This window comes from Sminthopsis crassicaudata, chromosome 3, assembly GCF_048593235.1.
Source record: "Sminthopsis crassicaudata isolate SCR6 chromosome 3, ASM4859323v1, whole genome shotgun sequence".
Classification (NCBI taxonomy): Eukaryota; Metazoa; Chordata; class Mammalia; order Dasyuromorphia; family Dasyuridae; genus Sminthopsis; species Sminthopsis crassicaudata.
In genome coordinates, this window is record NC_133619.1 from 116,850,077 (window position 1) to 116,922,165 (window position 72,089).

The following is a 72,089-nucleotide window of genomic DNA, read 5'->3' on the forward strand; positions in this document are numbered from 1 at the left end:
ATTACTGGCTAAATAACCAGGATCTGTCCCGATATTTAAATAAGATAATAAACTTGAAATGTTTCTACCAGTTCTGGGAGTTCAAATCCTTGGTCTGATCTAAGACAACTTTGGGCAGCATAAAGTCAGTCCCTTTACCTTCCCTTACCATGTCCCTTTGTTCAGATGAGTATATAATAGAACTGATAAATCTGTATTAGTTTGAAATAAGATTTACATAATAATAGAGAAGATAAATTCATTCATTCAAAATATACACACTATGCTAGACACTGGAAATGAAAAGACAAAAATCATCAACACTATAACCATATATAAGCTTTGAGTTTGAGATTATTGTACTAAGCTCTAAGCTTCTTGAAGGAAGTAATCTTTAATATTTTTTTGTTTCCCTACTCCACAATCCAGTGTTTTGCTCATATAGATTGATCTATAAATATTTGTTGAATGAATGAATATAGAGTCTTAAAAAACTAGTCAACTTCATTAGCTTAGTTGAATTTAAGGAGTGCCAGAAAATCCTAATTGCCCAAAAAATCTTTCCCACCAGCTTCCAGGTGTCATCACTTTGATTTCTGCAAAGCCATTAGGGATTAATTTATTAGAAGTAAAAATTTCCAAAAAATCCTCTTAAATAACAATTTTTAAAAAGACAACATGTAGTACTTTAACATCTATAAAATACTTTATATATGTATATATATATAATATATATATTATCTCTTTTGAACTTCATCAAAATTGTGTAAAGTAGGTGTTAAAAGTACTATTAACTCCATTTTACAGATAAGAATCAGAGAGGTTAAGTGAGTTCACTTGCTAGTACTCAAAGCTATTAAGTGTCAAAGGAAGGCTTTGAACTTAGCTTTGAGGTCCCCATTGCATCTAATAGACCACCCCTGAAAAAGGCAAACATTTAGCTCTTATTCATCATTAACATCTTATTGGGGATTCACTTATAAGTAGCCCACAGACCACCTCTCAGTTTGGGCTTCCCAAGTAGCCACTTAGATTTTAGTTGTTTTGTGGATTAGAATTCTCTCCAAACCATAATCTAAAAGCTTCCACTGATGTTTTTCATTTTTGTCTGTAAGCCATATAACACAGAAGTAATAACAAAGGCATTTTAATTAAATAGAAACATAAGCAAAATAATAATATAATATTCTCCCATCAACCTTGAGCTCATTCTCTTAAGAATGTGAGAATTAATTTTTACATAAATTATATATATGCAACATATATGTATGTATATAACATATGTGTGTGAGATAGTTACACATGGGGAACATATGGTCATCCACAGATGAACTGCTATAAACACAGAAAATACATATGACCCAAGCACATAAGTGTGTGAAAGAGCAATTCACAACTCAGTTCTAATGTTGCAAAGCTGATGTCTTTTACTAATATCATCATAGTACTTTCTGATGGACCTCCTCTCTCTAAGATTTTTTCTCTGATACTTTGTCAGGCATTTTTCTTTGTTGCTCTCCTCCAAGTGTTTTTCTCTTTTGCTTGGTAAAGACTGATATTCGCTTCTGTTTGTCATCTATTCTGGACTTCTTTCAAAGTCACCTAATATTCTGTAATGACATCCACCAAGGATGATGTGATGTGAGAGAAGAACTATAAATTGTTTTGCAAACTTTAAAGCACTATATAAATAACAGCTGTTTATTATTATTATTATTATTATTATTATTACTCTTTCATTAATTCTGTTAATCACCTCTACCACTGACTGGGTTGAGAGGGTTGTTGTGGCTAATAAGACTCTACTCTTCAGAGATTACTGTTCTTTTAAGGGGCTATTTCAGCCTCCTTCTGTTCTTTAGTTATCTTTATCAGATGATACTCCATCTTTAGAGACATCTACTGGAAGCAATGTGATAGTTAAATGCTTCCTCTGTAGGGAAGGCCATAGATATTTTTAGTTAACATTCTTATTCAGTGGCTATGAAATTTTCTTCTACAATGACTGACATAACCTTCAGTCAATACATATGAAGTTCTCAACAGCTTTACTATTTAACTCTTTTAGCTAATGGCTAACAAACACTTTTCTTGATCCAGATTGTACCAGAAGACCTATACTAAAAATCAAGACTAAAATTTGTCTTCTTCATGGAATTCTTCTATTAAATATCTTCTTCTGAACTTATTTGTTAACTACTAAACTCTACTGCCTTACTTCTCTCAACAACTGTAGGCTCAAATGGTTAGAAACTCATTTTTATTATATCCTCCTAGATGGGACAAATATCCCCAATTCTCTATTTTCTCAATCAAAAAAACAAAAAAACAAACAAAAAACCTGAGATATAACTATGATAAGTAAACAACTGTAACTTATCCCCAGAAATCCCTCTGTTCTATGCAAAATATAAATATTTACACTGTCTAGAAAATTCTGAAAGAGCAATTGACCTTTATTCTGTATCTTTTAAGCACCATATCACAATTTGAACTCTTCTCTGATTTCTGTACACATTACTTTTTGGTTTGGATTGCTTTGGAATAAGATAGCTACCTAAGAGATAAAGGACCTGGGACTAGGTTAGTTTTGACAAGAAGGGTGGAAAGGGAAGGCAAATCTGTGTAGGGAACTTCTGTAAAAGACACTCCCACTAGGGACAGCAGAAGGGTACTATATACCCAAAGTTAAAACTATCAAATGATTGGAAAAGATGGCTAAAGGGGAGAAGAAACCAAAGAAAAATTTAACCCATTTGTCAATTTTGCTTAGGGCTGGTTGTGACAAGCGACAGAATTATGATTTATTACATGGTGGTAAACATGAGGTACAAGAAGATCCAAGACAGGAAAAAAATCAGTGAATTTAGAAAAGGCCTGGGAATACTTGCTCTTTAGACAGAAATAATAGATCAATCACATCAAGCAATAAAGCTGAATAGATAATAAATCATTTTGCAGGTAAACTATGGAGAAAGAGATCGCCAATTGTGAACAAGTTAACAATTCAGTTTATCATCTCAAGCCAGCAAAATTATTAGAGTATAACTGATTTTCTTATTATCCATTGAACCCTCTTCAACCCTCTCCCACACATCTGATTGGATTTGTAGCTCAACTGACCAAACTGGCTTATTTGGTTTAGTATAGATATATTCTGAGCAACCTGAAAAAAAGTTAGTGCATAGAAATCATTGCCATACCATACAGAAATGTACTATTTGGCCACTTTTTCAGATAGAATAGGCATATATAAAGAAATTATCTTTCAACTTGGATTGCAAAAGATCCATGATTTAATCAACTTAGGCTTTCTCTATCAATGCAAATCATGACTCCTTCAGGTCTCAATAGAAAATACTTACTGCGTTGCTTTAGTCAAAATATTTCAACATTTAGTGGTTAACCTTCTGGTAATATGCCTTTCCAAATTTATCTAGGCTGGGTTCTGATAGAGTCCATATTGGAACTTTTATGATTCAGGTCAGTAGATTGGATTTCTTCCCCTAGAGAAGAGGCGGGGATGGGGAAGGAGTCCTGAAGATAAAGACAAAATAGAATGATAGGTGACTATCTATGAATTCAGCCCTTGACTCCCAAGGAATCTATCCTTTTGTTTAGCTTTGTCTTACCTACTCATTCAAAAGGTCTTCTTTGTCTACTGCATTATAAAATTGAACAGTTCTTCACATCTTTGAGCCAATAGTTAATCTATTGCTTGGAAAGAGCTCTCTGAAAGCAATGATAGCTACAACTTCATATCCCCAAGCCAGAAAAAGATGATAAAGAAAGCAATGGTCAATAAGATGGAGTAGAACACATATACCTTTTCATCCTCATTTTATTTGAGTTTATCCATGTGATTTGTGTGATTAAATAAGCTCAGTAGTGAGAATATCTGGCTATGAGATTTTATATATATATTTTTTTTAATTCTGAATGTGACATATGTATTTTGTATGAGTTTTCATAGCTTACATTTTACTGTTTTATACTTTAAGAATCCGGGGTCATCATCAAACTACATGATTGTTAACAGGATATAATAATAATTCAACTTCAATGGACCTTTATAAAAACATCTTCCAAAGTGTTAGTAGCATTGGGCTAGATTCTAGAGATTTAAAGTTGAAGCATAAAACATATAAAGACCCTGAAGGCATTATAATCTAGTCTGGACACAATAATAGACAAACCAATAGCTTTAATAAAGGCCATTAAGGCTGACATTGAGCATAGTATTTTTTAAGGACAATGAGTAAACTAGCAACAGCTTTCTACAATAAAGATTAGTGGAAGATAACAGACATTTTAGGGTGCGGCAAGATTATGAAGGGCAGCTAGCTGTCAAAATGGATAGCATACTGGACGTCAGTCAGGAGGACTTGAATTCAAATGTGGTCTCAGATACTTATTAGCTATGTGATCCTGAACAAATCACTTAATTCTATTTGTCTCAGTTTCCTCATCTGTAAAATGAGCCAGAGAAGGAAATGGCAAACCACCATTCTTATATCTATCATTATTATTATGTATCTGTCTCTTTCTCTTTGTCTCTGTTTCTATCTCTCTCTCTCTCTGTTTCTCCCCCCTCTCTTTTGTCTTTTTCTTTCTGTATCTTTGATTCTGTTTTCCTTTCCTCTCTCCACCTCTCTCCCCAAATATATTTTCTGATTCACTCATCTATGTACATGTTTTGTCATCCTCACAAAAATGTGATCCCCTTCAGGACAGGAATTTTTCCAATTTTGCCTTGTAACTACCATAGAAACTTGGATTCTTTTGGTTTTACTTTCATTGTTTTGGGTACTATCTTGCACAAAGACACTTAATACATGTTTGTGAAAAGAATTGAAGTAATAATACAAGTCAGTATGTCATTACATACCTAGTGCCAAAATAAATGATGCAAAATTATTAAGTACCCTAGGAAAATTTAACACTCTAGGTTACAGAACAGAGGTCACTGTGGTCAAGGAATCCCTAAAGCAATAAAATCATAGGTCCAGAACCTGCTCTGCCAGGCCTCAAAAAAACCAAATTAAAAAAACAAACTATAAAAGCAATAGGGAATCATTCAAAATGTTTGAGTAGGGGAGTGATATGGTCAGATGTGTTTTAGGAATGCCATTTGGGTAGCTAAGTAGAGAATGGATTGAGAAGGGAAGAGAGTATAAGCTGGGAAATTAAATATGAATAAATATTTCCTCTTTTTTCTCACTGATGCTACACTAGCTCAGATTTTTCTTACTGTTAGCTTTAATTAATATGGAATTCTTCTTGCAGGTTTCCTTCCTTTCTGTCTTTGTTCTAATCTACCTGATTTGTTACTAGCAGATTCTGCTACAACTCCAATTTTATCAATAATTCTTGTATTCAAAAACTTCCTATTGCCTACAGACCCTGTGTTACGCAGTAGTGACCCCATTTGGAATTTTTTTGACAAAGATATTGGAATGGTTTGCCATTTCCTTCTCTGGCTCATTTTACAGATGAAAAAACTGAGGCAAATAGGATTAAGTGATTTGTTCTGGACCACACAGCTAATAAGTGTCTGAGGCCACATTTGAACTCAAATCCTTCTGACTGAGATGCAGTTTTGACAGCTAGCTGCTCTTCATAATCTTGCCCTACCTTAAAATTTCCAATCTTATTTTCCACTAATCCTCATTGTAGAAAGCTGTTGCCAGTTCACTCTTTGTACTTTAAAAATACCATACCCAGTGTTAACCTTCACCATTTGCTAATGCCATTATCCAGTTTGTCAAATCTTAGATGCTCCTTCCTCCTCTCCATCTATCCAACTCTTACTGTCTTCCATAAGTCCTACCTTTGTCATGAGATCATCCCCAGTTGGCGAAGCTCTTTGTGAGTTTCCTTTTCTTTAAACACCTATAACACTTTCCTTTAAACAAATAAACCATAGCTCTCATTATTATTATGTGTCGCTTATTTTGGCCCTTGGTATATTATCCCATATTGCCTTGCATAATTATTGAGAAACATGTATTTAGTACCCACTATGTGCAAGGCACTACCCATAACAATAAATTCAGAGATTAAAACCCTCCAAAAATATATTGTTGGGGTTACTTCTGGGAGTAAGATGTCTACACAGATAAATGAATAATAAGTAATTTGAAGAGGTGAAGTAGAAAAGGATTTGAAGAGAAGGTAGCACTGATCTGAGCCTTGAAAGATGATGAATGAGATTATGATTATGAGAGGTAGAGATGAGGAGGCAGAAGACTTCCAGTGCAAATGCATGGAGGTTGGAAATGGATCATGAACCAGAGAACAGCCAGTAGACCTGTTTTTCTTTACCATATGGCTCTCAAAGGGGAAAATATAAAAAAGTCCTGTTTTTCTTCATTATATAGTTCTCAAAGGGGAGAATATATAAAGAGTATATGTTTTCTTTAACAAGATTATAAACTCCTGAAGGTCATTTCACTGATAGCCTATCACAGTTCAATAAGCTTTCAGAAAGAAGGAAGGGATAAAGGAATGTGGTAATGTGATTGCAGAAGAAAAATTATAAACAAGTTGGACAGGTGAATTCATAGTAACATCAGCTTTGCCTAAAAACTGAACATGAGACCCTGAAACAGTCACAGTGGGACTCATTTCCAGATTTTCTACTTAATTCTCACATGGAGCAATCATCACAAGATAGTCCATGAGTCAGAAGTAATATTCTTGGTTGATGGCAACTGAAAACTCTCTTCTTTGACAAAAAAAGACAATCTACTTCAAATCTGATACAATTCCCTAGGGAGGAGTAACAGACATACCTGTTATCTATATTGGAATGACATACCTTTGAGAAGAACAAATTTACTTATGCTGTGAGAAGAAAAGAATACCATGATTCAAAGAGAAAGAATTCAAGACTATCACAGGCATGTAAAGGCCAGGTCATTAATAAACTCAGTAATGGATGAAGTAATCAAGAATGAACAAAATCTGAGCATGATATATGGATATTTTTAAAGCCTATGACGCAGTCACCCACTGGCGCCTACAGTATTAGGTTTTTTCAGGTTCATAAAGTTGACCTTTCTATTGTTCATTTTGGCAGCATTTAATGGTCAAAAGGATTGTCTTACATCTTTCAGCTACAGAAAAGACTGCCAATTTGAGGGCCATGTTATAAAGCCAAAACGAGTTTGGGACTTCCTTATCAGTTCATTAAGAGTCTGTTCAAAATAATTTAGTTGCATGTGGTTTTAGACCACATATTTAGAAATCAAAAAATATTAGTCAAATCTATTTTAAAAAATGACACTTGGGGCAGCTAAATGGTGCAATGGATAAGAGCACCAGTCCTGAAGTCAGAAGAATCTGAGTTCAAATTTGGTCTCAGATATTTAACACTTCCTAGCTGTGTGACCCTGGGCAAGTCACTTAATTCCAATTGACTCAGCAAAAAATTAAATAAATAAAAAATAAAAAAAATTTCAAAGAACAATGATTTCAACAGTATGGCTACTCCTTCCACTGTAACTCTTCAGTCAAGCAATCAATCCACAAAGTTTTATTAAGCACCTAATATGGACTGGGTATTGAATTAGGCACCAGAAATACACAAATAATTAAAAATATATACATTGGGAAAGATGATATGCATGTGCATACATGTAAATATAAAGAAATATTGGCAGTTTAGTATCATGTATTTAGGGAGGTAGTTGGAGTGATCAGGAAAGGGTTTCTATATAAGGAAGCACCTGGACTGCATTTTGAAGAAGTATCTATAAAGCAGAAATAAAGAAGGAACACATTCTTTGCATTAGGAGGTCACCTTTGCAAAAGCAGAGAGAAGGGAGATGAGTCATCTAAATGAAATAAAACCAAAATAAGCTTCTTACCTGGACATAATATTAACCTCCAAGTGAAATTTGCCATGGTAAATTAATGCAAATCTTCAATAAATCCCCAATCAACAATTCATTGTGTCATGTGTTTTCAAAGGCTATATCAACAGAAAACAAGTTCAGATAGCATGATACAGAAGAGAGTCAGCATGTACAATGAAAAAGATGCTGGTTTGGGGATCAGAGAATCAAATCCTGCCTTGCCTTTGTAATTTTGATAAGAAGCTTAATCTTTCTGGGTCTCAGTTTGCTTATCTGTAAAATGGGAAGGTTGTATTAGATGGCCGCTATTTGGAGGGGTGTTGGGGAGATCATGGGTGAATCCCTACTTCTTCTTGAGTCTTCTTTACAGTTCTAAATCAATGACCCTACCAAGGGCCTTCCCAAAGGCAGAAAGAGTTCTAGTCTGGGATGCACTGAGAGTCATCAAAGCATGAGCTGAGGTATGTTCTAGGAGGTCAGACTCTAGATAAGGAAGTTTTAGAGCCATGGCAGCTATCTGGGAAGTATGAAATGAGCCTCAATGGGAGAAGTCCTCGTGTTCACTGAAGAAATCAGGTACAAAGACCTTACAGGCCACAGTTCTTAGGCTGCTTTAGCCCAGGCTGGGCCTGAAATGCTGCACTGGCAAAGCAGCTCAGATAAATGCAGCTTGGCCATCTGTGTGCATGTATGCAAGCTTAAAAAATGTTCAAAACCAGCGTCTATGGAAGAATGTTTTATATGTGCAGACTATACCTGTGTGGAACAGGTATCTATGTCTCAGAATAGGCCCCTGGTGTGCAGCTAAGTTTTAAATATATATATAAAGTATATATATATTAAGTATAATACATATATTAAGTATATTATTTATATATATAAATATATATATTAAGTATATATATATATACATAAGTGTATATATTATGTAAACATGTAATATATAGTTACAGATACAAATATATATATATATATATATATTGCATACACGTATGTGTACCATATTGTCAGCTGAAGGCCAGAGATTTAAATTTAGATACATATAGACATATTAACCATACATCATTATCTGAATATAAATATATATAGATACAGACACATACATATATATGTCAATATATAGACACATGAAGAAATATATGAAAGAGGTTTGACTTTTACTGACTGCATAAACATATGTTAATATATAAATATAAACATATGTGTGTATATACAGAAGCACACAATATCCATCCATGTGTATAAAAACAAATACAGTACATTTAAATATATGTTAGAAAGGCTAGAGCATAGGATAGACAGAAAGAAAGATGGATGATAGATATTGTTCTTCATTTTCAAAAAGCACCGATGACAGCACTAGGATGCTATCTTGACATTCTTGTGAGTTGGGTTTAAGTGACACAAAGTTGTGCAAAGACATAATCCTCACACTCTCTTCCAAAATCATTGAAGTCCAGCAGCAAGACAAAGATCAAGGGAACTCTTGAAAAGGAAATTTCTTCAAACTAGGTATATCAACAAATGTATAGTCTTAGAGAGTTACTGGCTGCAACTAGGGTTATTTAACCATTATTAGTCCAAATGTGTCACAAGCAAAAGTCTCACTCTGTTGCTTTGAAGATAGGCCACGGTAAATCTTTGTAGTTGGGAGCAAATAAACTTAATTAAAGAAGCATTTATTAAACACTTAACATGTACTAGGAATTGCATGAGAAAGTGGGGATAGAAAAAGAAAAGTGAAGCAGTTCTTGCAGAGAGAAGCAAATTAAGTGAAAGGCAAATAAGTATTTTTTGAAAGAAGGGGCACTCTAACACCTAGGGTGATCAGGAAATGTAGGAGGTATCATCTGAGTTGAGTGTCAGAAGAAGCTAGAAATTGCAAGAGATGAAAGGAACAAGGGGGGGAGGAAAAAGGGAGGATCAGAGAAATAGAAAGGCCGAGGGAAAGGGAGATGGTGATGGAGACAGAGACAGAGAAAAAGAGAGAAGAGAAAAAACAGAGAGAAGGAGAGAACAGAAAGAAACCTAGAGAAATGAAGAGAGGAAGAAAAAGAGAAAAAAAAGAAAGAGAAAGAAAAGAGAGAGTGGAGAGAAAGAAAGGGAAAGAGAAGAGAAAAGAGAGAGAAAATAGGGAAAAAAAAGAGGGAGGGAAGAGAAAGGGGGGAGGAGGAGGAGAAGAAGAAGAAGAAATTAACCTGAAACTAACATAACTTGAGTGAGATCAGGAAAACAAAAACATAGGGATGGAATGTTATGTCCAACATCAAATAGAAAAAAAAAAAAAGCAAATAGGCCTTTAACCACATACCAATAAATGTAAAGAATCATTCATTTCATGCATGGAAAAACATTTTAAAATATTCTTCCCTGCCAGTAAGAAGATTAAGCCATGTGAAATCCACCGGCAGGACAGCTTCTGTCACTTTAGACAAGTATGAAATGGTCCAGTCCAGGCCTAGGGGCCATGGTACATAGCATCAAAGTTTTAATAACAAAGTATTCCTCTAAAACTTAAATTGAAAGGATTATTCTACCACACAAAGAAGGCAAAAGAGTAATTAACAGCTAGAACCTGTACTGCTCCCAGATTGCAAAACTGAGAAACTTTCTTTACTGTATGTAAAACTGTAAGATCATATTTTTATATCACCAAAGTATAATCATATAAAATGTAATCTGTCAGGAAATCTCCAAGTGATTCAACTGCAAGTTTAAACTTGGAAACAACAACAAAAAAAGCATCCTACCCACTTGTATCAGTTTAACTGTAATTATGCAGATAAAATGAAGCAGAAGGTTTTCATTAGGTAAGCATTGATTGAGGACCTACTGTGTTTTAAACATAGAGTGATTATAGACAAAGGCATGGATTGTGCCATTGAAAAGGTAACAGTTTAGAAAGATATGACCCAAATCAGGCAGGCTGTTCAATGAAACCAGGGAGTTTATTGTGACACTCCGGAAGGGGGTGATTGACACTATCTCAAGTACATAATGAAGGGAAAAATGTGATGATAGACATCAATGCACGGTGATTAACGAGACAACAGAATACATAATTGAAGCATGTATTGACTTGGCTTCTATGGATAATAACTAAAGACAGAATAATTGTGCTAATATGGACATTAAAAAAAATAAACCTAACTATCTTTCAGATGGTTTAGTGAATGGATTCATAGCCCATTGTAAGTAGGAATTTAGAAATATGTTATAAAACAGATTTGCTGATTATGTTCCTATGATGCCAAAATATTCAGGCATTAGTGAAGTTTCAGGCAATCTAATAGTTTTTGACTTTGTATCATGAAAATATTCTGATAATTGATCAATTTGATCAGATGGTCTGGTGTCATATAAGCAGAATAAATGGAATTATGTTGGTGACAGAACCAGAATAAAAAACTCTGATTAAAAGAGTAGTATTCATCTCTTGAATCAATTAAAAAAACATAGAAGTTTATTGACATTTAATGTTCAAAAGAGTAGAAACATGATGTTTGCCTTTCCTATAAAAATGTTTAATTGATTTGTTTTTATATCATAATTATTTCTGGAAATACCCATTGTCTCTTCCCTCTTTTCTCACCAAACACCAGAACTGAATTTTCCTTAATAAAAACTCAAATACCTTATACAATAACAAAATGTGCAACATTCTGTCTTATCAGATTATATCCTTTTGCCCAGCAGAGGAAGGTAAATCTCATTTTTCTGCTCTCCACAAATATTATTGATATTTTATTTACTGAAGCAATCAGTTTTCTTATAATCAAATTAGTGAAAATATGGAAGACATTTTGCAAATCTAAAGTGAGATGTAAATGGTAAATCATGTTAATGATCTTTTTATTTGTGTTCTGGTCCCACTTATTTCACCCTATATCAATTAAAACTTATCTTCTATGTTGCTCTGAATTTTTCAAATCTATTTTTCTATATGGTAAAAACAAGATTTTAATTCATTCCATATGCTACTGTAAATCATTTTCTAAATCTGGGGATTGTACCACTTTTGTGGCAATTTCTAATCCTACCTTATATTTTATCTCTTCTACTAAATAGTAAGCCACTTTTGATTCAATTCAACAAGCACTTATTGAAAGGAATATCATACACAAAGCACTGTCCTATGCACTAAGTTTTCATAGATATTATCTAGCATGAAATGACACATAAGTGGAAACTATAATGTAAAACAATATATCAGAGATGAATAAATAATGTGCTATATAAAACGTGAGAGTGAGGTCATTGACAAGAGGCTTATTAGGAAGTTGAATATAGAGGGAGGTGTCTTTTGGGTTGGTCTTCAATAGTGAAGAGAGAGAAAATAATAAAAGGAAATGGTATAAACAAAAGGATGAAGGTTCAAAATCATTAAATATATTTGAGTATACCCTATAATTGTTATAAATCTGCTAAAGCATAAAATATGTGGAAGAGAGAATTGAAGATCACTTCAGAAATGTAGTTTCACCTAATGGTAGAGAGGGTATAATGCCAGGCAAAAAGTTGAAAGTTGCTTAGTGGGATAATAGGGAGGCACTGAAGATTTTAGAATAGAGGAATGATATCACAAGATTCATTCATAAAAATGTTAACATCTGTCCATATTATAAAGGATTAATTATAGAGAAAGTAATGATGGGATGACCTCTTGGGAGTTATTGGAATAGTCTAGATAGGTGGTAACGAGGACTGGTATTTGAATGGTGGAAGTGGGGATAGGGAGGATTACAAAGATTACAAAGAGAAAATCAGTCAATAAGCATTAATTAAATGCCTAGTACTTGCACTGAGCTCAACAGGACTCCATAATTTAGTAAATAAGAGGGGTGAACAAAATAGAAGAGGAAAGCATAAAAGTTTAAAGCTGGGAAGCTGGATGATTAAAGGTACAACTGCCAAGAATATCAATTTTTTAAAAGGAGATTTCAGGACAGAAGTCTACTAGTAGAGAGTTAACAACCAGCTCCCTAAATACATTATATAATTTTAAGCTTAACATGAATTATTAGTATTTCTCCATCATTTTTGTAAAAATAAGTCTAAACACTTAACAAAACAATTACTCAAGCCCCGATTTACAGTATTTGCCAATTTCCAAGGTATAAATATTCACATTGTAAATTTAATTGTTTTAACTGTTTTTCAAGAGTCAGTACAGGCTGACTACAGCATACTCTTATTTCAAGGGAAATATAATATGCTAGGTTTTAGATATATTGAGTTTAAATGTTAGTAGGACAGCAAGCATGAAGTGTACTGTAGGCAGCTGGAGATGTAGATATTGAGCTTAAGAGAGAAATAAGGGATGGAAATATTGATTTTGGAGGTATATGACCAGAAGCAATTTGTGAAGAAATGGTAAGAGTTGAAATTTTAAGGGAGTGACTATAGTGCAAAAATAGGATCAGGAATAGAACTTTGAAAAATACTTACTTTACATTGTCTAGAAAAGAATCATCCAGTAAAGGAGACAGGGGAGAGGCTAAATATATTTGAAGGAAAACAGAAGATTGTGTTATCTTGGAAGCAAAGAAAAAAAGAATATGGAGAAGAGAGTAGATAACTATGTTAAATGCCACAAGGAGGATGAAAACTGGAAAAAAAAAAAAAAAGGTTGTTTTGTTTGAGAATTGGACATCATTGGTGACCTTTGAGAAAGCACTTATATTTAAATAATGGATTTGGAAAACATTGGAAGAAGTTAAAAAGACAATGCTTGGTTAATCAAGTAGGGACATTAATATGGATAACCATGTTAAGATATTTGTTAATGAAAAGTAGAGAGTTGTGGCAGTGGCTAGATAGGATAGTATGATCGTAGGACAGGTTGGACCTAAACATGTCAAGGAATGAATGAAAAAGCAAGTAAAGAAGGCAGGACTGAAGGAAGGATAGGAAGGAGATGTTTGCCTAAAGATGCATGTTTGATGAGTGGGCATCAAAAGTATAAGTAGAGGGATTAGCCTTAGAAAAGATAACATTTCTTTCTCTGATATAGAGGAGAAACAGGTGAAAGTGAGTGCTGAATATAAGAAATTTTGAGAATACATAGGTAAAGATCTTGCCAGAGTCTTCAATCTTCTTAGTGAAATGAATTTTGGAGCTGGAATGGGGTGAGACTATGGGATTGAGGAGAAAGAAATACATTTACAACTGCTGCTGTGGGAAATGAAATAGGATTACTATTGAATAAAGATTACTAAAGATCAGTCCCAGTCTGGATGAGATTATGCACCATCAAGATTTCTTGATTTCATGATAAGGTGGTGACTAGGGAATTGTTTGAGTGGTAAATAATGTGGCCAAAGCTCGGTATGGAGATAAGCGAAGCTAGGATAAGGTAGACTGAAAGAATAATTAGAGGTCAAGAGACTGGAGGGTTCAGTGAGTGAGAATGACACATTTAATGTGAGTGAGAGAATGGTTGAGGTGGAAAGACAGAATGTTATGGTTGGAAAGCAGAATTTCAAAGTTCAGAACCTTGGAGGTGGAACAGTTCCAAGAGATGTTAAGTCTAGGTTATAACTACACTGGTGTGTGGCTGTGTTAGAAAAAGAGGTCATTGGATCTTAGTAGGTTGTGACATTTTGTGTGGAGAATGTTGGGGGGGGGGTGGTAAATATGAATGTCCAAGTCCAAGTCCCTGAGGATGGTGATCTTTGCTTAGTTGTTCAGACCTCATGGACCACAGTACATCACACTCTTCTATCCCCGATTATCTCTTGAAATCTGTCCAAATTCATGCTTATTGTTTCCATGACACTATTTTTCCATCTCCCCCTTTCCTTTTGTCTTCAATATTTTCTGACATTGGGAAATTTTCCAATGAGTTTGTCTTCTCATCATATAGCCAAAGAATTTAAGCTTAGCTTCAATATTTGACCATCCAGTTTATAGACTGACTTAATTTTTTAAAGTATTGACTGACTTTATCTTTTTGCTATCCAAGAGACTTTCTGAAGTCTTCTCTAGCACCATAACTGAAAAGCATCAAATCAGAAGTGGTCAGCTTTTTACATTCCAACTCTGACAGCCACCCATTGCTACTGGAAATAGTTTTGACTATAAATAAGACCTTTGTTGGCAAAGTGATTTTTAGTATACTATCCAAATTTGCCACAGTTTTCCTTTCAAAGAGCAAGCATCTTTTAATTTTGTGGATGCAGTCACTGTCTGCTGGGATCTTTGAGTCCAATAATATAAAATCTGAGATTATTTCCATTTCTTCTTCCTCCATTTGCTGGAAAGTGAATAGAACCAATTGCTATGATCTTAGTGTTTTGTTTTGTTTTGTTTTTTATATTAAGCTTCAAGCCAGATTTATACTCCCCTCTTTCACCTTAATCAAGAAGTTTCTTAATTCTTCACTTTCTACCATCAGAGTGGTATTATCTACATATTTGAGACAGTTGATATTTCTCCAGTAACCTTAATTCCAGCTTTTGATTCATTCAACCTGGCATGTCACATATTGTACTCTGAATTTAAGTTATATAAATAAGATGGAAATATACAGTCTTGTCATGCTACTTTTCCAATCTTAAGCCAATCAGTTGTTCCATGTTTAATTCTGTTGCTTCTTGGCCAATATACTGGTTCCTCAGGACACAAGAAAGATGATTTGATATTCCCATTTCTTTGAAGAACTGCCACATGGCAGTTGTAATCCACATGGTCAGAGACTTTAGTGTCGTCAAAGAAGTTGATATTTTCCTGGAACTTTTTTGATTTCTCCATAATGTAGTTAATGTTAGAAATTTAGTCTCTAGTTACTCTGCCTCTGAAAACCACTCTGCTCTTTTGGTAAATCTCAATTCACATATTGCTGAAGCCTAGCTAGCCGAAGCTTAAGCATAATCTTGCTAGGATGTGAAATGAGTTTAATTGTTTGGTAATTTGAACATGGTGATCTAGAATGAAGTAAAATGGGAAAGTATGATTGCCACTCTCTCCCTCAAGAAAGTGACATTGGGGCCAGCAGACCAATAAAGACGAAGAAATTATGGTTGAAATTATTGAATGGATTTAAAACAAAGAAAGGTTATCAAGGAATCAAGGTAGAGAAAGGAATATTCTAAAATGGGGGAAGGAGTGTGAACCCCTTTTTCTGGCCCTATTAGCCATGAATAATGGGGGGAAAGCAATCTCCAATAAAAGACCTTGAAAAGACATGCCATTAAGGCATGGAGGTGGTTATTTATAGGAAACATATTTATAGGTTACTTATAGGGAAAAGTGAACAGACATAGAGGAATTTGTTGAGAATAGATGTTATATTTATATTTATCTTTATATGAAGTGATATAGAATTTTTAAAAAGCAGAATCAAGACAATCTATCACAACTAAGTTTATTTTAAAAAGCTGTAGAAATCTGACAAATACATAATAAGATATCCAAAGGGACACTTCTGTTTCTGCTTTTTCTGTTCTGGATAATGATTGTCATTCCAGAAGAAACAAAGAACGCCTAACAGGAGATAGAAAAAAAAAATTTAAGTGAGTACATGGTAAGAGACAACCTACTTGTCCTCAGTAAGTTCAATACCAATCATACAATAACTAACCTGTAGATTACTTGATCAATTGTTAAGTTGCCATTAATATTCTCCTCAATACTCTCTTTTCTCCAGTTTTCCATGATACTAATACATCTTAATTCTTTTCCTACCCATTGGCTCATTGCTTCTCAATCCCTTTTGGCTGGATCTCCATCCAAGGGCTCAACTCTTGGTCTCTTTTTCTTCTCCCTCTACAAGGGATATATAATCAACCAAGTATAAAGTGGGAAGATGAATCACATCCCAATATCTTCAAAAGAATTGATTGTGGACATATCTCCATCAAAGCAATAAGTGTTGCTTTACCAATATATCTCAATAATTTCCTACTCTGTTACATCTCACTAGTGGCTTCCTTTGTCCTTAAAGAAATTACAACGTGACAGGAACTTAACAGAAAGCTCCCCAACTCTACTCCCCTTCCCACAACACACACAATTTCCACAATCTCTAACACACACACACAGAATTGATATTATGGCTGTCACAAATGTCCCTTAATAGAGACTACAATTCAGGGCAATTTCTGGTGAGTAAAACCATTCCATTTTGGGAGTGGGAAACAGGTAAGTACAAGATAAGTAGACATAGATTGCAATGTTTATCATTGATCTTATTTCATTATTTTCTGGGAAACAATTCTCCCCTCTCTCCAAACTTCCCTATTTCCATTGAATACAACATTATTCTTCTTGTCTTCCAATTTCTTAACTTCTTCATCTTGGTCAAGTCCCCCCAATACCTGATTTCTGATTCAACTTTAAAGTTACTACTGATCCCCTAAAATGCAAACCTGATACAGTTTCTCAATGTTCATCTTTCATAACTTCTCATTAGTATTTGGAATTGCCAATAATCTTTTACAGTACTCTGTGGTCTGCTGAAAATGATTTTTGTGTCCTACATACCTATCTCATGTAGACAAACTTTAAAAAAAAATTGGAAATAGACTTTTCTATACTGTTAAAAATCTTCAAAATGAAGAATTTCAGTAGGTTTTGAATTGATTTGTTAAAAATATTTAAAAAATGCAACACTTGATTAGTTTTCAAGAACAAATCATTTATATCAGGAAAGAGAAATTCACTAGATGAATTTTAATAAAAACCTTTTTTGCAGGATTGGTGAGAATACTGATGAGAATGATTTTTTTTCCATCTTGAACTATATAGTTCCTTGAGATTTTTGTTGTTCTTTTGGGGGGTTTCTTTTTGTTTGGTTTTTGCCTATGATAATCATTAAAATTAATCGCTGAAAAAAACTGAACTTAGAGCCAGCCATTGAATATATATTGAATATCACCAAGTGTTAGACAAAAATTTTTAAAGATATGGAAGTTTATCTAATTACATTATTCTTACTAGAAATATCATCTTTAAAAGTTTAATGAAAGAAAAAAAATTTGGTGCTAATGAGGAATAAAGTATTATTTTCAAAATATTATTCATCTTCTTCCATTCCCTTTCCATTTATATTTTATGTAGGTTTCATAAATATACATCAATTATTATTATGAATTATGATTATGTTATACAGATATAATTTAAGGATAAGTGAATATAAAAATATGCATGCTTTTCTCAAAAAATCATTTATTAATAAGAGTAATTAAAACAGTTTGGAGAACAAAGCTTTACAATACATTAAAGATATGGTTTGTGACCCCTTACAGGAGAAAAATAGTAATCACTATGACCTACCATGGGTTCAACAAAAACAAGTCATACCAAACTGATCACATTTCCTTTCATGAAAGAATTACTAGGTTTGTTGATCAGGGGTACCTGGGCTTTGGCTAGTTATTTGATAGAATCTTCTATGATATCTTTATGCACATGGCTGTGGGGGTGGTTGTTGTCCTTCATTCTTGAAGAAGACCAAAATAACATCACTATGTTTGTGTCAAATAAGTGTGCCTAACTATGGCTGATCAGAGAAATATGAATTCAGAAAGTTCCATCACAGATTAGAGACAAATAGTCCATATGAACATCTGGGGTGGAGATGTCTCTAAATTTGTGAATCTCATATTGTATAATACGTTGGTTGTAAGGCTCTAGTGGATTGCCATGGTTTTCAATCACTGACCTTGTTCTGTTAATTTAATTTTTTTTTAAATCAGTAACTTGAATGAAGGCATAAATAGCTTTTGAATGCCACAAAGTTAGGAAGAACAGTTCCTTTGAGATGAAATAATTAGTATCTAAAAATATCGGTAGTATCGAATGATCGACTAAATTTGATCATGTGAAATTTAATAAGGAAAAAAATAAAATCCAAACACTCAGGTTCAAAAAATCAACTACAGACATACAGAATGGAGAAAACACCATGCAACAGCCCTCTAGAATCAGGGCTGATATATGCCAGTGATTAGACAAATCCTTAGGAACTTTGGAATAAGGACAGCTCTTGTTTGGGGTCTAAGTGAGGATAAGAGTAAATATAAATCAGAACCAAAGTGAATTGATATTAGGATATCTACCCAATACTGAAATCCAAGAAGATTGAAATGAATGAGAAGATTGGTTACCAGAACAAGACAGAAACAAGTCCATACTAGTTCACTGTTTTAAAATGCAGGGTGTGCTAGGGAGTTTATGACTTGTATGACTCAATCTGATTCCCCAAAGGTTCATCCTTTTTTAGCCTCTTCTATCCAGTATTGATGTACAGGTATTGTATGCTGAGAGGTATCCTCCTATTAATTTGGCTAAGTCATGCTGTTAAATCAATATGGCTAAGTGTCCTCCTGACTCAGCCACCCCTGTTGTATTGTTGGTTCATATGTACTCTCCAGAATTCTTTCTCAGAACTCAGGACTAAGACTAATGATGTCATTGAAAAAATACTCTACCACATTGTGTTCTGGCTTCCATATCCTCTTCTTGGGATCATGTCACCTTACAGTTTACTAAGTATTGTACACCTGCTTGAATTGAAGATATACTGAATGCTTTCCCCCCACTCCTATCACATCACTCATAAATTTATAAAGGATGCTATTTATTACTTCAAAAGATTGATTAGTGTTTTATTTTGTTTTGTTTTTAACTACACAGGGCCAAGCATCCCTAGGAGATTCTGTTATGGAAATCTCTTTGAGATGATATTAACTCATTAGTGACTTTTTTGCCCCAGTCATTCAACTTCATCCAAATTTCCTTGAATTGTTCTCTTTTTAGTGCATCTTTTCATCGTCCACCAAGATGGTGTAAGAGATTTTGTGAACTGCTTTGCCGAAATCTCGGCATGCTCTATCTACAGTGTTCCTTAGACCTAACGCCTAGTGACCTTGATTCAAAATGAAATAAACTTGGTTTGGTAAGATTTATTCTTGATTAAAGCATATTGATATTTTTTGCCCCTGTTTCTTTCATTAGAATGTTTGCTAGAATTTTGGAACCACATTCACCTCTCCCCTTTTTCTGAAAATTAGTTTTTTTTTTTTTTTTATCCTTCTTCAATCTCCAATATCTATCCCAGTCTCCAAGATCATTTAAATATTATTGAGTATGGTTTAGAAGACAAATCAGACAATTCCTTCAATGCTCTAGAATTTATTCTGTTTCGTTCAGCCTAGTGACTTGAACTCATTGAGTGGAAATAGATTTAATCTTGACTTTCCACTCCTTGTTAATCTATTCTGTACTATTCTTTGCAGTCCAAATTCTTTCTTTATAGAACTCAAAACAGAATCAAAATTTGAGTTAACCTTCTTACAATTTGCTATTTATCAGTACCTTCAAGTCCTGTTCTTATGCCTCCTTGAATCCTTTTTCTTGTCCAACTTAAACAAACAAACACACACAATAATTAACCTAAACTCCTTTTTGTCCATAGCAGTTGTTGTTGGCTCCTACTCCTCTTAGTTTTTAGTACTTTTGACATGATTCTTACATTCTTGTGCCAACTTTTTTTTTTATCTTTAGTAATATCCTTTATTCTATCTTATAAAGGATTTTTTTTTAAATATAAGTTCCTGGTGTTTCTATATCACTCTCTTTAGGCAACTTCCCTGTTTCTTCATTAGAATTGATTATGACTTGAAAATTTCATCATTGACAATTTCTTACCCATTTAAAATATGAAGTTAATTTGATCCTACTATTCTTTCCCCTGGTTCCTTTGAAATCTGCTCTCAAAAATTCAGGTTACATGGCAAACTATGTCTTGCAATCCTCTCCTGTTTACAAACTCTATGCCCCATTTTTTTAAACTGTAGCAACCAATTCCTTCTTGTTAGAAGGAATCAGGTTCAGAATAGGAGTTTTTATGTCATTTTATCCAACTTTTAGAGACTGAAATAATCATTAAGGCAGTTACAGATTTATCAGATGCTCTGCTTTTCACAAAGAAAATACCAGAAGGTTTGTGGATAATGGTAGAACTCCATCAAATCAATATCATGTTTACATGACAGATTTGTGATCTGTTTCTCAAATTCCTGTTCTAATTCCTCTTTCTTTCCAAATACTCTATGGTCATCTCTAAAACAATACTGTAGCTGCCTCATTTTCCTAACCCGAATATTTTTCTTCAGGTGAATCTTCTCTCCCTTAATTTACTGATACAACTATATCTTCTTTTTAAATTAGTATTTATTTTGTTTATTTTTTATCACACATTGCTTTATGAATCATGATGGGAGAGAAAAATAAGAGCAAAAGGAAAAGATAAAGATAAATTAATCAAAGGAGAGATAAAAACAGAAAAGAAAAAAGAAGTGAACATAGCATGTGTTGATTGACATTCAGTCTCCTTAGTTCTTTTTCTGGATACAGATGGCATTTCCCAAAGTCTATTGAGATTGCTTTGGATCACTGAAGTACTGAGAAGAACCAAGTCTTTCATAGTTAATCATTTTACATTCTTGGTGTTATTGTATACAATGTATTCCTGGTATTGTTTGTTTTGGTCAGCATCAGTTCATATAAATCTTTCTAAGCCTTTCTAAAATCAGCTTGTTCATTTTTTTATAGAACAATAATATTCCATTGTCTTCATATATCCCAATCATCCATTCCCCAATTGATGGGCATCTATTCATTTTCCAATTCTTTGCTACTGCACAAAGAGCTGCTGCAACATTTTTGCACATGAGGGTTCTTTTCCCTCTTTTATGATTTCCTTGGAATTCAGACCCAGTAATAGCACTGTTGAGTCAAAGGGTATGCATAATTTTATAGCTCTTTGAGCATAGTTCCACATTACTCTCCAGAATGGTTGGATCATTTTACAACTTCACCAACAATGCATTAATGTCCCAGTTTTCCCACATTCCCTCCAACATTTATCATTACCCTTTCCTGTCATCTTAGTCAATCTGAGAGATGTGAGGTGGTACCTCAGAGCTGTTTTAATTTGCATTTCTTTAATCAATAGTGATTTAGAGCATTTTTTTCACATAACTCTAAATTATTTAAATTTCACCATCTGAAATTTGTCTGTTCATATCATTTGACCATTTATCAGTTGAGGAATGACTTGTATTCTTATAAATTTGACACAGTTCTATATATATTTTAGAAATGAGACCTTTATCAGAAATACTGACTGTAACAATTTCTCCCCAGCTTTGTACTTCCCTTTTAATCTAATTTCTATTAATTCAGTTTGTGCAAAACCTTTTTAATTTAATATAATAAAACATTTTTCATTTTGCCTTTCATAATGCTCTGTAATTCTTCCTTGGTCATAAATTCCTCCTTCTCCAAAGATCTGATAGGCAAATTATCTCTTGTTCTTCTAATTTGTTTATGGTATTATCCTTTATGCCCAAATCATGTATCCATTTTGACATTATTTTGGAATGAGATGTAGGTCTATGCTGAGTTTTTGACATTATTTTCCAGTTTTCCCAGCAATTTTTGTCCAACAGTGAGTTTAGGAGTTTATCAAATATTTTACTGCTATAGGCCTTGATTTTTGTATCGTGTATATCTAATCTATTCCACTGATTCACCACTCAACTTCTTAGTCAGTACAAAATGGTTTTGACAACTGCTACTTTATTATATAGTTTTAGATTTGGTACTACTAAGCCACCATTCTTTATATACTTTTTTTTCATCAATTTCCTTGATTTTCTTGACCTTTTTTTCTTCCAGATGAATTTTGTTATTTTTTTCTAGTTCTATAAAATAATTTTTGCAGTTTAATTGGTATGGAACTGAACAAGTAGAACAACTTAGGCAGAATTGTCATTTTTGTTATCTTAGCTTGGTCTAGCCATGAACAATTGTCTAGCCAACAACAATTTTGCCAATTGTTTAGATCTGACTTTATTTTGTGTGAGAAGTGTTTTATAATTATGTTCATATAGTTCTTGGATTTGTCTTAGCAGGTAGACCCCCAAGTATTTTATTTTGTCTTCAGTAATTTTAAATGGAATCTATTTCTTGCTGATGGGCTTCGTCAGTAATACATAAAAATGCTGGTGATTTGTGTGAGTTTATTTTATATCCTGCAACTTTGCTAAAGCTGTGAATTATTTCCAGTATGTTTTTGGATAATTTTCTAGGATTCTCTAAGTATATCATCATATCATCTGCAAAAAGTGATAGCTTTATTTCTTCATTGCCTTTAATTCTGTTAATTTCTTTTTCCTTTCTTATTGCTAAAGCCAATATTTCTCGTATAATATTGAATAATAATGGTGATTATGGGCATCCTTGTTTCACCTGATGTTATAGGGAATGCATCCAGCTTCTCTTTATTACAAATAATGCTTGCTACAGGTTTTAGATAGACACTGCTTATTATTCAATGGAAAGTTTCCTTTTCCCCTTTGTTCTCTAGATTTTTAATAGGAATGGGTGAAATACAGCATGTATTTTGTCAAAAGCTTTTCTTGAATCTATTGAGATTATCGTATGATTTCTGTTAGTTTTGTTATTGATATGGTCAATTATGGTAATAGTTTTCCTGATATTGAAGCAGCACTATTAATCCCACTTGGTTATAGTGTATTATCCTGCTGATAAATTCCTATAATCTCTTTTCTAATATTTTGTTTAAAATTTTTGCATCCATATTCTTTAGGGAAATTGGTCTATAACTTTCTTTCTGTTTTAACTCTTCCTGATTTAGGTATCAGTGCGAATTTGTGTCATAGAAGGATTTTGGCAGTACTCCCTTTTTACCTGTTTTTCCAAATAGTTTACATAGTATTGGAATCAATTGTTCTTTAAATATTTGGTAGAAATCACTTGTGAATCCATCTGGCTCTAGAGATTTTTTCTTAGGGAGTTCATTAAGAACGTGTTCAATTTCTTTTTCTTAAATGGGATTATTTAAGTAATTTATTATTTTTTTATTTTAGTACAAAAATAGAAGGAAAGAAAATGAGCAAGAAACAGAAAAGAACCTTGACCATAGAAAACTACTATGGTGCTTATAAAGGACTTTAAAAGGCATATAAGAGAGATAGAAAAAAAAAATGAGAAAGGAAATTAGAGGTATACATGAGAGAGTCAATAGCTTGGGAAAGGAAAAAAAAATGATTGAAGAAAACAACTCTTTAAACAGTAGAATTAACCAAATGGAAAAGAGATACAAAAGCTAACTGAAGAAAATCACATATTAAAAACTAAATCAGAGCAAATAGAAGTTAGTGACTTTGTGAAACAGCAAGAATCAAACTAAAAAGAATGAAAAAATGGGAGAAAATGTGAAATGCCTCCTTGGAAAAAAATAGCCGACCTAGAATATAGTTGCAGAAGAGACAATTTTAAAATTATTGACCTACCTAAAGGCCATGACCAAAAAAAGGGCCTGGATAGCATTCTTCAAGAGATCATTAAGAAAAATTGCCCTAGTAGTCCAGAAACAGAGGGGGAAATACTTATTGAAAATGTAAAATAAAACAAAAGGAAATACAAATCACTATCAAAAATGAAAAGGGTGAACTTATCGCCAATGAAAAAGAAATTAAAACAATAATTAGGAGTTATTTTGTCCAACTGTATGGCAGCAAATCAAACAATCTAACTGAAATGGATGAATATTTATAAAAATATAAATTGCCCAGGTTAATAGAAGAGGAAATAAATTGCTTACTCTCTTCAGAGGCTTGCTTTGGAGAGCTCCAGCAGCTTCCTGACTTTACTCTGCCATCTTGGCTCCAACTATATCTTATTAATACATCTTCTGCCCAATCACTATTTTGTTTCCATTTGAATAAAGTCAACCCTTCCAGAGCCATATTCCAATCATGACTCCTATATCACCAATTTCAGTGGTACTTATTTGCCTTTATGTATTGGAAGTTCTAGCTGAATCTATTAACTATCATTTATATATAGATGCTGGAAGTTATGGACTTTATTTCAGCCTTTGTAGATGTTTTTGTCTCTAGCACATTACTTATCTTCCCTTCTGTTTTTACTATGATGTAACTGCTACTCTCTCTGGTGCCAGGCTTGTGACATCTACATGTTTATTATCTCCTTCATTTTATCAGTTTAAAACCCTGCTGATTAAATTTGTAAAATTCTAAGATAATATGTTTTTACCAGCCCTTGTTAAATAGACTCTGTGCCTAGCAGAAGCTCATTATTCCTATATTTTAAACCATGATCCATAAATCTAAAGTCTATTCTCAGCAAGCATATTTTTAACTGGTTATTCACTTTCCAATTCTACTTTTTTTCTTCTGAATTCCCTATCTTCAGTTGGCTGTGGTAAAAATTTAAAATAAAATCAAATCTGCAAAACAAAACACTTGTGACCCAAAATCTCCATAATTTTGACTAATGCCTTTTAGTTTCTTTTTGAACATCATTTATTCTCCTGCTGTTTTTTTTTTTTTTTTTTTTTTTTTTTTTGTGTGTGTGTGATTTGTGTGGATAAAGATGGGCTACTATTGTTGTCTCTTGTATAGTTATGGCAAAGACTTAGTTCTCTTGTTCCCTTTTTTCTGATGAGCACTGGATAAGACAGGTAAAGAGTTATTTAAGCACTTTTGGGGTCTTTTCTGGAAGCTTTAGTTTTGCTACTGTCTTTTATCTGGGCAGCAAGTTAGATTCAGCTAGGCTTAATTGGTGTTTTAGGAATCTAGTTGACAGTAAAATTGAAAACATATGTGGGGGTAGTTCTATTTCTTTACCATGTTTAAGTGCATCCTTGCAGTACTGAGATATATATATATATAAATAAAATTGAATCTTTTGTATAATCTCTCTGGGTCTATAGGTCAATATGATGTATAGCTGTCTTAAGTGATGTGTCTGTATTTACTGGGAGCAAAAAGTGACCTTTTTGATGACTTCTCATCTATATGATAGTTATTCAGAGTCAGCCAAACAATTCCCAATACTCTTTAGTAAAGGGGGTGTGGTATGCGTAATGCTTAAACTGATACCTATAAATATTTCTGTACTTAACCCACAAGGTTTCTTGGATCACTGATACAGATGGATATGGGTACTTTCTGATTATTTTAGTTTTTTATCAAGGTGTCATGGGTTCCATATCCCTAAATATTGTGGATCCTAGTAATAATGGATTTTGGGAACTTGTGCAAACATTTGGATGTGGTGTTGGCAAAAAGAGTGTGATGCACAAAGGAGGGTAACCAAAATGCATATAAATCTTATATAAAAACCAATCAAAGGAATTAGAGGTATTTTGCCCACAAATGACTTGGGGGAGAGTGTCATGATATCTATCTTCAGAGTCTTGAAAGGTTATCATATCACAAGATTTAGAACTGAAAACAATCTTCAAAATCATAAATTCAAGCATTTTGTTTCATTTTAATTTTTAAAGCACAAAAACCCCATTTTTCTAAGTAATAAAGTATTTATGGGATTTAAAATTACACCAAATATTAAAATTTGATGGTTTCAAAATAAGTTTGGTAGATGACTGTTCTTATAAACACATGTCCAATAAAATTAGTAAGTGATGCTTTAGATATGTCTTGAAGGAAGAGAAGGATTCTAAGAGATGCCTTCTAGGTATGGGAGGTGGCAATGTCACAGAAATAGGAGCTGAAGATGATAGTATGTGAAGAACAAAGAGAACACTAGTGTGCTTAGATTGTAGAGTGCAAGAAGGGGAGTAATGTATATAAGATTAGGAAAATACAATGAAGTCAAATTGTGAGGAGATTTATTATCTAAACAGAGAAGGAAAATTTAACTTAGAAATAATAGGGAAGAATTTAATTGTGTTGAATAGGGGAGTGATGGATTTATACTTAAGGAAAATAATTTTGTTAGTTGCATGGAACATGGAATAGAGTAGGAAGAGTTGTACAGCAGGGACACTGACTGGGGAAGTATTACTATAGTGAAAAGCAACAGGTAAAGAGAAGCTTAGCCAAGGGGGTTGGTGAGTGAATAGAAAGGACAGTCCTACATATATATTTAATTTGGAATCAAGGAAATTGATTTGTCTGTTTTAGTGTCTTCCATCCTTCTCATGAATGTAAAGAGTAATTATTTTTGTCTCCCCATGAGGGGATGGTTGCCTGGATGATTAATAGCCTGGTATAAGAGTACAACTAAATCTATGAAGCAAAAGAAATCTAAATAAATACTATTTTTTATTCATAGATCTCAGAAATGCTTAAGAATCTTCTCCTTCCAGACTGATTCTTTTGTGAAGGAAAAAGGCCATCTTTTGCCTCCATTCTTGCACAGGTATTGATGGAGACCTGGGAAAGACCTTAGCTTAAGAAGACCAAGGCCTCTCACTGCTTCCAAGGCCATCACCAGTTATCCTGACATATGTCTATTTTTAAAAATTAGAATTATGTGCCCTTATGCTCAAGATCTATTGTTTTATTTTCAATTTATTTGTTTGGTATTTTATTTTCCCCTAATTACATATAAAAACAATTTTAAACATTGTTTTTTGAAATTGAGTTCCATATTCTCTCCCTCTTTCCCCATCGCCTTTATTGAGAAAGCCAGAAATTTGATATAGGTTATATATGTATAATCATATAAAACATTTCTGTATTTGTCATGCTGTCATAGAACAAAATTTTTAAAATCTAAGAAAAATACAGTTTTAAAAAAGAATGCTTCAATCTATATTTAGACTTTATAATTTCTCTGAGGATGGATAGCATTTTTCATCATAAATCCTTCAGATTTACCTTGGATCATTGTATTGTTGATAAAAGCTAAGTCATTCACAACTGAACAATTTACGATATTGTTGTTACTGAGCACAGTTTTCTTGTGTTGACCTATGTCTTGCTGCTCTACTCCATCATTCTGGAGTAGAGATTAAGGTTTGATGACTTTGCAAAACTCAGCCTCACTTAAATCCAATTCACTTGCAAACGAAAACCTCATTCTCCTGAAGGTCTACAGATACTGGGAATTTTAGATGGCCTAGTAGATAGAATGTCAAAGCTGGAATGAGGAAAATCTGAATTCAAATCATACTAGCACTTATTAGTTGTGTGATACTATGAAAACAAATTTTTTTAGTCTCTGTTTCATATATAAAATAGGGATAAAAAACACATCTTATTAGGTTGTTGTAAGGATCAAATGAGATAATATGCAAAATGCTTCAAAAACTTTAGAGCACTAAAGAAACATTAGCTGTTATCAGTATTAATGTTATTGTAGTTATCATTATTACACTCTTCAAGGGAGAGGTCTCTGAATGGAGGAACTTGCTGATTTAGTGTTTGAACCAAAATTTTGCCACAACAGGGAATTTTGAAACAACTCCTCATCATATTGAGATAGGAAGGGACTGAAAAAAAATGCTAGTAATGCTATCTTTTGGAGTCATGGAAAGATGTAGTAAGTACCATCCACTGACAAACTGTGAGTTGGGAACTCTATTCAAGTCTCTGGAGAAGAGCTTTTCATTTGTGGCTATTGCTATTTTTCATGTGCTCTGAGAATTCCATTTTTTTATTTGAAAAAAAGAATTCCCTTTTTTTCTTTTTCTTTTTTAAGCATTGTGAACTGTGTGCTTGCAAGGGAAACTGGTAACAAGACTCTATATGGAATCATATTGGGAAGTTTCCAGGTTTTTTAGATGCAGCCAAAAAGCCAGAGATGTAAAAAAATCCCCCAGAGTTCCTGGGCTCTTCATGTCATGTGAAAGCTTCAGATGCAAGGGTCATACTTGTATTATGGTGATTTATGTACCTGTCTTATCTTTCCTGTGAAACTGAAAGCAGGAGCTTTTCAATTTATCTTTGTATTCCTCCCAGAGTGTCCAACAGTGTCTTCTAAACAATGGATGTTCAATACCTTTGTTCCATGAGGGGATGGTTGCCTGGATGATTAATAGCCTGGTATAAGAGTACAACTAAATCTATGAAGCAAAAGAAATCTAAATAAATACTATTTTTTATTCATAGATCTCAGATAATAACAATAATACCTAACTATATCACCTAATATGTACTAGACACTGTGCTGTGCTCTATAAATATTATCTCATTTTACCCTTACAAAAAACCCTAAGAGGTAAGTATTATTATTATCCCAATTTTTATAGATAAGAAACTGAGGCAAACAAAAGTTTAAGTGACTTGCCTAGGGTCACAGAGCTAGTGAGTATCTGAAGTCACATTTAAACTTAGATCTTCTTGATTCCAAGCCCAACACCTTTTTATTACCTCAAAAGTATTTTTGAACTGCTTTTTAGCTCCTGAGTGGCCTTAGAGCAACAGCTCAAATATCTACATAGTTGATTATACAGCTGAGTTTGTTCTTGAACATGAACATGGTCTGATCTCTCAAGGATTAAGGCAGGACTCAAATTATTATTAGGGAGCTCTTGATAGAAGCTGAACAAGATATGCTCCTTGGGAAAGGGAAGCCTAAGTGTAACTAATTTCTTGATCTTTATTAATAACATAATAAGCATGATTGCTATCAGAAATGAAGAGGGAACAATCCATAAACATTTAGTAAACAGGTCTTATTGCTAGGGACTGTTAACCACTGGGGATACAAAAAGAAGTAAGAAGACAGTGTCTATCCTTAAGGTGCTCACAACCTAAGGAGGGGGACAATAAGCAAACAAATATATACAAACAACCTATATACAGGAAAAATAGGAAATGAGAGGTATGGCACTAGACAAGAAAATTTAGGATTTTGTCTGGGATTTAAAGGAAGACTCAGAAGCCAATAGGTGGAGTTGAAAAAGGAAATCTTTCTTTTTTTATTAATTTTATAATTATACATTTTTGACAGTATATATGCATGAGTAATTTTTTTATAACATTATCCCTTGTATTCATTTTTCCAAATTATCCCCTCCCTCCCTCTACTCCCTCCCCTAGATGACAGGCAATCCCATACATTTTACATGTGTTACAGTATATATAACCTAGATATAATATATGTGTGTTAAATCCAATTTTCTTGTTGTACATTAAATATTAGATTCCGAAGGTATAAGTAACCTGGGTAGATAGACAGTAGTGCTAACAATTTACATTCACTTCCCAGTGTTCCTTCTCTGGGTGTAGTTATTTCTGTCCATCACTGATCAACTGGAAGTGAGTTGGATCTTCTTTATGTTGAAGATTTCCACTTCCATCAGAATACATCTTCATAGAGTATTGTTGTTGAAGTGTATAGTGATCTCCTGGTTCTGCTCATTTCACTCAGCATCAGTTCATGCAAGTCTCTCCAAGCGAAAAAGGAAATCTTTCAAGGCAAGAGGAAAAACTTGAGAGAATGTCCCTGGCCAAGAGATGAAGTATCTTGTTTGATGAACAGCAAAGGGGTCTATATCTCTGGACAGAAGAATACTGATTGGGGACTAAAGTAAGGGAAGACTGGAATGGTAGGAGGGGACTATCAAAGGCTTTGAATGTCAAATATTCTTTTATATTTGGTTCTGACAACAATAGGGAGTTACTGGACTTTATTGTGTAGAGAAGTGACATGATTAGATATGTACTTGAGTAAAATCTATGCATTAGAGTGGAGGAAGACTTAAGGCAAACCGATCCTGTAGCAGGCTATTGCAATAATACAGGTATAAGGTTATGAGAACCTGCACCAAGGTTATGGAGAGTGTCAAGGGAGAGAAGGGGATATATTTGAGAGAATTTTGCAAAAGTAAAAGTGACAGCCCTTGTCAAGAGAAATGATATGGAGACAAGATGAGAAATAGTGAGGAGTCAAAGATGAATCCTAAGTTGTGAGCTTAAGGGACAGGGAGGATGGTGTTGCCCTCTATAGTAATAGGGAAAGTAGGAGAGAGAGATGATTTAGGTGGAAAGATAATGAGTTCTGTTTTGGACATGTTGACTTTTTATGATTACAGATTATCCAGTTGGTGATAGCTAGTCAACCAGAGGTCAACCAAAAAATTGGGTTAAGTAAGTAGATTTGAGAAAAATCAGCATAGAGATGACAATTATATTTATGGGAGATGATGGAATCACTTTGGAAAGTAGTAGAGAGGAAGAAAAGAAGCAGGACCCAGGCCAGAACTTTAGAAGACTTGTATAGAGACATGATCTTGATGAGGACGGAGCAAAGGAAGCTGAGAGGGAGCGGTCAACTAGGTAGGAGGAGAACCAAGAGACAATGGTGTTCCAAAAGTCTAGAGAGAAGGTAGCATTTAGGAAGAGAATGTGATCAATGATATCAAACAGTTCAGAGGTCAAAAGGAATGAGGATTAAAAAAGGCTATTGGATTTCTCAATTAAAAGTCTTTGGTAACATTAGAAATAGTTTCCATGGAATAAGATGAAAACTTGGATTGTAAAGGATTAAGAAGAGTGAGAGAAAGGAAAGTAGTATTGCAGATGGTTTCCCCACACGCATACTTAATAGGGTTTTTTTTCAGTTACATGTTTTTTACTATGTTTCAGTTACATGTTTCATGTTACAAGTTTGTTTTCAACATTCAATTAACTTTTTTAATATTTTGAGTTCTAAATTTTTCTCCTTTCTTCCCTCTCTGTCCACTCCCCAAGAGAGCAAACAGTCTCATAATAGGTTATAAATGTGCAATCATATTAATTATATTTGCATATTTTCATGTTGTGAAAAAAGAATCAGGGAAAGACCATGAGAAAGAAAAAAATAAAAAAAAAAACAAAAAAAGCAAAAATAATATGCTTTGAGCTACATCCATACCCCATAGTTATTTCTCTGCATGGGGATAACATTTTCCACTAGATGGTCTTTTTAAGGACTTTATCTACAAAGGGCCAAATGGATAGAGGGAAATAGTTAATGGGGAAGGAAGGATCAAGTGAAAGTTTTTGAAGGATGGGAAAGGCATGTTTGTTGGAAGTAGGCAGACAGCCCATAGATAGGAGGGACTGAAAATAAGTAACAGAGTGGAGATGACAGTGGAAGAGTAAAGCATTAAATCACCACATCATGTGAGAAAGTAAAAGATAGTAGCACAGGATCATTTTTATAAAATAAGCTTCATAAACTTAAGGATCAAACCCCCAGATATTAAATTTTCCTAAACTAATCTCACCTAATTTGCTTTCATCATTTTTTCTTTTGTTGATTTAAACTTCCTAGAGAACAAATACAGTTTTCATGATATACATTGCAGTTTTATCTACATATTGCCCAAATTTGTATTTTTATCCCAATAATTGACTGAATTGATTAGTTTTGTTTTGTTCAATGTAGACAGATAGAACAGCAAAATGGCTCCAAGTAGATAGAGCATTGGGCTTAGAGTAAGAAAGACTCATCTTTGGAGTTCAAATCTATCCTCAGGCACTCTTAGGTGAGTGACTCTAGATAAATCATTTAATCTTTTTTTTCCCCCTTAGTTTCTCATCTATAAAAATGAGCTAGAGAAATAAATGGACAAACACTCTAGTATCTTTGCCAAGGAAACCCCAAATGGGGCCAAAACTGAGATGACTGAACAACAAAAACAATAACAGTCTGAGAGAACTATTGTAATTATAGACCAGCTGACAAATCTCTAGGGAAGGCAGAAAAACAACAGCAACAGTATAGATGGATTATATAGATGAGAGTTTCCTGAATGGTTGTAACATTTGGGGCTCATATTTTATATCAGGAAGCTGAGCAGTCATATTTTCATGAACAAAGGAGCTCTTTATGGACTTTATTATGGACATGTATATTTATTATCACAAAACCGACATTTTACAGCTGAAAGGAGCCTTAAAGTGTATCTATATTTTAGAGATGTAAAGTCTAGCAATACTACCTTTTATAAGGCTTACTATAGTTTTTTTTTGTATACTTATTTGTAACCTGAAAAGTAATTTCAATAGCAATTACTATAGGCTTATAGTAGAGTGTGACTGTTAAGATTTTTCTGGGAGAGTAATATTTTTGGGGAAGAGTAATAACTGTTTTCTCCTTCTTAATTGCAATGGCAATGGTTATATTAGAGACACTGAAAGACTTACCTAACCTGCTTCTGTTTTATTTAAATGCTTTGCAGCTAACTTGGACTTGTGTCTGCTTTTCTGCAATTCATTTACAACTTCAGTAAAAGGGAAGGAATGTAACTCTTAAGAGTCATTTTTCATCATTTAAAAAATGTTCATAAGTGTGAAGGAATGCATTTTTTCTCTGTTTGCTTTTATATATAATACTGCCTTTCCTTCCATAATTCATTTGTGTGTTTGTATGTGTAAATATACATATATATATGTATATGTAAATATATGCATTTGACAAATAGTTTCTTCTATCAGGGATCATCATGCCTGATAGAGGTTCTTTAGGATGACTTTCTTTTGTTCCTAAGAAAGATAGTTCTTCATTTATGAACTAGCTTAACTTTTGCCAGATGAGGAAACTGATGCTTAAATGAAGTGACTTGTCTACAGTCATAATTAATCACAGATCCATGATTAGAATGGAGATTTCTTGATTCCCAATCTAATATTCTTTTTTCTCTACCATGCTGCAGAGCTCCTTTTCCTCTGAAGTCCTCTTTTATTTAAGGAGAAGGCTGACTGATAAGAGTTGGAGGCCAAAATAGAGATGTTTAGGTTATTATTCCAATTCAATTATTGTTCCAATGTATTATAGTATTAATGGTATTAATATTATTAATATGTGTGATTAATATTAAATGTTAATAATACAATTTATTTAGATTTCCAATACAGTTCATCATTGTCATCATCCTAAACTATAATTATTTATTATGTAGCTATAGAAATGGGTTTCACAGTCTAGTCAGTATTCTATGCCTGTTTCCTAAAGCCTAACTTAGCTAAATATAGAGAAGCTTACTGTTAACAGTCTGGGTATGTGATGATATTCTTTGGCCATGACAACCCCAAAAAACAAATAAAAAATACAAAGTGGCCCTCAGTCCTTTGTAATCCATTTCTGCTTTTGCTGTAATTATGGTACAATAATAGAAAAGAAGGCAGAAAGTACAAGGTCCTCAACAAGATAACCCTTAAAACTCTAAAAGTATTTGAATGTAACAATGGTAGCTGTCCTTTTCTGGAAATAGAAACCTGCTAATAAGTTGAAGTGAACGAACCAGTCCCAGATGAGTCCAGAGAGTAGATGTTCACCTGTCTTATGTGAGAGGAATCATCCTACATATTAATTAATCTATGGATGGTAAGGTCCCCTACTTGTTCCTCTTTGCCAATAACATTTTGTCAATTGCATCAAACTGATGAAAAAATTCATACTTTCATAAAGAGATCCATAATTATTCAAAAGAATTCAGCCTAATTTCTATTCACACAGGAAACACGAAGTGGATGAAAAATGATTATTTCTGAGATTATAGAATGCAATTTTAGGGACAACCCATAGAATTAGTCCATATATATAACTTGAATCAGATAGATATAAGAGAAATATATAGTCAGGAACTCAACAAGAGGAGGAGATAACTGATGAAAAGTACAAGAGTGTTATTAGTAATCATGTAATGTCAAGAGATTAGAAGAAGGTGCTAGACCCAATGAGTGGACCTCCTTTGGTAGACTTATTGGCAGACATGATACAACATTGGAGAAGGAGATCACAGATTCTTCAAAGTGCTGAAATATTCTTAGAAAACCTGACCCCAATGTGCATTAACTTTGGAAGTCTCTTCCCTATGAGAAGGAAGGAAACAAGCATTTATTGGACACCTGGAATGAAATAGACATGATGCTAAATTCTCCAGAAATTGGTCAGGTTTGTGCCTCACAACAACTCTAGAAGTTAGATTCTTATATTATCCTCATCTGAAGTTGCAGAAACTGAGGTAGACACAAGTTAAATGAGTTTGCCTAGCATTACAATGCTGAACCCAGGATTTTCTGTCTACTGAGTCACCTTGCTTCCCCTATCAATCAGAAGTTCTAGGATCTTATAATTTAATGGACAACCAGCAATAGCAAAGAAATTTGATAAAAACAATACACAACAGCATAATATATAATTATACTTATAAAACAGCCCTCAGCATTTTCAATATATTTCAAAAATTTGTTAAGTGAATTTTTTGAAACAAAGAACATCTTCCCTTTATAGATGTGACATTGTAAACTATGGCTAAGTTCTTAGTCCAATTTATAAAAACCTACATATTCTATAGCCTAGTCCATTCCCCATGAAAAACAGTCCAGCTATCAGGGTTCTCTTTATCACAACAATACAAATAAAATGAAGAACATGACATTGAAATGGCACTTTTACAATTTTCTTTTTTTTTTAATTTTTTATAATAGTTTTTATTTATCAGATATATGCATGGGTAATTTTGCAACATTGACAATTGCCTCCCCCAGATGGCAGGTTGACCAATACATGTTAAATATGTTAAAGTAGAAATTAAATACAATATATGTATATATATCCAAACAGTTGTTTTGCTGTACAAAAAGAATGGAACTTTGAAATACTTTTACAATTTTCAAAGGACTTTATATACATGTCCTCTTTTAAATCTCACAACAATCCTGTGAATTGGGTACCCATTTTACCAATGAGGAAATTGAGTCAAGCGCACCAGATAGTCAAAATGGAATTCAAATTCAGGTCTTCTTAGCTATTTTTGTTTGTCCTTAGTTATGGAAGAGGACCACAAAGTCAGAGGGGTGATGCCATGATATGCAAGTTAGATTTAAATGAGGGTAAGCTGTGAAGCCTCATTTTCTCCTCCAGAGACATCTGGATCCAGTGGTAAGTTTAGTACTTTATTTACAGCCTATGAATAATTATTTAGCCATGAGAAAGTTTTTATTTGGCTCCATGGAATAGGCAAGTGCATGTGCATGTGTGTGTGTGTTGAATTTGCCACTCATGTTGTGTGAATGTCAGTGATATCTGCTCAGTCTTTGACATGAAATTACTGGAGGGAAAAAAGCTCAGTTCCTGGAGTGGGAAAATTTAGGGAACCCTCACTGAAAATGAATTATTTCTTAGTGACAGAATGAATCTTCCTTGCCTAGCTGTTCCTTTTGGAATATCCACATTCACTGCTTCCTCCAGACAAGGCGGCTGAACAAGTCAGAAATTAATGAGGGTAAGAGGTGGGTGAGGAAAATTATCTCGGTTAGACTGGGTATACAGGAAGATCCAGTTTGTCTTTTGGAAGAAGACCCTGGGGCTGAATGAAGACAGTGGGGGTATAATGGAAGGCAATACCACTCAGTTTCAGTTACTCTTTAGAATTCAGTACTGTGTCCTATAGCCAACATCCCCCCAAAGTTTATTATATCCATAGTACTAGCTAGAAACTACTCTTAATCCCTTGGGCCCCACCTTGTGTAGGAAACAGAATTTGCAGGAGCAGGAGGGCATAGTTCCCTTTGAGGACCCTCACAATCCTTTGGTTTCCTGGACAATAGTCCTGTTTACCTTTAATTGTGTGCAAACAAGTCAAACCTGTTTAAGAGTCTATTTAAGGTCCTGAAAGGCCCCACACTCTGCAGATGGCTTACTGGAAACATTATTCCACTTCATATTCTGTTCCAGCCTGTGTTAAAAAGAGAACAGGCTAGCTGGAGTTTAAGGGAGAGGCAAGAAGTTGAAGGAGAGTGTTTTCTTCTTTAGGGTTCTTTATTCCACCTTTTCAAATGTATGAAGGGATTATAAAATGGGCAGAAAGAGCACTGATTCTGGAGTTAAAGGACCTGGGTTGCAGTCTCCCTTAGGATGCTTACTATCTATAATTTTGGGGAGGTCACTCAAACTAACTGGGCTTTATTTGTCTTAACTGTCAAATGAGGTAGGTTTGGATTAGATGGCCTCCAAGGGTATCTTCCAGTTCAAGACTTATGATTTATGATTGTTTGCTTGGGAAATGGCTAAATGAATTGTGTTTGATTAATAGACTGCTTCATGAGAAACTGAGTGAATGATGAATTTGAGGATTTCAGGAAAATGTGTTCAGTGCTCACTGTTTTTGCCATAGGTTGAGAGGCAATTGTATGACATAATGGAAACAGAATTAGCTTCTAAACCAGGAAGATCTGAGTTCAAGTTCCTCTCATTTGACAGATGAGGAAATTAAGATTCTATCCAAGAAAAAGGAGGAGGGGGAAATAGAAGTAGAGGAAACCTATCACTTTTAGAGCTAGCTGAATCTGGAGAGGTTAAAGCTGAAGGTATTAGAGGAAAAATGCTGTGAATAAAGGTTCAAGAACAGAAAAAGGGACAATCTATAGAGCTGATAGAGAATCATGAAATCTTAAGAGTTAACTACTTTAAATTCTCTACAATGAAAGAATCCCTTCTATAATTTCCCTAATAATGGTTGAGGGTGTTTTCATAGTATCAATCGAAATAAGTATCCATTAAACACCTACTATGTGCTCAGCAACCTATGTTCTGGGATATAAACACAATAAATGAACCAATCCCTACTCACATGTGTTTACCTTCCAAAAACGAATACATCATAGATTTAGAGCTGGAAGGGAGTAACTGATATTTATGAGGTAAATTAAGTTTGCAAAGTGGAAACATGTCCATCTCACCTACCAACCCATCTTCCAAAGTGATATTCACAGCCACCAGACTTCCAAGCTAAATAAGAGCTAGAAAGATCCCCAGAGAGCATCTTATCTTAAAATCATAGGATTATGTATTAGAGTTGGAAGGGATATTACAGAATATTGAGTTAAATCTCCTCATTTTACAGATGAGGAAACTGAGGTACAAATATGTACCCATGACTATATAGCCATTTAAAAACAGGATTTGACTTCAGGTTTTCCTGATTTCAAGTCCAATTTCCTATTTCCCAAGAACAATGCCTTGCCCTCCCCCCCATTTTATGGATGAAGAAACAAGTCCAAAGACAGGTCTAAAGTCCCACAGATAGTTAACACTTGTCTACAGCTTGGGGGAATGGTAGGGTAGGAAGAAGACTGCCTGGACATTTTTCTGCTTGACACCCATTGTTGCTCTGTCTATAATCTACCTAACATATGTCTAATAAAGTGAAGACAGAATCCCTGTGGTAACTGGGCTGCACTCCAGGGACAAGGGCAGAACTTGATGGTGGGTGAGCCCCACTTTTGTCCTGCTTCTGTCATTAGCAATGTGGGCCAGAATAAAAAGACAGATTAGCTATATTCCAAGACAATTTTTAAAAATTGGGAGCTGGAGTGGAGGGGGGGGATGAGTGTCAATGTGAGGGGGTTCATTCTTATTTGAACTACTAAAAGTTTCACAAATACTATCTGCTTTTAAGTCCTCAAGAACTACCCAACCAGAGGACTGTTTCACAAAGGACTTCCCACCCCCTTAAACAAACAACAAAAAAAAACCCTCATATTACACCGTAAAAATGCTTTTCAGTCAATAAAAGTCCTTTTTGACTGAGTACATTTCTTTATGGTGTTTAACTTTTGTTCAGATGCTGATCTGAGAAGACTTAGTAGGGGATGACTTCCCAGAAGGAAGACGAAAATCCTGAGATAACCATTGAAAACCCCCCACAATCAACCCCTTTTTTATGGGATACAAACTCCGAGTTTTCCCTCTAAAAAAGCCTGTGATTAAAAAAAAAAATACCTTGAACACCTAATAATAGGCCCTGAAAGCTGAGATCCACCTCTCCTCTTTCTAACCCTTGGGAACGCAGTTAACAAGAACGTATGTTTTTAATACACTGATTCTTAGCAACAAAGTAGTTCTTTAATTAGTACAAAACTTGAATAATGCATTACCTAGCATTGTACACAGAACACAACAGTCAGTTACTTGTACTGGCAGATTCGCTTACATATGTCACCACTGTACCTGTAATTTACTTTATTGCCAATTCAATGTGCCAAGTTTTTTTTTTTTTTTTTTTTTTCAATTTAAAGCTTTTCCCAACAGTCATTTCATAGGACCTCTCTGTATAGTAATAACTCCATAGAATTTAGTATTTTTCCTTATTAGGAAATTACCGCTAGACAAAGCATTGTCCCAAGACTCCCAGCTTTGCTCATCACCCACCAAGTGGCTCATGGGAGTAATTTCTTAGGAAGTTAATTAAAATTCCCCCTGGGGATTTGGAGATTCAAGAAAAGGGAAGCACAGGATGGTTGAGGCAGTAGATTTTTTTTTTTCCAAGACAGGTATCTCACTACTTACTCCTTCTCCTTTGAGAGAATTAAGTTACAGTAAAAAAAAAAAAAAATGTAGTTATAGAAGAGTCAGGGAGACTCAATACTACAGCAGAGGGGAAGTGAGATAGTTCAAGTGTCGTGTCATTTTCTAATTTCTCCCATTCTTCTCTACAAGATACATTATGTTCTTTATCAGCACGATTATTCTTTCCCGGCAGAGAAGCACGTGACTAGCCTTTACAAATGGGAAATATCCGAAAAATGAAAGCTTGACTGTCTCCCTCTCCACCCTGCCAATAATAAGCAATCTTGTCTACGGTGCTGAGGCAAGAAACTTTCAAGAGAAAGAGCAAAGGAGAAGAGAGGAAGGGAAGAGAAAGGAGGGGAAGAAAGAGGAAAGGAACAAGATACTGGAAAGGGCAGGGGAGAGGAAAAATGAAGGGACGAAAGAATTAGGGAGGGGAATGGAGAAAATGAAAGAGGTGAGGAAAAGGGAGGGGAGAAGAGATGAAAAGGTAAAGAAAAGGAGAAGGAAAGGGAGAGAAGGGAAAAGAGGGTAGGCTAAGAAGGGGAGAGAAAAGAGAGAAAGAGGAGGAGATGGGGAGAAGAAAGTAGAGAGGGGAAGAAGAAGAAAGGAGAGAGGAGAGAAGAAAAAAGGACAAAGAGGAGAGATAAAAGAGAAGTAGAGGAAGAGAAGGGAAAAGAAGTAAAAAGGGTTTGGGAGGAGAGATGAAGAGAAAAAAAGAAAAGGGGAAGGGAAGAAAAAGGAGGAGGGTAGTGAGGAGAAAAGAAAGGTCCTATTTCATCTAGCCTCTCTTTACTAATTCTTTTCACTGCTTGAGTGTAAACTGTGTAGAAAGTGCAGACTTCATTCCCTTACTACTCACAGGATTTAAATGTGTGGATAGTAGCAGTGTTTTTAAAGAGTTATTTGTCAGGACTTAAGTCCGCAGCTTTAGAGCATTTTGTTTGTTTGAAAGTCTTAGTTGTAGAAACCTAAGCCATCCATATTAAAGTGGAGCATTCCTGCCTTTGGTCTTCAGCAGCATAGCATACATAATCCTTTATCTTTGGCAAAGCTATTAGCTTTCTGGCCTTTGGCTGGTTGATGTATACAGTATCTATAGCTATTGCATGCAAATGTTCTCCACTGACTAGCAAGCTCTTTGATCCAACCAGCTAAACTTGATTTTCCAGATTATTCGAGAGACAAGGCACACATCTATCAGCTTTACAAGCCCTGGCAGGCTATCAAGACCCCTGCTCCCCTACTCCCTTCATCAAAATTAAAGGTAAACATGGAGCCAGTTCTCATTTAAATATGCAACTTGGAGATCCAGCCTTGACTTTCACAGTTGCTGCAGCAGCAGCAGCCGAAGAAAAACAACAGTTGAAGGAGCTGCATTAAGTAAAAGGTTTCCCTGGCAAGGGGGCCAAACTAAATAATGACAGCCAAAGCAAAAACATGCTTCACTGAAACTAAACTTTAGTCAATTCAGTCCCCTTGAAACAAAGGTTTTTTGTGATTTCAAAAGTGAACATTGTACTTTGCCCTGGCAGCCATTTCTGTGTTTTTGAATGATCCGATTATGCATAAATCCCAGTCCTACATGCCTTTCAGCACCTAAATCCCATGAGTGATTGGAAAACATTACTGAAGTTTTCTATATACAGTATCTGCCCCTTTCTTCCTCTTAACCTTTTAAAACATAAGCTTCAAGTGACAATGTTTTGACGTACATTGTCACTGTGTATTTTCTCTCTCTCTCTTTTATTACTCTGGAAATATTTATAGAAGATCAAGGAATCTACTTCCTGTTCACTGGGAGTTTGCGTTTTTCATCACCTCCTTTCACTCACTTCCCACCATTTCTGAGACTGGGGAAGCCTCCATGCTTTTGACTAGACTGAGCAGGGAAGAAGCTAGAAATGTCATTGTCTGAGTCCTGTGGTTGGCCAGGCTTGCGATTTGCAATAGGAAGATACTGAAGTAAATTCAAAAGGTTCTTTTGCCACAGAACATTAATGCTTCTAAGTAACATGGCTCAACATATTTGGTGAATGATTAGCTCATAAGATGAATAATACCTACCTGGTACCATTGAGATTCAGGGTTTCAAGAAGATTTGCCCCTCCCCCCTCCTCTGGACCGGTGATGAAGTAGTATTCTGGCACAGTACTCAGGCGGGAGTGTAGGAGTGATATTTCTTGGTGCCTCTTGAAACAAAGGATCCACATTAATTTCTGGGTGCCTTTTCTTTAGAATTGGAGGGATTCCATTCATTTCTTGGCCAAAATCCCAAAACAGCTAATTACATTATGCCTTTCCAAAGTTTCCTCTGAAGTTTTAACAGAATCTTGTGGTATATTTATCTTGTCAATACCTGACACAATTTGGTAGTCCCTTGTTAAGTAACTCTAGTAATTCACTTCAAAGCATGTCCATCGGAGGACTCCATGCAGTTATACTTAGGTGAGTGTGACTAGAGAGCGTAGTGACCTGGGAGGTGACAGTTTTTCTACTGGAAGAGTCTCCTATTACAGAGCAGAAGGTTTTAACATGTTGATTGTACATTATCTCTCCAGGGCCCAGTGGTAAGCTCTAATTGGTTTTCTAAAGTCAATCTTGGGAAAAGGTTGCCAGAAGCCTAATGTGCCCAATACGAAATGTATGACATGATATCTGATCACTTTATTTTCTCTTAGGAAGATTAAGACTTGAGAAAATGACAGACTGAGTATACTTTAATGGGAAAATATGCCATGCTCTGCTGGCTGGCTAGGAAGATGAGGTGGTGGGAAGGGCTGGGTAATGAGGGAATATTGCTTCCCTGGGATGGGACCACATTAAGTATGATTTTCAAACATTTTTAACAAATATTTATTTATTGTAAATATTTTAACAAATACTTAGTAAGTCCTGGGATATACAAGATGCCCAAGCTTAAACAGATAAAAAGATAAAAACAAAACAGAGCCTGACTTCAAGAGGCTTATGTACTATTGCGATTATACACAACTGGTATACAAATAAGGAGATGATACCCAAGAACAAATTTAGTTACCTTATAGTATTGTGTAATGAATACCAAGCTGACTTGGATTCAAGTTCTTCCCTCTGACACATACTGACTTTGTCACTCTGGGTGAGCATTAACTTGTTAGAGCTATAGGCCAGAGGTGTCATCCTTGAGGGCAACATTTGACTTAGTTTTGATTTCGTTTTCAAATGCTATTATACTGTATTTTTATTTAATTTGTTAAATATTTTCCAGTCAGATTTTAATTTGGTTTATTGTTGGCTGAATGTTTGATATCTTTGCTCCAGGCAAATCTCTAAGTGACAGAAAAGATGCCCCTCTGGAGTAGAGGATGATGTAGGAGATCCCTTTAATTATCATAAGTATTCCTATAGATTTCTCTTATACAGGCTCTGTACACTGAGTCAGTAAGGATCATTAATCGATGGCATTAGATATATTTAGTTCCAAACACATAGAGTTTCCAATGACTAAGCTCTAATTTTGAGAGATATTTTATGATTCTACCCCAGAATATTTCTTCATTGTGGTCCTTTTGGCCATCAAAACAGAAAATGTTGGTTTCCCCACCCTAAGGTCCAGTGGCAGTATTATGAATTAGAAAACATCAATGAAATGAAATGTTTATCTTAGTCAGCCAATAAACATTTATTAAGCACCCACTCTGTTCTGTGCCTTGTACTAAAAGCTGGGATACAAATATGAAAGGGAAAGACTGTCTCTGTCTTCAAGGACCTTGTAATTTAATGGAGGAAGACATCATATACAAAAGAATCTGAAGGGATGAGTGTGGGAGGAAAGAAGGTACCTGAATACAGGAAGCATGATAGAAAAGTCCTGAGAAGTCCAAAATGAGTGCAGTTTAGGAGGGTGGAAAATGAAGAGATAGCTGTCCTAGACTTTCTCCTTAATTGGAGATTTTTCTAGTAATAAATCTCTTTGATAACATCCTTTATGTATTTCTCCTGAAAAATTCCTCATTTTCAATGTGTCGTGGCCCAATCACAACCACAATTCTCTCCTGTGTCCTTCTGGTGAGCCTTGATTTTAATTCTTTCATAACTCATAGTCATAACACAACATCAGAAGAATACTGATGTTGAAAAGATGGGCCTTTGATTCAGAAACAAGGTTGAGATCAATAAAAACACTGTATAATTTCCCAAAGACGATCTAATCTCTCCATTTATTGAATTCTGGGCCCAAATCATAGTCTAAGCCAAGCCCACAAGTATTTATTGGGTGTTTATAACCTGCCAGGCATTGTGCTAAGTGCCTAGGACAGAATCAGTCAATAGAAAAACAGATATCTACTTTTAAGAAGTTCATATTCTAATGAGGGAGACAATATGAATACAACTATGTACATACAACATGTATAGAGTGTAAATGAGAGGTCATTTCAGCAGGAAGGGAACCAAGAAAAGCCTCTTGAAAAAGATGGAATTTGAGTGATCTTGAAGGAAGTTGGGGGAGCCAGGAGGAAGGAATGAGAAGGAAGAGTATTTTAGGCCTGGGATATAGTCAGTGAAAAGCCCTAGAGGATCACACCTATAATTCACTCAACTGAGGAGGCTAAAATTGCTTGGATTGTAGATTATGGATTATTCAATGCCAAAAATTCTGTTCTACAGCTTAAAGCCAATTAGTCATCCATACCAAATCCAACACCCAATATGATGAGCCTTTCAGGGCTGAGAGGGAGGGCACCTAAGGAATAGACAGCCATTCTACTTGGAAAATTGAGTTTAGCAAAATTTAATTAATTCTCATGTCAATTAATGGTGCATCTAAGGAGAAGAGAAACATCCCACTTGAAAAACTGAGTAAAAGTTGATTAATTCTCATGTTAATTAATATTTCTTCTTTTCATGTTAATTAATATTGGGCCTTCAAATGGTCACTGAACTTCTGGCTTGGGTGAGACAAAGTGATCTATTTATAGAAAAATGGAGGGGAAAGGAGAAAAAAGAAAGGGAAAAGGAAAAGGATAGAAAAAAGAAAAGAAGAAAAGAAGAAAGGAAGGAGGAAAGAAGGGAGGAAAAAAGGAAAAAAGAGAAAAGAAAAAGGAACAAAGTAAGAAATTGGAGAGTATAGGTGGAGGGAAGCAAAATGCAAGAAGACTAAAAGTTAAGAAAGGAGCATATTATAAAGAGCTTTAAATGTCAACAGAGCATCTTATATTTGCTCCAGGAGGTAATAGGGAGCCACTAGATTTTATTGAATAGGGGGATGATATGATTGAACTTATACAGGAAGATCACTTTGGCAGCTAAATGGAAAATAGACTAAAGTGAGGAAAGATTTGTGGTGTGCAGACCAGGAAGAGTTTGGGAGTAAATAAAATGAGTCCCGTTTTGGGAATTTGGAAATATTTTTGGATCATTGAATGTGAGATGTCCTTCATGTTGTTAATAATTCCAGACAGGTGGTTGAAAGAGATTAAAGCTGGATAAATAGATCTGAGAATCATCTGCCTTGATGTATTAATTGAACTTATAGTAACTAATATTGCCAAGTGAGAGAGAGTTGAGGGAGAAGAAAAGAAGGTCAAGACAGAGCCATGGGAAATATTCACAATTAGTGGGTATGATATGGTGAAGAATAAGCAAAAGATACTTAGAAAAAGTAGTCAAGCCAGAAGAGAACTTCAAGAGAGCAATGCCACAAAAAATCTGGAGGGAAGAGATCATCTAGAAGACTTTCAACTCTTGCAGAGAAGTCAAAAAAGAAGAGAAGTGATAAAAACTTTGTAGAGAATGGTTTCTGTTGAATGTTGGGATGGGAAGCTGGATTGTAAGGAGACAAGAGGAAAGTGAAAAGAAAAAGTGAGGTACTGATTATAGATAGTTTGTCCATATTCAATATTTTTTAAAAAGTGTGCATATATGTTATACATTAATATATACGTATGTTTACATACATATACACATATGTGTATATATACACACATACTGATGAATATGTCCTACAGGATGTTTTCACAATTGTTTATAATAATGTGGATTAATAGGCATATTTCATCTCCTTGCTATTTCTTTCAAGGATAATTATACTGAATGCTTTTTAGTGATTACAGATCTCATATAGGAGACTGCAGTATTCTGGGACTTGATGAACAAGAAATCATCTGAAATCAGGAGCACCTGATCTATCCAACTCTAGGGAAACTATTTGAGCTCATTACTGAATATCATCAACATCATCATCCTTGCCATCCACTTCCTCCTCCTCCTCATCATTCTCATTCACATTTTCATGATGTACTGATTCACTAAACATATTATATATATTATTTCATTTGATCATCACAAAAACCCTCTGAAGTAGATTATTTAATTATTAATATTATTAATTAATTAATAATATTAATATTATTCTTATTTAATAGGTGAAGAAACTGAAGATCAGAGATTATCACTTGTCTAGAGTCCCATAGCTAGAAAGTATCTGAGTGAAGATTTCCTTTGTCTAACATTCAAGGCCATCCATATGACACCATCCTATATTTATTGTGCTATTTCATTCTACTTCCCTCCATATATACTATACTCCAGCTAACCTGGTTTATTCATTGTCCCTGACACATATTCTTATGATTCCTTGCCTTTATATTTTTTCCTCTGCCTAGAATCTTTTCCCCACTCAACCTGTTCAGTTCTTATCCTTCCTTTAAAAATCCACCTGATATTATCTCCTTTAGGAAGATTTTTTGTATGTCCCTTTGGTAGATAATGATCTTTCCCCCTCTTGGACCTCACATAGAGTTTTCTTTCTTATGCTTCTATGATGTGTTATTGTATAATTACTTGTGGATACCTTTCGGGAGCTCTGCTAACAGCAAAGTTTTATATTTTTGACTAAATTGAAAGTGCATATTTGTTACTTGGAGAAGAAAGAATCTCTTCTTGAACATTTTCTCAATAGACAGTCAGTCAATAATCTTATGTTGAGCAATCTATTATTTGCTAAACAGTGGGATACAAATACAAATTTTAAAATAGCACAATTCCTGCACAAAGAGCTCCCAATCAAGCAAGGGAAGATGATATAGAAAAGGGAAATGATAAGTTAGGAGGAAAGTATCCAGTTCCAGGGTATGTTGGAAAGACAAGAACAGTGCTCTACTGGGTAGAAAAAGGAGAGAAAAACTATACTGTGCCCCCTCTTTAAATAGAAGCCCTGGAATTTCTAGCTTTAAGGGGGATTGGGGAAGAGTTCTTACAGAAGATGGGTTTGTAACTGGGACTTGGAGGAAGTTAGGGAAAGCAGAAAGCAGGGATAAGGAGGGAAAGTATTCTAGACATGGGGGATAAATGAGGAAAATGCCCAGAATCTGTAGATGGAGTGTCTTGCTCAAAGAATAGGAAGGAAGTCAGTGTTATTGGAATAGTTACATGGAATAGTTGGAGTAAAATATAAGAAAATGGGAAAGGTATGGGGAGGGATCTGGTTGTACAGGAATTTGAATATGAAAAAGGAGTTTATATTTGATCCAGTAGGTGATGAACTGGATTGTATTGAATAGAAGGGTAACATAGTCAGGTCTGTATTTTTTCCTTATTAAAGGAGGAAGAATTGTGATAGAGGGACTTTCCAGCAGTCTATTACAATAATCTAGGCATGAGATGAGAAGGTCTTTGACAGTGTCAGAGGAGAGAAGGGGTCATTTAGAAGAAATTATCAACAGATTAGATATGGAGAAGTGAGAGTATTGAGAATGATAACTAGGTTGTGAACCCAGCTGGATTATTGGGGGGACTGTGGTACCCTTGACAGCTTTAGGGAAGTTTAGAAGGGTGCAGGATGCAGAAAAAATATGTTTGGTTTAGATAGATTTAAGAGGTCTGCAGGATATCCAGTTTGAGATAGCTAATAGGTGATTAGAGATTCAAGTCTATAGTTTAGGAGAGTGCTTAGGACTGAGTAGATAAGAGAATCTTCACAGAGATGATCATTGAATCCATGGGAGCTGCTGAGATAACCAAGTAAAGTAGCATAGAGGGAGAAGGGAGCTAAGGACAGAATCCTAAGGAACATCATATTGAAAAGAGATTTGTTTGTTAGATTGGCTAATTATCACTTTGGAGAATATGAGAACTGGGTCCTAGAGAGATAAGATGGAAGATAAACAAATTTCAACATGTAGGGGGAGGATAAGTTTTGTAAACCTAGAGGGCTTTGGAGGAAGGATGGTATGAAGTATCATGTAGGGAACACAGGCAACTATTAAAGTTAGGCCCCTGGCCCCAGGAAGGCCAGAGGGGGTTGGGGCAAAAAGGCAGCAAAAGCTTTAGAAGGTCCTGAAGAATTGGTCTCATAGTATGCTCTCCTTAGGACAGAACAAAACAGGCAACATGGGGAGTTATTCCTCAAAGATAGGGATTTTAAAAAGATAGATTTCCTATATACTCTTTTAAAATAAAAAAATATATAAAAAATATATTTCCAGGTCTAGGTATGTTTTGAAAGTATTTTTCAGTGGATTCAAAGTTACCATTATAGGCTCAAGAAAGCATACTCATAGACTCAAGGTAGAATAGTGTAAAGATCTCTATAAATATCTATTTGTCCCATAGAAAATTTGCAAAGTATCATTGACCTCGGGTAACTCCTAATTTGCTTACATGTAGGTTGTTTTAATAGAAGGGTGTTTTGTAATTTAATTGACTTATTCCTTCTCTGGATAACTGAAGGTTAAAAAAAAATTCATCAGTAAGAGCTATTTCCTGTCCATATATTCCCATTTGCGGATGACATTGTGCTAATTACATCCAGCCCCAGAACATTACAAGATTTCCTCAATAAGATCCATAGAAATAAGAGATCCTAATAATTCTAAGATGTTTTAATTTCTAATACAGTACCAATAGATATAAACCATATAAGAAAATATTCTTTGGGGATAGGGAGTACTCAATAACTTTTAAAGACTAAAAAGTTTGAGGACCATTGGTATAGTTCATTTAATGATTCCAGTGGTTTTGCTCATGAATATAAAAGCTCATCATTTTTAAACACTAGTTTTCTCCCAGTGATGCTACACCTCTGTTGTTGGTCCTTCATTCTTAAGGAGGACCATAGCATCCAGAAGGTGATGATATATATGACTTACAAATGAATTGGATTTAAGTGAAGCAGGGCTATGAAAAGTCACTAGCTTCACTTTCTTCCCCAGAGCTATCAGGATCCAGTGGCAAGATAAAATCTGGAGACATTTCTCTCCTCACAACCCTGACCCACCCACCCCCCAAGGAGTAGAAGACCTTGGCCTTTTTAAGCTAAGGCCTTCTCCAGGTCTCAGTATCTGAGCTGTCCTTTCAGCAATTAAATCTAGGTAAGAAAGGAGGCAGAGAATGACTTCTTTTTTTAACCTAGTAAAAAAAAATCCAACAATCTGGAAGAGTTTCTGGCCAAAAGAGAAACAATTACTATTTACATTAGTTCTAAGCCAATGAGGGCAGAAACAATGACCAAGTGAGATTTGGCCTGGGACCTATTGTTGGCCAATCAATGAGAGCCAGAGTGATTTGGGTTTAAGGTATTGTCCTTAAGAAAGAAATCTAACCCACAAACTTAAAAATATCAAGATTTCAGAGATCAAAATTTACATTTTTTTGGGCCAAGCATCCCTGCCTCCCCAAGAATATGATACCTTGTGTGGAAAGAAAAGAAATAGAAATGTGTTGCCTAACTAATCAGTTCCACTTGGGTCCTCTGTGGAGCAGCTGATACTGCTAATCACATTCTTGAGAGGTCCATGACATCAGGAAGATGATGCCGGGACTTGCACATGGATTTAATTGGATTTAAGTGAAAGAGTGCTGTGCAAAATCACCAGCCTCACTTTCTCCTCTGGAGCCCTCTGGATCCAATGACCAGATACAGATCAGTAAAACAAGAGATGACCCCAAACACAGGGGGTAACCTTAACAGCATAACTTTGGAAGAATCATAATAGTAGGAGACCCAAAGAATAATGAAATTATGTATGGTGAGTGTAAATAAAGTAACATATTACCAAAGATATGGGAAGGCTGAAGGGAAGAAGAGAGGGAGAGGAAATGAATAATTATGAATTAAGCAGCTATTATGTGCAAGGCACTGTGCTGAGTACTTTACAAATAAGTGATGGGACATGAAGAAGGGGAAAGAGAGTTAAAGATATCTTTAAAGTTAGGAGGCTGGTGACTAAGATAACCCACAAAAATAAAGAGTTGGGTAAAGAAATTGGTTGGGAAGCAGGGAGAGGACTATGAATTTAATTTAGGAAATGCTGAGTTTAAGTTATTGGGTTTACTTGCAGATATGTATGTATGTCCATCTTGCAGATGGAATGAAGCTCCAATAAAGAGAGGCTTCTGGAGAAACCCATTTGGAAGTTATTTGCATAGAAGTGATAACCAAGTTCAGCAAAGGGATGACATGACAAGGGAGAACATGAAGCAGAGAAAAGGACAGAGCCCGGGAATTTGCCCACATTTGGTAGCAGAGAAGGAAAAAAATGAATCAAATTGAAAAGAAGTAGTCGGATAGGTAGCAAACCGAGGAAGGAAAGGTAATCAAAGAGAAGGGCATTGGTTGACAGTGTCACAAGTGCTGCAGAAATATCTAGTGAGATGAAAGCTAAAAAGGGCCAGTTGAATGAGGGCAATTAAGTTACTAGTAACCTTGGAGAGAGCATTTTAATAGAGTAGTGGGGACAGAGGTCAGATTGATAAAAGAGCTGGTTATAATAAAATTTGGCTTGGATGACTGCTTCTGTAATAAAGCATTTTTCATTGATACTTTGGAATCATATCAAACTCCTATAGTTTTTTGGTCAGAATGTGTAGGTATGTTTGTTTCAGTGCTTGGGGGCAGAGGCAGGGGAAGGGGGGTATACTTTAGTATTGATTCAGTCATATCCAAAGTAGAGTGATTTTCTAAGGACATTGTGGTATAATAACAGAGCAGCTGCATAAAAAACTGAAAAGGATGATGGCATGTTTTGCTACCACTGGCAAGTAGGTTTTTATACAATCCACCAGATTATGGACAATCAATCAGAGAAGAAGAAATGAGTGATGAAAACATATGGACCAGAATAATTTTTGACAAACACATCAGATGCATGCTGAAAGAATCAGCGAGCATTCAACAAAATGATCCAGAATTACGCTGTTCCAATGTTATGATAATTGGTTCTGTTAAAAAAAAAATTATTAACAGCAGTTTAGCTGATGTGTCAAATGTAATTAGCCTAAACTTTTTGAATAGGCGATAGAATTCAAACTATATTAGATTGAGTTGACCTAGCCACATCCCTTCATCTTATAAAAGAGGAAACATTTTCAGAGTAGTTAAGTGAATTGATAAAGATCCTACAGAGAAACTAGTAACAAAATCATTTAGACAGTCAATGTTTATTAAATATCTACTATGTATCAGGCATTGTGCTAACCACTGTGAATACAGAGAAAGTAAGAAAAAAAAGCTAAAAAACAGACCCTGCTCTCAATGAGCATAGGGGAAACAACATGCAAACAGTGTTATACAAATAAGGTGTATATGGGATAAACTGTAAATAAATAGCAGAGGGAAATTATTAGAAGTACTAGATTCCTATCAACCATGTTTTACATTATGCAAAACTTTATGTCTATAGTAATTCTGACACAGAGTGAAGGTTAGGGGATTTGGGGGGTAAACAGGCATTTATTAAATATCTACTATGTGCCAGGGCACTATGCTAAGTGTTTAACAAATATCTCATTTGATCCTCACAACAACACTGGCAGGTACTATTACTATTATTCCTATTTTACAATTGAGGAAATTGAGGAAAACAGATTACTTATTCTATGACCCAGAGTGACACAGGATGTGTCTTATGCTGAATTTGAACTCAGGTTTTTTTGACTCCAGGACCAGTACTCTATCCATCATATCTTGCACAGAGTGTGATGTTATATAATAAGTCAGATTAGAGAGATTTTAGTGAAAGAGGAGAAAAAAATAAAGGTACCAATTATAGACAACTTTCTCAAGAAATTTAGCCAGAAAACTTTCTACCTCTAATATATTTTTTCCCCTTTGGGAATTCTTTCACAGTATATGTCTGGTTCCATTTTTGAAAATGTTCCCCCATACTCATAATGTATATAGTTATGATATATCATAATCATAGTTACATGATTATGATAAATATTAACTTTTTTAAACTTCTTTCAGTTTCTTCCAGCACCACTCAGATAATCCAGTGCCCAAATCCCCTCTCACTGTTTGCACAAGTCTGTGATTATACGGCTCCCTATTACTCTGTTTATCTGTTCATTTATACTAGGGTTTTTGAAAGGTTGCAAATGGAATTTGTCCTGTAAGTTGTACATTAATAAGATAAGAAGAAGAGGAAAGAATTTTCTTTAGGGCCCCACACAGAATAACGAGTTTTCACATTGGCACTCTGCCTACAAAGAACACAGGAGCAGTATACGATAGAAAGCTCTTTTGCCATAAAAAAAAACCCATCACTGTCTTCCCTCCCACCCCCTAGCCACAATAAAATGGCTGCTTTCTCTTAGCCTCCCTATGGCCTAGAAACCAGAATGTCCTTTCTGCTTTTGAAAGATCTTTGATTCATAGACACTATCATTTTAACATTTGACCCTCATTTTTACTTACCTCATAGAGATATGGTCAAGTGGTATGTCCTGTACTATTTCTTCACAGAAGGAAAAGCATTTTATTCTCCTCGTAAAAAGTATAAGTGACTTGTATCTTTTTCTCTCCTACTCAATCTTTACTTCTGTAGGTTCATATGTGTATGTTTACAGTAGTTTTTTTTTTCCTACTCATTACTTCTTTGTCTCTCCCTTCTTGATCCAGTGTTTGCAAAATCCTTAAGTCCCAAAGGTGTCAGTACCTTTCAAACAGGGAAATTTGTGCCTATAGACACTTAATAGTTATGTCCCTTTAGTTTGTAAATAAATCATTAAGTTAGAGTGAAAATGTAAACAAGATAATTAAGATGGTGATTTTTTTTAAGAGACTGTATGTTGTTGAGAAACCAAGGGAAACATTTAAATATGAAAAAATCAGAGGTGAAAGGGATTGGAGTCTGGAGAGATTTGTTTGACTCTCACCTTTGGTATTAGTTGCATGACCTTTAATGTTGCAAGATCTTTAATATTTCTTAGACTCAGTTTCTTTATTCTAGAAATAATAATACCTTTAGTACTTACTTCAGAGGGTTGATGTGAGAATCAAATGAAATAATGTAGGTAAAGTGCTATATGACTGACAATTATTATTATTCCCTCATAATAATAACTATACTTGGCTTGAACATCTCTTTGATCTTAGGATCAAATGTCTGATATTAGTTTAAATTTAATTCTCACAATATTTCTCTGAAAATTAAATGAGTGCAAGGTGCACTAGATCACTTCTGAAATAGATAAAGAAATGTTGATGTTGTTTGCTTCAAAACTACCATATTTTTAGTATAACCTGATAACTAAAAACTTGATTATAATTTCACATCCTAAAGGTCTTAATTCATCTTGCTTGGACTTCCAAAAATTCATAGTACATTGGAGTTTAGGTCCTCAGAGCTACCCTTGACGCATAAGTTAGGAATAAAGTAAACACTGGTATGTCTGGGTTTGGCTGGATTAGAGGAAGAGAATCTGGGGAGGATGTTGGTTCAGGGGGTCAAATTGCTGTAGGGAGGAAGAAGAAGCACTAATTAATAAAAGTACATTTTGTCCAACATGTGCTTGAAAGCAAGGATAAAACTAATATTTTTAAAATTAGAATTATTTGCTACTAAATAAATTATGTTTCTCAAATTAAAACAAACAAACCCTCAGCCTTAAGTTTGCTCTCCAATATCAAATGTAGAATAAGTGCAATGAAAATAAGTAATATAAATCTAGCTAAATTATATAAGAAAAGACAAAGACAGGACCCAATACAATCCTGACAGGGTAGAACATTGGGCTAAATCTAGTTAGATGAAAATGAATCTGAATAAATTTAAAAGCTTCTAATTCTATTCAAGAAATTGACTTCATCATTACAAGATGGGGAAGGAGTTGTTAGATAACTGTTTGTTTGAAAAAGATGTTGTTGTTGAGATTTTAAAAGTGAACTTAATGTGAGTTAACAATATGATATAGCAGATAATGCTGAGGCAATCTTGGGATACACTAAAAGATTACTTCCATTAAAAGGCATTGCTTCCAGGAATAAGGAGGCAATGATCCCACTGTATTTTGTCTTGGTCAAATTACCTGTCTACTATTGTTCTTGGTTCTGGATGCTAAAGTTTAAGAAAGACTTTGAAGAGCTGGAGAATATCCAGAGAAAGTGAAATATATATAAGAATAAATATTCACCTATAAGAAAGAGGAAGGACTTTGAATACATGTTATATAAGGATTTATTGAAAGAAGGCAGATGTTTAGGTGGGAGAAAACTGGGGTGGTAAGAGACCATGTATTCAACAACCCTTCAGATATTTGAATAAAGCTATCATTACTCCCCAGTCTAGCATTTTCTTCTCCAGGCTAATATTTGGACTTGAGATAGAATCAGGTAAAAGGGCTGAGGATAGAACAATTAGAGCTATCTAAAAATGGAATGAGCTGTCTCAGAAGCAGGTTTCAAGTGTCTTCCTTGGTTTCTCAAGAAAAGGCTGCCTGATTACCTGTTGGACCATTGATGGATATAATGGACCATGAGATGACTTCTGAAATTCTACTATAATAAATAGTTGTTAATATAGTAAATATAGTAAAATAGTTAATATAGTAGTCTTTGGACAGAATTAAGTCTATTCTTATACTAGAAAAGGAATCATATCTTTTGACCAAATTCCTCAAAAACTCATAATTTTGTTTGCTGACAGTCAACAACATTCATTGATATTCTTCTCTGTTTGGAGCACCATACTAAGGGCAGCATAGAAGCAAGAAAAGCCCTAAGGAAACATACAATACCACGCTGAGCTTGTACTCTGTCATGCTTTTGCTATATAGCAATATGTTTTATTTTTATTAGGCTAGAAAAAACCCAAATCATTTTTGTGCATTGCTGAAGACATATAATAACAGCTTAGATTTACATGATCTCTTACTTTCAATACAATTCAAAGCACTTTCCTATTTATTATTTCATTTTATCCTGCTGCATCTTTGTGAAGGGAAGGAGTAATGGCTATTATTATCCCCATTTTATAGATGACAAACTGAGGTTAAAAAGAGGCTAAGTGAATTGTTTAAGGTCACGATCAGAGCAAGTATGAAACCTCCTGTCAAAAGCTCTTTTCATTGAATCTAAAAAACTAAAGGGAAACTAGGATTTTTAAAAGAATTGTCTCAAGAGAGGACCTGGATTTTAGTGGTCTATTCAGGTTGCCATTTAGAATCTTTAAGAGTTTCCTAGTTACCCAGGAGTATAGCTAAGTATGGCAACAGAGCTCAAAGCCTTGAGTTAGGAAGACTCATCTTACTGAGTTCAAATCTAGCCATAGACTCTTAACTAGCTGGGTGGTTCTGGGAAATCACTTAAACCTGTTTGCCTCAGTTTCCTCATCTGTAAAAGGAGCTGGAGAAGGAAATGGCAAACCACTTCAGTATCTTTGCCAAGAAAATCCCACATGGGGTCTCAGAATCAGACATGAATCAACAACAGCAACAAGAAGTTTCCTGAAAAGTTAAGTGATTTACTCTAAGTGATATAAGCTAATTTGTGTCAAAAGTAGGACTTGAACCCTATAATGATATAATGATGGATAGGCCAGTTTCCTATCCATTATCCCATGCTGTTTTTCCATTTTGTCTTTAGAACAGAAATTTCAGATACTATGGCACAATTTGGAGCAGTGCATTTGGATTCAGAAAGACTTCAGTATAAATCTTGTCACTGGCTTTGTGACCCTGAGTAAGTCAGTTAACCTGGGGGGTTAGGTTCAACTACTTCTAAAGTCCCTTCCATCTTTAAATCTAAGGGCCATAGCTTAAATATTGGGAGTTGGAAGAAAGGTCACTGAACAGCTGTAAAAATAGCTTTAGTGCTCTCTCCACCTTTTTGGTTCTATTACTATCCAAGCAGGGTGTTTAGGGGCATATTGCCAGTATAATGAAAAGAACATTAGACCAAGGGTCATTTGGCTTCTCAAGCTGGTCCTGCCCCAACAAATCATGTGATTTAAGGCAAATCACTTAAACTCTCTAGGTTCACTTTCCTCATCTATAAAATGGGAATAGCACTCTTTGCCCCCAGGAGTTGTTGGGAGGCCAAATCAGATTAACAGTTAAAAGGTCTTTGAACAACATAAAAGCAATGTCAATCTAAGGTACTAATTGTTGGGTTAATGACGTGCATTCATGTGATAACTCAGCACTTGTTATAGGAAGGAATTCCTAATGTACTTTCTAGATCCTCCTACTACAAATTACTTTATCTTAGAATTAATATTTCCCTTTTCCTACCAAGTACCACCAGACCAATGTCTACATTCTGTCTCAATGCTGTATAGTATGATTTGTTGCAGACAGAAACCTTGCACAGTAGTAGTATGGAGCAGGAAGGAAAGAATACATTATGCAAATAATAGGGCAAAGGAAATTCAAGGTCTAGCCAAGCAGAGTTACATGGAATGGAACTTGATCAGGCAACTCCCCATCCCTTAGAAAAAAAACAGAAGACTCTTTCATGATGGTTAGTGGACAGGGCTTAGGGTTAACATCTGGCACCTCTGGTGTTACCCTGCTGGCCCCACAAAAGACTAAAGACTGGGCAAGGGGTAAATATCATAATCAAAGGGAAGAGCACCACCTACTGATAAGTAACTCCACTTCCAACCACACCCTTGGAAGTTAGCCAGGTGCACTAAAGATCTACTCCTTAGGTGATACTTCTGTTCACTTTAAAGCATATATTTTCTAAAGCGAACTAAAGCTAATTCCTGTTTTCTGGATTCCACGTTCATTTAGGATTGAAATGAAATACAATTATCATCTTTTGGCTTTTTTTTGCATATCAATCTTGAATCCATATAACTTAAATAAGATAACTGACTCTTATTTGAATTTCAAGCATTTTCATTAAAAATAACAATGCTATTGTCCAGTCTGTGGTAGTTAGAGGATGCTTGATTTCTTTTTTTTGTTTGTTTGTTTTGAGGGCTCAGCTCTACATATGACTGTAAAGGGCTCACCCAGTTCTTTTCTTCTTGTCATAGCTCTCATTTCAATGTTTTGTCTTGGTTCATTTGCTGAGCTTAAAATTACTATTCCATTCATAATTTGAGAGAATTCGAGCAGTTGTTTCTCTCATTTCTTCCCAACATCTGTGCTAATGACGTTTGTGCTGGCAAGAGAGTTGGCAAAGGAGTATGAAATAAGAATAATGCTTTTAGAATTTGACTTTGTATTGAGGGTTTTTTTTTTCCATTAGAAGTGATGATTTTTAAAAAACATATGAAGATCATAGATTCATATATTTTTATCTGGAAAGTCTTTTAGAAGTTATATATATCAACTTTGTTTTACAAATAAGGAACTGTTGCTCAGAGATTTTGGTTTTCAGTCCCTTATCAACTAGATATCTCCATTTAGATGTCTCATAGGCATTTCAAACTCAACATGTCCAAAAAAAATTTGTTATTTCCACCTCTCCCCAAACTTATCCCTCCCCTTACATTTATTTTTGTAAAGAATGTATACTTTTATCCTTCTACCCTTCTAGGTTTATAATCTCAAACTTATACTCATCTTTTCATCTTCCCTTGATATTTTTATTCAATAAATTACCACTTTTTCTATGGCATCCCTAGTATCTATCCCCATCTCTTGACTCACATGACTATCACTCTAGTAAAATCCTCATCATCTTTCATCTGGACTATTGCAGTTGTCTCCTAAATGGTTTTCCTTCCTTCAGTCCAATCTTCAATCCACTCTCTATAGAGCTACCAAACCAATATTCCTAAAGCCATATGATTCTTATCCTAAAGAAGCTTCAGTGACTCTCTATTGCCTGTAAGAAAAAAACACAAACACTTCCATTGGGCATTTAAAATCCTTCACAATCTGGTTCCAGTCTATCTTTTGAGGCATTTCACATTTTTCTTCTACCCTCAAACCCAGCCACCAGTGTACATTCTAGACAAACTGGACATCTTGGTATTACCTGTATACAGTATTCTATCCCTCCTTCTCTGTGCTTTTATACAATCTGGTTTCCTTTTTTGGGGATATTCTTTTTTGCCTCTACTTTCTAAAGTCCCTAGTTCTTTTGGGTACCAACTTCAGTGGCACTTTCTACAAGAGATTTAAATAGTAACTGTTTAATAAGTGCATTGTGAGTTTAATCTAATGAACCTGTTGAAATCAAATAATGACTGAAATCCTTTAAATTAGCACATCAACCTCTCTCATGACTATTCTCTGAGAACACATTGAGATAGTCTAAAACAAACTGAAGCATGTTAAGAAAAGGCAAGAAATGTCACAAATTGAATATGTCATAACAAGTTACATTTAGTACTTTTGATGGAAAAGAAAATCAAATATCCATGTAGGATCTATTAAGTCACACCTCACATAACATCACCACAACTAAAGTCAATTTGCCATAATGTCAAGAAATTATAGCCACACCTCACTAGAATGTCCTTGCTCCTGAGGGCTCTAGTTTCTGTTTTCTCTTCCAATGACTTTCCCTCACCCCACTTTACTTAGATCTTCTCTGTTACTAACTACTCCTTATAATATGGTTTTGCCTAAAGCCCTATTTTCACTAAACCAATTAATAATCTGAGGAATTCCTGCCTATACAGGAATATTATATACTGAGATGAAAAACAATCTGTTGTTAGTGCAAGGACTAATAATAGATCACATTTATATAGCACCTTAAGTTTTATGGAACATTTTCCTTACAACATCCCCATAAGGTCTGTTATATAAGGATTGTTAACATCCTTTTACAAGTAAGGAAACTGAGAGTCAGAGAAATTAATTGATCTGCTCATTCTCAAACTATTAAGTGCCATTGCCAAGATTCAAACTCCAGTTTCCAGGTCTTCCTTTTCCACACTTTTGAACCACACTTTCTTTCCTCTTAGAGCTCAGAAATGGAGAAAAGGCAATGAGATTTATAGAACATATAAAAGTGCCTAGTGAAAGGGAGAAATACAAAGAAAATTAAAGGACCCTGAGGAATTGAACCTGGAAAAAACTGAGTGATGATTTAAATGATGACTTCAAATTTGTAAAGTATAATTATTTTAAAAGAGTACTAATCATCCATTCTCTATATTCATAGAGATTAGAACTACATGAAATAGGATTAGATTTATCTAAAATTTTAAAAAGTTTCTTCCTTTCTTCCTCTTCCTCCTTCTTGTTCTTTCCCTCTTCCTCCTTCTCCCCCCCCCCCTTTTCCTCTTCCTCCTGCTTATATTCTTTCTCCTCCTCCCCTACCTTTTTTTGGACATCCTGATGGAGATATCTAGTTGATAAGGGATTGAAAACTAATATCTCTGAGCAACAATTCCTTACTGTTCCAACTGTAAACCAAAGTTGATATATATATATATATATATATATATATATATATATATATATATATATATATATATACATATATATATATAAAACTTCTAAATGACTTTCCAGATATATACAGATGAATCTATTATCTTCTCTTCCTCCTCTTCCTCTTCTTTTTCCTTCCATTCTTTTCCTTCCTCTTCTTTTTCCAGCTCTTCTTCCTCCTCTTCTCTTCCTTCTCTATATAATCCAATCACTTTATTAGACCAGAGAGATTAATTCACATGAATAATAAAAAGCACAGTCAAATCTGAACCCAAGCTCTCTGGCTCCAGACATAGCATTATTCTCATAAAGCTTTTGAAAATATAACTTTATATCCCAGGAAATCTCTTAAGATGGGATGGATAAGGTCAGGTATTTACTAAACAGTTTAAATTTATTGTTGTATTTTTTTATAAGGAACATCACAGAGTCATTCTTAACACTGAGATTAATTTTACATATATATATATGCATATACATATACATATATATATATATATATATATATATATATAAAATCTCCATGAATAAAGAATAATAGTAGGTAGCACCACCTAAAATGGAATAATAAAACAAATGTTGGGTTAGCATTTCTACAAAAAGGCCACAATAAACCATGGGTCCAAGTTGGAAGAGCTCCTGCCAGCATTAGGATCATCCCTATGTCAGTGGCCATAAAGGAAGAAAACATTTTTATATATGTGACCTATGAAAACTCCAACTAAATTATAAAATCAGTGGAGAGGGTACCCACATTGATTGAAAATGAAAAGTTTTTCAACTATTACACTATCAAAGAAAAGTTTTGCTGAAAAAATACAGAAAAATGTGTAAAAAAAAAGAGTAGCCTTGATAGAGACAGCAGGATGGTATAGCAGTTAGAGAGACTATTCTTTAGCAAGACCTGAGTTCAAATCCTATCTGAGCCACTGAGCCATTTCTGTGATTCTGGGCAAGTCACTTGCTCAAAATTTCCTCTTATGTAAATTGAGGATAATAATAGCACCTATCTTAAAGGATTGTTATGAGGATGGAATGAGATAACACAGGTAAAGTGCTTTTAAAATATTAAAAGTGTTTTATATATGTTAGCTATTATCTTTTTTGCCCTTTTAAAAATTAATTTTATAATTATAACTTTTTTTTTGACAGTACATATGCATGGGTAATTTTTTTACAACATTATCCCTTGTACTCCCTTCTGTTCTGAATTTTCCCCTCCTTCCCTCCACCCCCTTCCCTAGATGGCAGGCAGTCCCATACATATTAAATGTGTTATAGTATAGCCTAGATACAATATATGTGTGCAGAACCGAATTTTTTGTTGCACCAGAAGAATTGGATTCAGAGGTAAAAATAACCTAGGAATAAAAACAAAAGTGCAAAGAGTTTACACTCATTTCCCAGTGTTCCTTCTCTGGCTGTAGCTGATTCTGTCCATCATTGATCAGTTGGAACTGAATTAGATCTTCTTTATGTGGAAGATTTCCACTTCCATCAGAAGACATCCTCATATAGTATTGTTGTTGAAGTGTATAATGATCTCCTGGTTCTGCTCATTTCACTCAGCATCAGTTCATGTAATTCTGATTTAACACTAATAAATCTTTTGGGGCCATATTCAAATCTCATGGATGTTTTTAAAAATTGGTGATGGCCATCATCAGATAAAAGTGGTTTACACAGCCATTTTCCTGGGTCTAAGAGAGATTCTGAGAGGTGAGATATCCTCCTCAAAGGGACCCTCCTTTCCAGATATCTTCCCATGCAAGGATCTGGGTCTATACCCCAAATCAGCCACCTAGGGGCAGCTCTCCATCAGCTTGTGCCATCTGAATCATGTTGGCTATTCAACCATGTCTATGACCTAATTCCACTCTCTATGGACCAACCAACACAATGTTGGCTAACTATATTATAACTTAGTCACTGTGACTAATTTGAAAATAGGTATGAGATACCGTACAAAATAACATTTTCACTGAGGCAGCTCGTTTTCTCTAGCCATTATAGAGAGAGAACTCTATAACTGGCTAATCATTTGGCTTCTTGAGGAAGTAGGGCAGGGCCAGGAAGAACAAAATTATCTGTCATGTTCCCCCCCAGACATCAGAAACTACTTGATAATGTATATTTGCTTATAGTTGCATTTCTGCTGCCAAAATAATTTGGGGAATTGATGACTCAGCATCCAGTTTGGCCAAACACCTTGCATTTCAACCACTTTGAAATGAAGCAACCCGTAGCATCATAGCCATACTAGCCAGTGGCTAAGGATGCTTTCTTCCATTTCTATTCCAATACTAATTTCGTCTACATGGCTAGGGGCTATGGTGTCACACACCATAAAGCTAGATAGACATATAAGTATTGGTATTGGATGTAGTGAATTTCCTTCACTTGTGCAATAGCACTAGAGTGAAACTTAAAATCATTCTACCTCAGGCTGTGACCTTATCAGATTTCATAAGCTCAACAGGTTTTGGCCAGGTCACTTTGAGAAATGGCAGCCATCCAAGGAAAACCCAGGTGCTACAGGAAGTGGAATTGATGATTCAGGCAGGTGTATTCTTTCTTATGAATCAGAGCTGACCCAATACTAATCATTGTGAGTGGGCATTTGTTGGCTCTTTTGAATGTGGTATGAAATTGAAGTAGCAATCACTTTTGCTAACTAAAGAATTTTCATGAAGATGACTTATCCCAAGTTTTCTCAATCTAACCTGATTCAATCTAACAAGTCATCCTTTGTACTAAGCACTGGAGATATAAAACAAAGAGAAATATCCCTAATAAGCTTATATTCTCTTAAAAATTTCAAATTAGATGAAAAGAGCCATCTGCACTCAGAGAGAAGATTGTGGGGACTGAGTATAAAATGCATTTTACTCGTTTTGTTGTTGTTTGCATTGTGTTTTCTTTCTCATTTTTTGCCTTGTTTATTTGATTTTTTCTTGTGCTGCATGAAAATTGTGGAAATATGTATAGAAGAATTGTGCATGTTTAAAATATATTGGATTATTTGATGTCTAGGGGAGAAGGTGGGGTAAAGGAATGGAAAAATTTGGAATACAAGATTTTACAAGGGTAAATATTGAAAATGATCTATGTATATGTTTTGAAAATAAAAAGCTTTAATAAAAAAGAAAGTTCAAATTAGAATTAATATGCATATTATATATGTATATTACATATATATATATTATATATATAAAATCCATCCACAAATATTTCAGTGACTTGATTGAATGCTCCCAAGAGGGAAATGAATTCTATTACAAGAGAACTGAAAATGAGATTACTTTTTTCCCAGGTAAACTTCAATTAAAGTCATAAACCAAAGAGTATGATTGAGTATACTAAGACTTAAATTGTATGCTTTTTTGACTTCGGTGTTTTGATAAGGGAGTATTGATTACATGTAAAGTTCCCAATATTTTCTATTTCTTCAGGGGATTGAGCCCAGAATTATTGTCACGAGCCAATTACTTTCTTTTATTAATTTTTTTATTAAAGCTTTTTATTTACAAAACAAATGCATGGGTAATTTTTTAACACTGACCCTTGCAAAGCCTTCTGTTCCAAATTATCCCCTCCTTTCTCCCACCCCCTCCCCATAGATGGCAAATAGTCTGACACATGTTAAATATGTCCAATATATGTATGTATATTTATACAGTTATCTTGCTGCACAAGAAAAATCGGATCAAAAAGAAAAAAAAAACTGGGAAAGAAAACAGAATGTAAGCTAGCAACAACAGAAAGAGTGAGAATGCTATGTTGTATTCCATACTCAGTTCCCACATTCCTCTCTCTGGGTGTAGATGGCTCTCTTCATCACTGAACAATTGGAACTGGTTTGAATCATCTCATTGTTGAAGAGAGTCACATCCATCAGAATTGATCATTGTGTAGTCTTGTTGTTGCCGTGTATAATAATCTCCTGGTTCTGCTCATTTCACTTAGCATCAGTTTATGTAAGTCTCTCCAGGCCTTTCTGAAATCATCCTGCTGGTTGTTTGTTACAGAACAATAATATTCTATAACATTCATATACCACAATTTATTCAGCCATTTTCCAATTGAGGGGCATCCACTCAGTTTCCAGTTTCTTGTCACTACAAAGAGGCTGCCAGAAACATTTTTGCACGTGGAGCACAATTACTTTCAAATTTAAAGTGAAACTTTGATCTTCTACCATGAAAAGAGAAATTTGAATGAAACCAGAGCTGTTCTGGGAAGGATAAGTCCTCTAGGCATTTGAACAGACTCAAAATTGATAGAGAAAGGTGGGTGGGGTATGCAACTGGAGAATCTCATATCTTTTATGTACACAACAATTGGTACACTGAAATGAGCTATAGAAGCAGAAGACCAGAATTAAAATTATGTTTTTGTTGTTTATTATCTGTGTGAACTTAGATAATCACTTGGAAGGTGCATGTAAAGGGAATGTATTTACTATGTGTCGGGCAATGTTAAGCACTTTATAAATATTATCTCATTCCCTATGCCATCTTTCTTTATATGTAAAATGAAGAAAAGATAGTCACTGAGGCCCCTTATAATTCTAGATAGATATTGATGATGGTAGCAATAGTCTTTTTTCATTTCTCCCCATTATTTGGGGAAAGAAGTAAAATAGAGTTGGAAGCACTGTTTTATTTCTAGAAAGTATCTTACAAAGAAAAGCATAAAATTAGCCACAATGGCATCTTCTACCAGAACATCTTTCTCAAATTTCCTTTGATTTCAATTTTTCTCCCAAAAACACAGAGCTGGACAATTACATATACTGTCTGTTGAACTAAGATTAATGGATATTTTCACTATTATCTTTTCTGGACCAAGCTAGTTTTCCTGAGGAATTTCCCTTAAAATTTGGTTCCTATGAAACATAGGAACATTTTTGTCTTTAAATATATTTTCTTCTTAGTTACATGATTGAAAAGACATTGTTTAACTATTTCTGACTTTTAAAATGCTGAATAATAATCAGTAGGAATGGGCCAATTTGATAGAATTAAAAGGTTGATTGAGGTCTGACCTTCCAACTCTTCCTGCTCCCCTTCTAGATACATCATCAACATGCCAAAATCAACACAGTAAAGATGGAGTTCCTTGAATTTATTCCTCAACTTTCTTCATTTCCTCCTTTTCCTGGCATTAATGGAAACACTATTATCCTCCCCACTCTTTAAATCTGAAATAATGACATTATGTTTGGCACTTCCCTGTTCTTTCCTCCCAATTCTCAGGCTGTGATCATCAAACTCGGCTGTTCCTTTCCTGCCTCCTCCCACATCAATAACATTTTTTATTCTTTTGCTTTGCCTCTTAGCTAATGCTTTAGTACTTGTCCATCCACTTATTTTGGGTCAGTTACTATCCTTTCTCTTGGGTCTACTTACCTATTTCCTTCCTCAATTTTGTTAAAAATAAACATGAATTATATTGCTCATAGAATACTAGAGTTGTAAGAATCTTTAGAAGTCCTTTGATCCAACCCTGACCTGAAGCATAAATGCCTCAGCAACGTAATGAGTAGAATCCTTTTTGCCTCTGCTTTTCCTTAACAATTTACTCCTAATCTGACCACATCTCTGCTGGCCCAGATCCTGTCCAAAGAACCCAGTAAGAGCAGATCATATGGGAAGATTTTCCCTCCAATCTTCCTGACAATGTTGCCCTAGGTTTTTCCCACTCTTGGATTAATGCTGATCCTCCCATCCTCAGCCCTGAAAGAGTCCAAACCTTCTTTGTAACCCTTAGGCCCATTTCTTTATCATCTATCATTTATTATCTAGCATTATAGGCCAGGTCCCTTCAATCCCATTCCCACTTGCCAAATTGATAAAGCTACTTACACAAATTGAATGAGCTAGATGTTACCAAACATAATCCTTTGGATGGAATCAAAGACACACTAGAATTTATGATTTTCCTTAGTTACACCTTCCAGACTCCCAGATATTGTTCTCTGGCATGTCAATGCACCCTAAGGATCCATTGGTTTTATCATCTGCTTTGGAGCTATGCCCTTAAAAATACTAAGAGCATCTATCTACTCTTCAGCAGAACCTTTACAGACTTATCTCCCCCACTAGAAATTCTTTATATATTTGTATTTTTGTTATATTTATTATATTATTTATATATTTTATTTATATTTATATCTTCAGTGTTTTTATATTATTTTCTTCCTTCCCCAGAAATACTGATATAGCTGGCTGAGGAAGGATCATAGTGAGAATGTCTTAGAGAATAGAGCATTAGATTGGGTCACCATGGACCTGAATTCAAATGTAACCTCATATACTTACTAGCTATGTGATCCTGGTCAAATCACTTAATCATTTTTTTTTTAATCTCAGTTTTCCCAATTGTAAAAAGGGGATAATACTTGCACCTACTTTGTATGGTTGTTTTGAGGATCAAATATTTGTAAAGTGTTTAGCACAATGCCTGGGGCCTAGTAAGTACTATATAAATGCTAACTATTATTATTATTATTAATGAAAGTCTTGTGTTGTTTGCTTCAAATTATTACTTGAATAACTGTGTTGATTTTTATTCCTTTGTACTCCTCCAGTACTTTTTTTTCCCCATGACTTACCATTTAAGGAGTCCTACCTAGCAGCAAGGGTATTTTGACTTTAATGAACTCTGACTTGATCCTTTGCAGGTAATATTTACTCTTTGTGGAGGCTTGAGCCATGTCTCTTCCTTCCAGGCATGTAGCCACTTCAGTAGCCATTTATCAATGGCATGACTCCCATCTCTATAGAGTGAGTAAATCAACACACAATTTAGTATTTATAACTGTAATAAGTTATTTTTTTCTTTCCTCTTTCATTTTCAGATTTAAGCTAGTCTTTATGAAAGTAACAATTCTCTAGGAAATTATTTTTCCTGATATTTATTAAATATCATTCCTCCTTGGAGAAAAATATATCATTTATCCATCTTACTCTTTGTCACTGTCTTGATAACTGCCTGTTCATTTCTAATACTTTCATTTCTCTTCTAAAGTTCCCATCTTCAATAGGAACTGGTATTGAAAACATCACCTGTGCCCCAAGCACTTGTTTTTCTCTTCTAAGGACTTCATTGTGTTTAGAAAATTTCTCCAGATTTCTTCTGACAACATTATTCAGCCCCATAAGAATTATAATAAGCAGGCAGACATTGACAGGTATGATGTCTTTCCAAGTTCCTTTAATAGATTCATGTCCCATTCAGCCTCTGCTTCAAATATCCTATATCAAATCCAAAATTTCTGGTCTTCCTTTGCACCCCATTGTGACACATTTATCACCACCAGCAGATATAATTTATAGAGTACTTTAAGATTTATAAAACAATTTACAGATATTATCTTTTGTTTATTCATTAATGCATTTATTTATTTTTGATATTCTTTTTTGGAAATTTTGCATTCCAAATTCTCTCCTTCCCTCCTTTCCCTCCCTCACTAAGAAAGCACAAATTATACATGAGAAAATCATGCAAAATATTTCTATATTAGCCATTTTATAAGTATTATCTCATTTGAGCTTATCCCATCATCCCAATTTATTTGACTATTACAAGTCACTCATCCATTTAAGCTTCAGGTTCCTATTCTCTAAAATGGGAAAAATAAAACTTAAAGTACCAACTTCAAATAGTTATTGTGAGGAAAGAATATTGTAAACTGTAAAGGAACATGTAAATATAAGTTGATATTGTGTTAGTGTTTGTCATATTGGTTTCTCTTTTTCTTATTTTTAACTTTTATCCATCCTGGTTCTCTCCTGTTGTCTCCTTCTAGACTTGGTGATACTTTCATTCTTCCCACCTTTGTCTTTCTTTTTGGTTTTTCTTCTTTCTGCATTTTCCTTATGATACATAGCTATGTATCCCTATGATACATATGATTTTTCTATGTCTACTTTCTCTTATATTCCCTCTGTTGTAGGTACCTTAGTTTAGGATCTAACACGTGAGTAACATCCAAGTGTTATCATGAGTGAAGTGTTCCTTTTGAATCCTCTTCTGCTTCCTAGTAGGAGTGCTGATGCTACTTTGAATAGTAAGAACCAGGTGCTGGAACTATATTAATAAAAAACAAAAAAACTACCAATGGTAAATTTGTAGAAAATTGGAGAGATTCCCCGCCAGGAAGCAATAATTACTGCAAAGCTACCCCATTTCTCATCTTATTAACCTCTAGAAGGTATTCTCTGACTCAGGACTTCCAAGAGCATTTGATGGTATTTTCTTGTTAATGTTTTAGACAGTTAGTCATATAGTATTTATTAAGTGCCTACTATCTCTCAGGCACTACACTAAGCACTAAAGATACAAAGAAATTATACAAAATTTAATAAAGGAGGCAAAATGTGAACTATGTTTAAACAACATATATGCAGGATAAATTGGAAATAATCTTCAGAGGGAAAGTACTAAAATTATGGAGGACTAGGAAAGGCTTCTTGCAAAAGATGGAAACTCAGCTGAGATTTGAAGGAAGGCAAGGAAGTTAAGAGGTACAGATTGGTCTAGTCTTGGGGAGCAGCCAATAAAAATGGTTGGATTTGGAAAGTGGAATATGGTGAACCAGAAAAAGGAAATCAAAGTCACTAGATTGCAGAGTATGTGGGCTGGATAATATAATACATAAGAAGACTAAAAAGATGTGGGAGGAGCAGGTTACAAAGAAAATACCTAACAGGTCTTCTATTTGATCTTAGAGTTGACTTAGAGCTACTGGAGGTTATTGAGAGTGAAATAACATGGTCAGACCTGTACTTTAGGACATTCACTTTGGCAACTAAAAGGAGAATGGTTTAAAATTGGAACAGTTTTGAGGCAGGGGGACCCAGAAGCAGGCTATTATAATTATCAGGTCAGTGTCAGTGAAGGGAAATGTTAAGAGTTTTTAATAAGGAGAAAAATAGTATATTTTGTATGAAGGCTTCCATAAATGCCTTCTGGACATTGGGGCTTGATCAGGTTTACTGAATTCACAGAATTACAAAATCTCAGAATTAGAAGGGACTTTTGCTTAGAAGGCCTTCTGGTTTAGGCCACATATTAATAAGATACCCCAAAAGCCTTGGCTTAAATACCTTTAATATTAAAACTTAATTTTTGTTTTGAACATGGCATTGCAGACCCCAATATTTCCCCAACAGTAAATATTACTGAAACACTTTGCTAGCAAACTATCTGATTTAGATGTTTTTAGGAATTGGCCTAATTGGTGATAGGTGGTTGCATTAAAATGCCCTGTTGAGGATCCTTGCTTACCTTTGATTCTATAATGCTGTAGTTGAGTATGCTGAAGCATTGTTTTATCAAAGGATGAACCTCATATGAAAAAACTTTTACTTTGAATAGTTACTCCCATACCAGTATGATCCAGTTCAATTCAATTATTATTTATGGAACTGTGTAAGTAAATACTCATCATCAGTGTATCAAAAACTGACATTTTAACTTTCATGCTTTCTGGCTCTGAATGGAAAGGTAAATGCCCACATAGAAGCATGCATGATTTGTTGAGTTAAGAACAGACCTAACTTGTTTAAAGGCACAGGTAGAACTCAGGTTACCCCTTTAGGCTCAAAGAAATTGTCAAAAATTAATAAAATGCTACTCAACCTTCAGGAATGTGACTAATATATCTGAGACAAGTAACTCAAAGCACAACAGGAGGGAAATTTTTAAACATTTAGCCAGTTTTGAATTACTTGAGAATAAAAAAAAAAATTATAGTAACTCATTGTTCTTATAATTGGAAGATAAGGAAGGGATATTTTTTCCCATACCTTCAAGAAAGATTAGCCTTTGGACAGAAATTAAATTTTAAAAATTAATTTCTAAAAAAAGAACTTTTTAGCATTGTGATTAGACAATAGAAGAAATGTATGTTTAATGTATACTGTGATTTTATTTTTAGCAAATTGCTTTAATCTTATTTCCCAATTTCCTACCTAAATTCAAGGTGTTTAGAGGCACTCCTAAGCAAGAGAATGAGCATGTATACTTAAGGCTGCATTGATGTATATGATTCTGTTTGCTGGTACAATAACCATGGCTACCATTTCTAGATGATCCAAGTTCTGTTAAAAAGAGGAATGTGCTATTTATTCCATTACAAGGCATATCACCAAGTCAGTCTGGACTTCTTCATTCACAATTACAGAATCATGAAATTTGAGATCACTTAGTCCTTTCATTTTCCAGATTAGAAAACCAGATGAAAAATCAGAGAAAACTTTAAGGGCAAAGCCCTGGAGATTTTCCAACTTTCCCCCAAATCACGCAGCTAGTTAGAAGCAAAGCCAGGATGAAATTCCAGGTATTTCCTTCTATCCTATAGCACTTGTCTCTTTCTCTTTGCAGTGAATTTTATTCACCTCCTCTATTCACTTCTAAACCTACATGAGCCACACGGTTTTTCCTGGAAGGCCCTCCTCCTCCCAAATTGTCCAGCTCCTTTCTTTCTATTATTTTCACTTCCTCCCCAAAGTATTTCCTGAGTCCTGGAAGTCCTGACTAACTGGAAATAGGTGGTTTCCCCTTCTAACCCCACTCTGTCTAAACATGCAACACTTTTGAGTCACTATTCACCACACAAAAGAGCTTCTTGCACCATACTTGCTTTTGCTACAAATATTTATTCATTACCTTATTCAGCATGGCCATTGAACACTGACATAGTTGTGTGGGCACTCATTGTCTCTTTGAATATTCCTCTCTTTCCGCATTTGTCAAAGGTTTCCAGTCTTCTAATTCCTAACCTCTCTTAGTTCTAGTGAAATCTTTCCTTTGTTAATCATTTCTAATTCTCGGGTATAACTTGCTTTATATATATATATATATATATATATATATATATATATATATATATATATATATATATATATATATATATATATATATGTATATTTATTTATTTTCATATTGTCTTTCCCATCATATTGTAAGCTCTTTAAGGACAAGGAATATCTTTGGCTCTTTTTGTATCCCCAGCATTTAGCTTAGTGCCTAACACCTTATAGGCACTTAAAAGTATTATTGATTGTAGTTAAATGTCACCCAATTAAGGATTTATATCTGTTACTTTGGATGGGTTGGGGAGAAAGACGATGCAGGAAGACCTTCACCAACTATACTTAACTCACTGACCCCCAATATCACCCTATGCAGAAGTTGCTCCCTGCTCAACCAATCCAGTCCAATAAGCATTTATCAAGTATCTATTCTGTGCAAGACAAGTGCTCATTCCTCTTCCCAGGGAGGAGAATGGCTTTACTTCTTCATGAAGAGGATAAGACCATTCCTTCCAGGAAACTCATAATCTGAATATTGTTTCAGCTTTCTTACTCACACCTCATCAGGACTCTAAATCACTTTTTCTTCTCTTACTAGAGGGTTGAAAAGAGCAGCCAAAAAACCCCCCAAACCCAATCCTTCTCTCAAACTGTCCCTTCACAGAGAATTTAGTCCTAGCCAGCTCTTCCTTTTCCACCAGCTTCTCTGCTCAATTTCAACTCCACCATCATCATGCTCCCCACATTTTTCTGCTTTCTTTTGTATATTTTCTTCCCATCATTAGATTATAAGATCCTTGAGGGCTAGAACTATTTTTTTCTTATTTCCCCAGCATGATGTTTGTTTATTATATTATTTATAATTATAATTTTTCTACATTCTACATTTCCACATGTAGAAAAATTTCTACATGTATTTAATAAATGTTTATTGTATTATTGTACTGTATTGTCTTGGAATAGTTGACATTTAAACAGCATTTTAAAGTTTACAAAGGACTTTATGTACATTATTGTCTTCCAGCTTCACAGCAGCCCTGAAAAACAGATGCGGTAAGTATTATTATCTTCCTCTTAGAGATGAGGAAATAATCAGATGTTATGCAACTAGATTTTTATCTACTATATAGACATACACATATATTCACATATCTATATACTGTATATATAATGTAATATAATACATAAACATTGTATATGTAATGTAATCTAATACATATTAGATTACATTGTCATACATAATCATACATGTATTATATATTATATTACATATATTATATTACATATTTTTGTATATATTTATAGACATGCATATTTGTATCTATATATACATTTAATATACATATATGTGTATGTGTATGTGTACAGTGATGTGGTGGAGTCACTGTTAGCACTCTGATTGTAGCTTGTTATTTGTCATATGTTCCACATGTGCATTTATACCTCAGAAAATGGCAATTGCTACAAATCAGGGTTTAAATTATTTTTTTGTTCACAACCTAAATCTAAGAAAGTATCAATAATACAAATATTTTATTCCTTTTTTGGAAGGAAAGTCCAGTCATTAAACATTTGCCAGCATATCTTATATTGGTCTATAAAATTGAGTTCAGCATTTTACAATAAAAGTCTCAGGGAATTAAATAATCAGAATGGAGTGACTGTAGGCTAACAGCCATAATAATAGTGATTTTTATTATATTATGTTATAATATTGATATTAGAAATACTGTTATATTTATTATTTATTATATTTATAGTTATATGTAATATAATATATAATATTTATATATTATAATAATGATTGTTGTGATTATTATTATTATTATTAAACTAAAATTTATGTAGCATTTTGAGATTTGCAAATTGCTTTATATCCATTTTCTCATTTGAGCTTCAGGCATATGTAGTTATATACAAAAGTCATGGGTAAAGAGCAGGCCCCCTTAGTCTGCTTTAAATAGAATTCATCCCATGGAATGGAGTGTTAATCATGGGTCCCAAACACTTCTGTGGGAACATGTGACTCAGTAATGAAAGGTCAGTTGCAGAAAGTCTGGTGGTCTCTTTTTTCCTTCACACTTTGATGTTTGAAAGGGGTCATGATAATAGTAGGGTGTGTCCAAGCTTTGTCAGAGAGTTTTGGCCATTAAATCAAGAGAAAAAAACCACTCTAAAGACCTTATAGGGAATTACACCCTCAGAGGATCATCAAAGCTGATGGTACAGACCCAGGTTACCTACCTACCCTTAGTGGGAACACTGAGCAATGTCTTCCCTTTAGATCTGGCTCTCAGGGGATAGACTGAAGATTACTCCTGTGATTCACCCACATTTGTTCCAAAGCTAATGAGCAGGTAGACTAAAAATGATGAAGATGATGTTTAGAGCTGACAAACATCCTTCGTGTCACAAAGAAAGTGGAAGGGAGGTAAGGTCTATATTAGCTGGAAGAAATTCTCTTCAACAGTAGTTATAAATTCAGGTGTCCTCTGCCCAATTGGGACAAATCTCTTAGAGAAAATTGAATACAAATGTCTTTGTCTCTCGATAGCAAAGTCTCTTAAAGACATTCTCCTCCTTTTTTTCCCTGCTTCTGAGATACTCTGATGTTCTTAGCATGCAGAAAGGACCTCAAACCATCTAATCAACTCTCTTTATTTTGCAGATGAAGAAAGTAAAACTTAAATGATTTTTCCAAGGTCACACAAGTAAGCAGGTTCTCTCTCTT